General features: G+C 59.4%; 4 protein-coding genes across 5 annotated transcripts; all 4 read right to left on the reverse strand.

Annotated features, from left to right (window-relative positions):
* Window positions 1–766: 766 nt before the first annotated feature.
* TFEB (transcription factor EB) lies at window positions 767–6,230 on the reverse strand. The gene is made up of 9 exons (XM_032203438.1): window positions 6,193–6,230; window positions 5,863–6,110; window positions 5,518–5,772; window positions 5,349–5,429; window positions 4,410–4,530; window positions 4,099–4,155; window positions 3,568–3,643; window positions 3,240–3,387; window positions 767–2,938 (listed from the first exon to the last, which is right to left on the reverse strand). The coding sequence occupies exons 2-9, from the start codon at window positions 6,055–6,057 to the stop codon at window positions 2,504–2,506; spliced, it is 1,368 nt and encodes a 455-aa protein (XP_032059329.1). The 5' UTR covers window positions 6,058–6,110; window positions 6,193–6,230; the 3' UTR covers window positions 767–2,503.
* Window positions 6,231–21,008: 14,778 nt separating this feature from the next.
* On the reverse strand, window positions 21,009–24,539 carry LOC116498674 (gastricsin-like). Its single transcript, XM_032203012.1, has 9 exons — window positions 24,484–24,539; window positions 24,026–24,179; window positions 23,540–23,657; window positions 22,875–22,993; window positions 22,357–22,556; window positions 22,088–22,210; window positions 21,787–21,931; window positions 21,350–21,448; window positions 21,009–21,176 (listed from the first exon to the last, which is right to left on the reverse strand). Exons 1-9 carry the CDS (start codon window positions 24,537–24,539, stop codon window positions 21,009–21,011), a joined length of 1,182 nt encoding a protein of 393 aa, XP_032058903.1.
* A 2,677-nt stretch (window positions 24,540–27,216) lies between these two features.
* Window positions 27,217–30,954, reverse strand: LOC116498817 (gastricsin-like). Its single transcript, XM_032203245.1, has 9 exons — window positions 30,899–30,954; window positions 30,261–30,414; window positions 29,569–29,686; window positions 29,224–29,342; window positions 28,723–28,922; window positions 28,335–28,454; window positions 27,905–28,052; window positions 27,556–27,654; window positions 27,217–27,372 (listed from the first exon to the last, which is right to left on the reverse strand). The coding sequence occupies exons 1-9, from the start codon at window positions 30,952–30,954 to the stop codon at window positions 27,217–27,219; spliced, it is 1,170 nt and encodes a 389-aa protein (XP_032059136.1).
* A 7,107-nt stretch (window positions 30,955–38,061) lies between these two features.
* On the reverse strand, window positions 38,062–46,747 carry FRS3 (fibroblast growth factor receptor substrate 3). Of its 2 annotated transcripts, none has more exons than XM_032203334.1 (7): window positions 46,673–46,747; window positions 44,551–44,683; window positions 44,230–44,318; window positions 43,523–43,709; window positions 41,391–41,552; window positions 40,834–40,991; window positions 38,062–40,034 (listed from the first exon to the last, which is right to left on the reverse strand). In XM_032203334.1, exons 3-7 carry the CDS (start codon window positions 44,293–44,295, stop codon window positions 39,114–39,116), a joined length of 1,494 nt encoding a protein of 497 aa, XP_032059225.1. In that variant the 5' UTR covers window positions 44,296–44,318; window positions 44,551–44,683; window positions 46,673–46,747; the 3' UTR covers window positions 38,062–39,113. The 2 variants fall into 2 exon arrangements, with proteins under 2 accessions (XP_032059225.1, XP_032059226.1); XM_032203335.1 differs by lacking the exon at window positions 46,673–46,747 and adding an exon at window positions 45,671–45,786.
* Between the last annotated feature and the right edge of the window lie 5,926 nt (window positions 46,748–52,673).

Consider the following 52,673-nt stretch of genomic DNA (forward strand, 5'->3'; position numbering starts at 1 on the left):
ATGGGACCACCGTGCCCCATGAGGTGGGGGTCCGGGCACCCCACATAGGGACACCACAGTACCCCAGGTGGTGCTGAGCAGGGGGCAGAGCAACCCCAGGCCTGCTCCAGATGTGACCCCAAAAACAGGAGACCCACCTGAGCTCCTGGGATGGCCCCACAAGGGTCAGGCAGGGCCACCACGAAGCTGCTCAGCTCCAGGGTCTCGGTTCCTCCCAGCCCTGCTTCCCTGGGGCCTCACAACTATTTATTAATTAGGGGGCCTGGTTCCCATTAAGCAATCAGCAGCTGGGTCAGCACCACTGGAGCTGCGGAGCAGCATCCCCCCCCCAAAAAAAAAAACCCAAACCACCCTTGGGGGGGCTGAATCAGAGCAGCACCAGCGCTCCCCCTTCCAACCAACCTGGGATTTCTGGAAAAAAATAAATTAAAAAAGCACCAAAAGGGCAGCCCCCAAGCTCCGGCCTGGGAGAAATAGGGATTATGCCCCAGCACCACGGGGGGAACGGGGCTCTGGGTGCCCCCCACCTCCCTTCTCCAGGTAGAGAAGAAGCAAGGCCACGCTGCGACGCTCCGGTGTGTTGTAAATAAATATATTTTAATGATTCTTCTTCCATTCCAGTTCATTCTTTTATACATTTCTTTATAAAACAGTAGTAAAATTTTTTAATCAGAGCACAGTGCATTAAAAAAAAAAAAAAAAAAAAGACAAACAAAAACCCCAAAAGATTAAAAAATAATAATAATAATAATAATAATAATCCACAACTGCTAACTCACGGCCTGGGGGGGGGGGGATGATGCCCCGTACGGCGCTGAGCAGCGGACGACCACCGGTGGGGGCCCCAGCCAGCCCCCCGCCTGCCATATAGCAGCACGGGGGGGTTTGGTGCAACCGTTTTATGGCCACGGTAAATCCCACAGGGCTTGGTGGTGGCGCAGCGCGGGGGCACCGCCCGCCAGGATCAGTCTCTTTACAGGCACTAACGGCAGCGCACCAAGGACGCCAAGGCCTCCTGTGAAGATTTTGGGGTGAAACGGCCCCAAACCCGCCGGCGTGCATCCCACCCAGCCGGTGTCCCCCCCCTCCCCTTGCTCGCCTGCCCCTGCCCGGCACCGCCAGCACCTCTCTGCCCCTTCCCTCCTCTCGTCCCCACACTATCCCTGCACCCTCCACGTCCCATGGGAGCTTCTCCGGGGGGCGCTGGGGCCACCCCACGTGCCACCTCGCGACCCCACCTCGTTGCTCCTTCTCCATCCTGCTTTCCCATCGCGTCCTGACCCCGCCAGCCACGACATTCCCCGTCCTCGGTGCACAACGTGACCCTCGTCCCCATACGAGCTCCTGGCCGTGCGCCCACCGTCTCCAACATCCAACCTCCCGCAGCCCGGGGAGGGATAACGCCGTGCTCTAATGGGGTTTTGCAAAGGGGTCTCCTCTCTCCAGCCTTCCCCTGCACCCCGCTTTAGGCTTCCCACCAAGGCAGAGCAGCGTTTTCGCGTTGAGCAGCTCACCCTCCTGGCCCCAGCTCCCTCCTACCACCAGCAGCGCTGACGACCGAGGTCCCACGGCCCCCGTGGGCGAGCTGTTGTGGCCGGGGAGCGAGCTGGCGATTTGGGGAAGAGCAAGGAGCCCCGTGGGGAACCGCCACCGACCATCCCCAGCCACAGCCGCCGTGCCCAGACGCAGGGCAGGACGTCAGCGTTGGAGCCACGGCGTGGCCTTTTGGGGTCGGGGCACCTCCGCGGGGTGGATGTCACCGGTGCCCAGGTGACAACGGGGTTTGGGGTGCTGCCAGACCCCCCCTAAAGGGTTTGCACGAGCTGTGGAGGAGCTGCACACTCGAACAAACCCCGGGACACCAAGCAACAAAATTCACAGGACCCCTCCCGTGCCTCGTGAATTAATTTGCTCTCCCCACTACCTAGAGGAGGAGGTTGGTGGGGCCAGGCAGCACCGCTCCTGCCTCCCCAGCAGGGAAGGAGAAGCCCCCAAGGGGAGGTGGCAGCGTGACACAGCCACCGATGGCATCTGTGGGGCCACCGGAGCTGGGAGGGGGGCAAGGGGGCAGCAAGGCAAAAAGCTCTGAGCATCCTCTCCCTCCGGGGACTTGGGGGCTCCTCGCTCTGCTCCCAGCCCCGGGGAAGGAGCGCGGTCCCAGAGGGTTTTGCTGCAAGGCGAAAAGCAGCCGAGGAGCTGGGAAAGCTGCAGTCAGGCCAATGCCATGGCAAGCCAAGAAGGTCGGCTCCAGCTCCGGGCGAAAATAAAATAATAAAATAAAATAAAAAGCTTGCAAAAAGACGTGGCGGTACCCGGCGAGCCTTGAAGCGAGCCCCCTCCCACCCCTACCCCATTGCATAGAGAAAATGTACTCCTACGTAGATTCAAGTGCTCGGCGGGACGGGCTCCTCCTCCTCCGGGGAGGGGAGGAAGAGCGCGCCGTGACTTCAGCAACCAAACTCGAAGGCCCAGTCCTCGCCCCCAGCGCGGGCGCAGCTCCTGGTCACAGCATGTCCGCGTCCTCCATGCTGAAGCTGCTGCGGCGACTGCTGGCCTTGGAGGCCTCCGGGGACATGGCCGAGAACAAGGGGTCGGAGGCCAGGGGCAGCATGGTGTCCTGCATCAGCATCAAGTCCAGCTCCTTCTTGGAGAGCGAAGGGAAGGAAGCGCCGTGGCCGGGCTCCAGGCTATCCGGGAAGCCCCGGGAGCCGTCGTCGAAGCTCAGGCTGTGGGTAAAGTCCAGCTGGTGGTAGGGAGACTGCGGCGGCGCAGGCAGCGTCGGCTGCGATTCGGGGTCCTGGGGGGGCAGCAGCGGCTCCAGCGTCCCCTCGTCCCCGCCGGCTTCTTGCTTCACCACCTGCTGGGCCAGCTCAGCCACGTTGACACCCGAGGGCGAGGAGGTGGGCAGCCCGTGGACGCGTGCCTGCATCTCCAGCTCCTGCCGAGAGAGCGTAGGAAGGCTCGGTGGGGACGTGGGGACACGGGGACAGGGCGCACGGAGGCAGGAGGGAAGAAGGGAGGCACAGAAATGAAAGGGAAAAGGGGACAGAGGGACCAGGAAGCTCATGGGGAGGGACAGGAGCGGTGACCCACGCAGAGCTCACCGCGGTGGCCTCTGCCCACGGTGTTCCCGGTGAGTTGGCAGCCCTAAAAGAGGGAGGGAGGCTGTGCCCCGCTCGTGGGGCAGGAGGGAGGTGTGCTGGCAGCTGCAGAGCAGGGCAGAGGACGGGGAAGCTCACCTGGATGCGGAGCAGCAGCTGCTTGTTCGTCATCTCCAGCCGCCGCGAGTGGTTCTCCAGGTCCCGTGACCTCTGCAGGTCCTTCTGCATCCTCTTGATGTAGTCCACCGAAGCCTTCAGGATCGTCCCTTTGTTCCAGCGCACGTCCCTGCGGTGCGGGATGGAAAAAAAAAGACAAAAAAAAAAAACACCAAAGGATTGCAGCTTGCACCCACTCCCCCAAAACGCCCCTCTGCAAGGATCTCCCTGCCACGGGGTCGTGCACGGCGTGAAGCAAGCCCATGAGAGCCACGGGTGTCCCAGCCCCACAGCCGCCAAGGATACCTACAGGTCGTTGGCTTTGGGGATCAGCATCCCCAGCTCCTTGATGCGGTCGTTGATGTTGAACCTTCGCCGCCTCTCAACTGCAGGGCGAGAAGAGAGGGGAAAGGTGAGGTGGTTGGGGTGAGCTCCCCAGCTCGCGGCGAGCGGGGATGTTGTTGTGCCCCTATGGGACCCTCTGGAGTCGGGGAGCTCAGGGTGAAAAACCAGCGGGGTGTAAGGAAAGCTGGGAGCTGAAATAGGGGAGGCAGAGCTCCTCCTGTCCGTGCGCACTGAGCTCCCCGGGGCTCAGGGGTGACCTCTGGTCCCACTCCCACCCATCGCCCCCGCAGCTCTGACCTTCCCCCGGTGCTGACGGGAACACCAAGCAGGTGTTTTCGGCCCCACGGGTGTTTTGCAGAGCTGGGGAAGAGGTGGCCGTGGGGGTATTCCCCCTAGGGTGAGACGGGAGGGGAAGGGGACCCAGCTCGGACAGAGAGGGAAGGAGGACGGAGGGTGCTGGGGTGGGAGAGGGATCGCCGTGCTGCCCCCAACTCACTCAGGTTGTGATTGTCTTTCTTCTGGCGCTCCTTTGCCAGGGCTCGGCTCTCGGCATCTGCAACGGAGACCCACAGCATCACCCGGAGAGGCTGAGGCTGCGTCTCGCCCCTACAGCCTCCCCCAGAGCCATCCTCGCCACCCGTGGGGACAGGGGAACCCCGGCCAGCCCCGCTCCTCGCTGTCACCGCGGGCTCCAGCCATGGGGATGGATATCCCTGGGGCTGGGGACGTGCTTTGGGGCTGAGGACGTGCTGTGGGGCTGGGGATGTGCTGTGGGGCTGGGGACACGCTGTGGGGCTGGGGACGTACCTGTCAGCTCTCTCTTCTGGGTGAGGTCGGCGGGGCAGGAGCTGCTGGTGACGCCGACGAGCGAGGCGGTCACCTGGGGGTCCCCGCTGTACACATTCATGTGACTGCTGGACATCGGCAGCTGGAAAGCAAAGGGACAGGCGGGTCAGCTCCATCCGGGGCCGGGAGAGAGGCTCGGCAATGGGATCGGGGTTTAAGATCAGCTCCTTGGCCTCCAGGACGCGAGTGCGCAGACTGGGCAGGTATAATTGTCTTCCCGGGCCCTTAAAGCAGCTATAATCAGAGTCGCCAAGAAAACAGGACTTCAAAGGGCGCAGCTGATCCCCTCCCACGGCCAGCATCTAAAATAGGGCAGGTGAATCACAGCCCAGGAGGGCCCGGCAGGATGAATCCCACTGCAAGGCTCAAACAAACCCATAGACCTGGCCCCGGGAGGCGGCGCTGCGCTCCTGGGAGGGGATAGGGTTAGGGTTAGGGGTTGGGGTTAGGGTTATGGTTAAGGTTAAAGGTTAGGGTTAGGGTTAGGGGTTACGGTTACGGTTAGCGTTAGGGGTTAGAGGTTAGGGTTAGGGGTTAGGCTTAGGGTTTGGGGTTAGTTTTATGGTTCGATCCGTCGTTAGTTTTAGCGTTAGGGTTAGGGTTAGGTTGGGGTTAGGGGTTCGGGGCAGGGTTAGGGGTTAGGGGTTTGGGTTAGCGGTTAGGGCTATGGTTAGGGTTAGGGGTTAGGTTTAGGGGTTAGAGCTTGGGTTAGGGCTATGTTTAGGGTTAGGGTTCGGAGTTAGGGTTAGGATTGCAGTTGCAGCAGGGCCATCTTGCTGCCTCCCTTCCCCAGCCCCAGGCCTCCCCAAACTGTTCCCCATTCCCCCCCTCGGGTCCAAGCCAGCTCAGCCCCCTCCACGGCACCCCCCCCCCGGCCACCCTCCCTCAGTCAAGCCTCACCGTGTTGGGCATGTGGACTTCGGGGTTCATATACCCCAAAACATCATCCAGGCGCATGATGTCATCGATGACCTCATCAAACTGCAAGAGGAAGGCATATGGGGTCACTCTCCAGGCCGTGCCGAGCGTCCCCGCGCCCCCTCCAGCAGCCCAACGGCCCCTTCCTCACCTCCCTCTCGGGGTTGGAGCCGATGTTGAGCATGGCCATGGGGCTGTTGGGCGCGCTGTTGCCCGCCGAGGAGGAGAGGACGTGGCCGGGCCGCACGCCGGGGGACACGGCCGGAGGGGGCTTTGGCGAGTGGCTGGCGGGGCTGACGTGGGCGGCGAATTTGTTCCCGTAGGTCTCGGAGAGGTACGCCTGCACCTTCTTATCCCGCGACTTCTGCAGGTGGTAGGTGGTGGGGTTCTCCAGGTAGGACTGCACCTGCGTGGAAATAACCCGTCAGGGCCCCCGCGTCGCCGAGGGATCCCCCAAATCTCCTCCTCTCTCCAACCCCGTTCCCGGCACCGTTACCTTGAGGACCTCTCCGGGCACGGGCGGCGGGGACTGGTAGTGGACGGGGGTGTTGATGGCCGGGCTGGAGGCCACCGGCATCCGCTGCTGCTGCATGTAGTTCATCATCATCTGCTGCTGCATGCGCTCCCTCTCGGCCTCCTGCTGCGCCTGCTGCTTCATCAGCTCCATCCGCAGCCCGATGCGGGACGCCATGGTGCAGCGGGGGGGCGGGGGGCCACGGGCGCCCACCAGGCACGGAGGTGACCCTAAAAGGAGAAAGGAGTCGGGAATAAGAGCCTGCTTCGAAACTTTGAGGCACGGGGAGGGGACGTCCTGCTGATCCTGCACCTGACGTCGCTACGTCGAGGAGCCAACCGTGCCGCGAAGCCGCGGCTCAGATTTTGGCTCCGATTCGGGTGCTGCCATCATTGAGCCGCGCACCGAGCGTCGCGCCGGGGCAGCTGGGCTCTGCCCCAACGTGGATGAGCGAGAAAGGACAGCCCTAATGACAGACGGACGGACGGACGGGTCTGCCCACAGATCCCTGTGACAGCACCGCTGGCCCTGGGGACAACGAGGGGAGGAGAGGACAGGGCACGGCGGGACTCGGGGGACACCCTGGGGGAGATGGGGATGGTGAGGGGCACAGCATCGGAGCATGCCCTGGAGCCACCGAGCTCTGAAAATAGGGGCAGCAAAAAGCCAGAGCAGCCCAAAAGAGAAAGAGAAAGCAAGGGAAGGCCGGGAAGAAAAGGCAGCCCCGTGCCAGGCGCCGCAGGCGGGCTGCGACCAAACCTCCACCGCGGCACGGGCGAACAACGCGGCTTTGTGCCGGGCCGGCACGCGAGCGCGGCGGCGGGGAGAGGCGTGCACGGCCCTGCAGCGCACAGAGCTGCCCTTGTTCCCCCGTACAAAAGGGGACGGTGGCCCGAGGAGGGCAGGGGAGGCTGCAGGGACAAGGGGACAGCCACGGGGCCAGGGGACGGCCGCATGAGCTGCCCGGCACGGGGTACGAAGCTCGGCTGGGAACCGCGGAGATGTTTTGCCGCACGGGGATGGGATGGGGATGTGGGACCAGGGCTCTGCAAAGCCCCCGTCCCCTCTTGTAGGGCAGCCCTAGGGCAGCACACCCAGAGAAATGGGGAGGGTTTTGCTGTTTAAACTCAACGTGTAATCGCAGACAAAGGGGAGACGCGGGGGATGCAGCACGCCGGGGGTCGGCGAGGCGTCCGACGCACGGTGCCATGCCGCATCCTAAGGGGGAAATTAAATCGAGGCAGCGTGGACAGAAACACGATTACATGGCTCAAGAGCCAGCTATTGAACAGCAAGGGGAAGGTAATTAATTAGACATGGTGGCCCATCTGAAGGGGGCAGGGAGGAGACGGGTCTGGGACAGCTTGCGAGCAGAGCTCCGTTAAGGCGCCGGCGCAAACGGCCTTGGAGGGGGCGCAGGAGGATGCTGGAGATGAGCAACAGCTGAGCTGCCAGGGGACGGCCTGTAGGGAATAAAACAGTGCTGAAGGGGGAGAAATCACAGCTTATTGGGATAATAACCCCAAATACAGAGCGCAAGGTGAGAGGAAAAGCCTCCAAGAGCAGCTGGGACATGCAATGAGCCCTCCCGGTGCGGTGGAACAGAGTGGGCACAGCGAGGCACAGCTCGGACACAGAAGGGGAAAAGCAGCCAGCCCCAAAAAGTGGTGTTTTCTGGGCTGCTTCCAGCACAAGGGGATGGCAGGAAGGGATTTCAAGCCATGCGTGGGACCCTGTGGGATCGCCCGCCCTGGTTCCAAGCCAGCAGCTCCAGGCCCCACGAGCCATCCCAAGGGGGCTGCGCGGCCAGGCTGGGTGGGCACAGGGGGAGGACGAGGAGGGGAGCAGGGGGAAGGTGAAACAAGAGGGACCGGCACCTCCAGCGCTGGGGAAACCCAGTTTGGAGGGCGAGGATGGAGCTGCAGAGCTGGGGGGGGAGATTTGGGGCTCCCAGGGACACTTTTCAGAAAGGGCACAGGGCAGGAAGGTGTCACGGGAAGCGTGCCGGAGCGCAACCACCCACGGCACAGCACCCGTCATCCCCGTCCCCCCTAAACCAGCCCGGCTGCAGGATCTTCCCCTCAGCCCCTGTATCGGAAACGGGGGCGGGGGGAGCAGAAAACGCTGCTTTTCCCACCCCACCCCCCCCCAGGGAAACCCCTGCTCGAAGCCACAGAGACGGGGCGCCGCCGAGGGCGAGATGGGGAAGGGTGGTCAGAGCAGGGCCCGGCCTCGAGCGAGCGATAAGCAGGGGGGGAAATTGGGTCAGGTTTAAAATAACCCGCTGGGTTCTGCTCGGCTGCGCCCCCCCCGGAGTGCCCAGCAGCTTCTGCTTTCGCTCTGACTCAGCCCCACCAGGAGGGAGAGGGCCGGGGAACGGGGAGGCACCCCAGGGGACACGTCCTGTCCCCCTCCAGGGGACACATCCTGCATCTCTGGGGCGGACAGGACCACGTTTGGGATTCCTGCTGTTCCTGGGAAGGAGAAAGGCGTTCGCAGCCAGAGCAAAGCACATCCAGCGGCTCGCCCGGACCTGGTCCTCACCTGGAGGGGACCCTGGTGGGTCAGGATGCGTTGGGTTACCCCGTGGGTGCTGCCAGGGCACCTGCTCGGGGCGATGTCCCCAGCGGTCACCGAGCGGATCCAGGGATGGAGTGGGGTGGTGGGAGGCAACGGGAAGGGGAAGGAAGGGAAACGGGCACAGGGTGAGAAGGCAGAAGGGAAATAGGGAAAGAGGCCAGGGAGCCCAAGCTGCCCCAAGAGATGCACGGAGGATGGCACGGATTTCCCGGAGGAAACCCCCGGTGGGAACGCCCCAGACCTGCCCCTGGGTCCTTGGGGGGGAAAAAGCAAATCCCCGCATCACTGCAGCATCGCACCCTAAAATCCCAGCAGCTTTTAGGGAGAAAAGCTCCCGGCGTGAGCAAAAATCGTTGGCTCTCCAGGACAGCGTCCCGGCCGGTCGCGTGCAGCAGGGTGAGTGCTGCCGGTGCTCCCCCCGGACACCGTGCGAGGCCGGAGCCAAGGAATTCGTCTCCCTTCAGAACACCCCCGGTGCTACCGAGCCGCACGGTTATTTCTGGACCTTTCCTGCCTTTCCTCTGGGGGTGTTATTTCATCAGGCAGATCCTCCCGTGCCCTGGCTGCGCTCGGGAATAAGCACAGCCGGAGCTGCCCCCCACGGCACCGACCCCAGCGCTGCTCCATGAGGCTCTGCACGGCCCCACAGCCACCCGCTGACCCCACACGAGGCCAGCGGCCCCACAAAGGGGCAGACGTGTCCCCAAAGCTGCTCAGGCAGTGGGGGCGGCAGCCAAGGGCACCCCGCTCCTGGCGCTGTCCCCGTCCCCACACACGCGGCCCCCCACCGCCTCGCCCCCAAGCGCACCTCCGAGCGCGGATGCGGCTGGAAGGCCAAAAAAAAAATAAAAATAAAAAAAATAAGAAGTTGGGGTTAAAAATAAAACCTGCCCGGAGCCAGTCCCTGGACACAGCCCCAGCAGGATCGCGTTACCCTCCCAGCAGCACCCAGCGAGTGCACCACCTCCAACCTGGGAGGAGAAGCGGGGGGGGGCACTGCCCCAGGGTTTCGTGGCATTGGGGCCGAGTCCCCCACCCCACCCCATCGCCGGCACACCGGGAAGCTCCGCGGCCAGTCACTCGTGGGCATCACAAATGGAAAAATCAATCGGCAGCTTGAGCCTGCCCCGGCCCTGGGGAGCCGGGGGAGGGGGGGCTGGTGACCGTGCCGCCCCTCCACCCCCCCCCCCCCAGGTCCTGTGCTGCTTCATTGAGAAGCACGAGGGCTGAGAAAAGGAAACGGGGAAGAAAGAAGTGAAAATAGCTCCGCTTCTTGCTACGGGCAGCGAGCGCCCGCCGAGCCTTCCTTCCTGGTTTTTGTTTTTCAAAGGCAGGGAGTGGGGGGGGAGGACACAGGGGCAGCGAGCGAGGACACCCCCGTGCACCCCAGCCCGGCTCTGGTGAAGCACCCGCGGCCGTTTTGGGGACGCAGCAGCCCCCTGGGTGCAGGGCAGCCCCCTGGCCTGGCCAGGACACGCGGCGGTGGCGATGCTCAGCCCACGCTGAGATTTCCTCCGAGGGCACCCAGCGCCTCCTGCTCCCCCCCCGCGGCTTTGTTTCACCCCAGCTCTGGGTGCCAAGCGGCAAAAAAGGCACCCGGCTGCCCCTACACCACTGGGGCACCCCAAAACCACCCCGAGGGGTGTCCCCAGCAAAGCCACCCGTGGACAGGGAGGAAGGGGGACACGCGTTACCTGGGCAGGGGGTGGCGGGGGACAAGGGGGGTCTCCGGGCGCCGAGGCTGGCCTCTCGCAGCTCCTCTGTGCTCCTCGCTGCCCTGCCCGGCTCCTGCGCCGGCCCCGCGTTTCCTCATTTTTAGGGCCCTGCTTTTAACGCAGCAGCAGCCGCAGCGGGCGCGGGCGGAGGAAGTTGCAAAAAAGCCTCCCAACCTGCTGGCTCGTCTCGCTGCAGCACGGGAGTCAGCGCTGGGGCCGGAGAAAAAGAGAGGGACAAAAATAGCCCCGGCCACCGCCACCCGCTGCCGGGCTCTCTCCGGGGTGCCAGAGTCCCCCCGGTGGGGTCTGCCCCATCGCAGCCCCTCGGGGCCACCGGGAAAGAGCTGCTGGTGGTGACATCCTGCCCTAAAAGCAGTGATGGAGGGGCAGGGGCTGCTCCTCGTCCCTCCGAGGGATGGGATCCCAATCCCAATCCCAATCCCTCGGTGTGCCCGGAGAGCTGGATCCGGCCCCGCATGGGATGAGGGGCGCAGCTCAACCGGGGTCCCTACGGCACCCCCAGCAGTGCCCACCGCTGGGGATGGGGATGCCGGTGCTGGGCACCACCAGGATGGTGGCAGCAAGTCTGGGGGACAACAAGGACGCCAGTGTGATGCCCTAAAGGGCTGGCACGGTGCCGGGGACCCCGCACACATCCTCCTTGTGCAGAGCCTCCTCGCACCCTCTCCATTTTGCGCCTGTGCTGGGGACACCCACGGGGCTGGGGTCCCACCACGAGGGCAGCTGCGTCCCCATTGTCACCTCCTGCATCCTCCCCGTGGGACGATGCTCACCCCATGGGTGAGCCCCCGAGGAAGCCCCCCAAGGCCAGGCGGCTGAGCCACCGCCCTGCCAGCGCCGCGGGCTGGCACCCGGCCGGTGCCACGCAGCTGGGCCCGGCCCCACAGCCTCCCCTCGCCCCTACTTGGCAGTTGGGGGGGGGATTTACGCCGTGCCAGCGTCCCCACGGTGTCAGGGGTCGGGTGACGCTGGCACCCAGCGGGAGGAAGGTCGGTGTCCTTCATCGTCATCGGCACGCGGCTCCTTTTTGGCGCACGGGGCAGCGGGGCAGGGTCGGACCCGGGGTGGGAGGAAGGAATTCCTCCCCACGAGGGTGGCCAAACCCCGGCAGCGGGGCGCTCTCAGTCCTTGGGGACACCCAAGGCTCAACCCAGGCTCAGCCCTGAGCATCCCCATCCAACGGCTCCGCTCGGGGCTGGGCCAGAGGCTCCCGAGGCCGCATCTGCTGGAGGATGAGGATGGGGAGGTGGGAATGGGGACAGCCGGAGAGCAGCAGCGCCCTCGGAGGCGGACGGGGCCCAGCCAGCCCGAGGCACCTTCCCTGAGCCACCAGCACGCAGCCCTGAAAGGGAGAAGGAGAAGGCGGAGGGGGGGGAACTTGGCAAATCCCAGCAGGAGTCAGTTGACAGCGCCAGCGAGCGCCTGAGTCACCGGGCCTGTTTTTAGCCCCGGCATTTGAGAAACGTGGACCACGGCGCTGTTAACAGGCGCTTGGGTCAAAGGCCAAATGTTTTCCCTGCCATGCGTTAAATGCTGCTCTTGGAAGCGGCCCAGGCGTTTAGCACAGTGAAAACATTAACGCTCGGTGCGGGCGGCAGCAGGACCCCCAGAGAACCAGGGCCCCGATGGGGAGGTCTCGGGACCCAAAAAGCATCGGGGCACGGTCACCAAGAGCCACCCTGAGCGTCCCCTGTCACAGCGGCACCCCTGGAGCAGAATAACCGGGGTGAGCCTCTGGTTCTGGAGGCACCAAGGACATCCCCAGGAGCCAGGTTCCCACTTCCATGTGGCCACCTTTATGGGGTCAGTAACACAAAGCCTCGCTCCTTTGCCCCAAAACGCCTCCACGGCGCAGGGATGGCCACGGTGCCACCCCGGGTGGGCTCAGCAGGCAGAGGCCGGGACCTCGCCGCTGTAGGGCCAGATCCTGCCCCTACAGAGGGCCCCGAAACGAAGCCAAATCCTTTCCTGCAGCAGGAAAGCAGCCGGGGCTGCGCGGGGGCCCCCGATTGAAACATCACTGTCGGACCGACCGCCGCGCGCACAAACAGCCAGAGCCGACAAGTTGCCGCCCTCCCCTCCCGGAGAGGCAGGCAATTAAAAATAAAAGTGTTAACAGGCAGAAGGACGTTCCTGGGGCCAGGACGAGCCAACGGCCACACAGGGGCCGGGAAGGGCCATGGAGGCCCAGCACCACCCCGGGCTGAGTGATTAATCGGGCCCGGACCGCGGCGGCCGTGCAGCGAGGAGCAGGAGAGCGCAGTGACCTTGGGGAGGCCCCAACCGTGCAGGCGGGGAAGGACACACGGCCTCACCGTGTGTCCCCCCCCCGGAGAGAGGATAAAAACAGGAGCAGGAGGGCAAAACCCCACCCTGGGGTCACCCCGCACCACTCAGGTGCTGGGTTTTATGGTATTTTTCCTTTAAAATGCACAAATAAGGGAAACTGGAAGCGCGCCTCTCTCCGCATTCCCCCTGCTTGGGGCGCAGCGCACCACGGTGCTCCCCAAAACCCTTCCTGGGGGGTCCCTAGGGGGGGACACCCAGCACAACCAAGCCCCCAGCCCCTCTCCGGGCGCTGCAGCCGGCTCTGGGTGCCAGCAGCCACCCGCGACCCGAGCTGGGGGTGCTGCCAGCACCGCCCCCGGCCGTCCTCCCCCCCGTGCCGTGCTGCTGCGGGGAGGTAATATTTATAAATACGCCGCCCCCCGCCCGCCCGCAAGGTGGATTTCATGTAACCGTACCGCGGCCGCCCGCCCCGGCCCCGCGCCCGCCCCGGCCCCAGGAGCTGCAGCTGTTCCCCGGCCCCCCCCCCTTTGCTCATAAACAACTCGGGGACAGCCGGTGACATGTCCTCTCCCTGCCACCAGCCCCGGTGAGCAGCCGGCGAGCGGCACCTTACCGGCGGCGGGGACCTTTCTCCTCTCCGCGCCGCTCGCCAAGGTCAAGGGCGGACGCCGGGAGCCCCCGGTGCAAAGCCAGCCCCTGCCCCGCAGCGAGGAGGGTGCACGAGGCCGGGGGTGTTTGCCCTGCTCGCTCGGGTCCCGTGCCACGCGTTGCGCTGCTTTGAGCACGCCGGAGCCGAGAGGTTTTGCCCGAGCGGGTTGGGATTGATCCGGGCGAGGGCTTCGCCTGGAGAGGGGCGCGAAGGGCACCAAGCCCCCCGCCCTGGGGCATGGGAGTAGATTTGGCCCCAGAGGAGCTGGCGTGGCGTCGGGGCTGCGATAGGCACCCACCCTGCTGCAGATAAGGCAGGAGCTGCTGTCAGCGACGAGCCCGCTGGCACCCGACCCTCTGCCCACGAGCCAGGAAAACACAGCCCCCGCTCTGCCCAACCAGCCCAGCCGGAACCCCCCCGGCTGCAAAACCTCCCCAGCACCTTCCTCGCCCCCATCCTTTCCTCCTAAAACCTCCCGGCCCCGTGCGATTCCTCCAAATCAGCCTGGGGGCAGCCAGAGCTGCTTGGGGACACGCCTGTCCCCGAGCACACGCTGCCACGAGGGGTGGGGGCACATCAGGGACAGCACAGATCCCACACCAGAGACCCCCCCCCCAAGCTCCGTGAGGGCTCCAACTGCTACAGGTGGGCTCGCCCCACCGGGCAGCCAAGGGACCCAGGCCGGGTGCCCTCACACCCCTGCGAATTTTGGCACCTGGGCGCCGGGGCAGCAGCTGCACAAACTGCAATCGAGGTTCGGCCCCGCGCTGAAAGGAGAATTTACAGCCGAGCCGGGGCCGGGCAGGACGGAGCGGTGGGAAAGCAGGCACGGGATGGCAAACGGCTCTTCACCGACGGCACCGCCTTCAGCTTCCCAGCTGTTTAGACGAGAATTAAATCGCTTCCATTAATTGCATGCACGTACGGCGAGGAAAGAAAAAAAAAAAAAAAAAAAGAGTGAATTAGCCGGCAGGGAAAGATGTTGTTTGGGCGTTTCAGGTTTATCCGGTGAGAAAGTTGCATGGGTTTAAGTAAAGCAGAGCATTATTTAAGCTCCGTGGGGAGCCTCCGGCCTCACGAGCAGCCCCCAGGCTCCTCCATCCCAGACCCAAAGCACCCCATGGGGCAGAGCCTGGGGACGGGGGGGACGAGCTCAGCCCCCACCCTGTAACAGCCACCTTCCCAAAACGCCTCTGGAGCACCCTGCCCAGGTCCCACCGTCCTCGAGCACCAAGTGGGGACCCCAGGACCCAGCCCCCTGGGACCATCGCTGCCTCTCTCCAGGAGCAAGGCCTCTCTCGGGGTCTCTTCTTCCACCCCCAGGGAAACCGTGTGGCTTGGTTGTGTTTTTTTTTCTTTTGTTTTGTTTTTTTCCCCCCTTTCTTTCTCGCCTTTTTGCCATTTCATATTTACAGCTTTGCTCCGCTGCCTGCCCAGCACCAAGGGGGGTGGAAGGGGTTGGCAGAAGCGGCGGTGCAGGCACCGGGGGCAGCCCCGTGCCCATCCTCTGAGTTTTCCTTCTCAATTTCTCCTCGCCTCCACCTCCCTCGGGTCTCACTGGAGGGGAAGGAGCAGAACCGGAGTTTGCTCCGGATCCCCGACAGCTTCTGGAGCCCGGGGCTCAGCCTCCTGCATCCCACAGCCGGGCAGCTCCGGGCCTGCAGCCCCAGCTGGCGAGGGCGCAAACCCCCCCGAACTGTGCCAAAACCCAACCACGACGCGTCACCGGCACCCACCGGGCTCCTCCTGCAGCACCGGGGCAAGGAGAAGCCGTGCAAATATTTCCTGATGCTTCACCCCTGCGCATCGCAGCGCCGTCACCCTGGCCCCGCTTCAGCCTCCGAATCCCCAAAGCAAACAGGGACTCGGCCACCACGGTCAGCATCGGGACCCGTGGCCACCGGGACTCCCCGGGGGATGATTTGGGGACGTGGATGTGCTGAGCTGACCCCAATAAGTGGCCGGCCCCGGTCCCTTTCCTCTCGGATCGACGTGCACCAGATCCGGGCAGTGGTGACAGGGTGGCACGGCTCGAGGTGCCTCCCCCCCCCAAAAAAAAAAACAAAGCACCAACTCCAAGTGATTACGAAAAAATGATTAATTGGGGAAATTCGGGGATGGGGCCTGGTGGGAACTGGCTGCAGAGGGGATGGAGAAGGCGGCTGTGCCGTGCTCAGCTCCAGGAAATCTTCCGTCCCATCTGCTGCCCCCCCAAAAAAAAGGATGGAGAAACACACACACAGGGCTTTGATCCATGCCCTCTCCACACCAGGCCCCCAGCACCCCCCAAAACACCAGGAGGGCTGCAGGGAGCCGGGGGGGGACATTGCTGCCCTCAGTGCCCCCGCTTTCCCGGCACCCTCCTCGCCGTGCCTTTACCAACCCCACCTCCTCTTCCCCAACCGTTTTCCCCATTTCCCCAGCTGGAAACACCCCCCAAAAACCCCAAACCCCTGTAGCTCAGCAGCTCACGGGCCCGGGGTGCCCTCCCCATCCCCGGGAACATCGCAGGAGCAGCGGCTGAGCCGTGGGGCCGTGCACACACGTGCCACCGGCCCGCACGGGGGAAAAAATAAATAAATAAATAAAATAAATAAATAAAAATAAAAAGAACGAGCTGGAAAGGGCGGCCGCGTCCCAAAACGCCCGGATGCTGGAGTCGCCCCGCTGCACCCAGCCCCACCCCGAGCGGTTTCCTACTGATAAGGGTGGTGGTGATGGAGGGGGGGGGGCGCAGCCGGCATCCTCCCCAAAACACGCCGCCCCCCCTGCGCCGTGGGGTCACCACGTGCCGCTTCCCGGCGGCACCACCACAGCTGGAGATAACCGAGCCCCCCAGTGCTGACCCCCCCCCAGCAGGGTCTCACCCCCAAGAACCCTTTTGAGGGGTGTGTGGGGGGGTCAGGGTGGGCTCAGCCCCCCCCCAGCACCCAGGGGGAAGCGGGGACGGCGCAGCCGTGCGCGACGGCGGCGGCGAAAAGCAAAACGGGAGCGAGTGGTGGGGAGGGGGGAAACCCCCCAAACCCCACAACCTCCACCCAATGCCGACACATCGGGATAAAATAACCCCCCTGCGAGCCCCCCCCAGTGCCTCAAGGGCAGGGGAGGCAGCAGAAGCGCTGGGATTGCTGGAAGCAGGCCCTGCGCGCCCGCGGGCTTATTTATTTATCCGGGGAGCGCCCAACAATAACCTCCATATTTATTTTTTTTTTCCCTCTCTCTCTCTCCCTCTCTCTTTTTTTTTATTTTTTTATTTTTTTATTTTTTTTTAAAGGAAATTTCCCCATCGTCTGACTCACCCAGGCTTTTAGAGGACACGGGCGCGGGGGCTGGCGTAATCGCTCCGGCTTCTTCGCAATTAAATTCGCCGGAATAATTAAGGGGCGCCGGGAGGTTTAACAGCAACCCCCCCCCCAACCCCCTCCGTGCCCCCCCCTCCCTGCGCTCGGGGATCCCAAAAAAAGTTGTTTTGGAGGGGGGGGAGGCCTCTTGCAAACCCCAAAACAACCTCGTTGAGACCATGGGGGGGGGATTTTGGGGGTCTCCTTTGCGCCTCCCCAAAGCTGGGGGGGGTCGCCCCCTGCCTTGGGGGTGCAGCTTGGGGGGGGGCACCGGGGGCTGAGCATCCGTGCCTCAGTTTCCCTGTGTGTGTGCACGGGGGGGGCACCCCTTAAACCCCAAAAAAAAGCGAACTTAATGGAGACGGGGTGTGGGGAGGGGGGGTGCTCGGGTGCGCACCCCCCTTGCTTTTCGGCTTGGGGGCGGATTCTCGGGTAAGAGAAAGGAGGAAAAAAAAAACACAGGAGGGGGGAGGAAAAAAGAAGCTAAAAAACCACCGTGCCAACAGCAGGAAAACAGCGCAAAGAAGAGGGAAAAAAAATTAAAAAGGGGGAGAAAAACAAGCAAAAAAAAAAAAAAAAAAAACGCGGCTGCGAGCTCGGGGCGAGGAAGGAGCCCCCCAGAAAAACAACCCCAACCCTTAGAGGCACTCACCCGGCTCGGCCCGGCCCGGCCCGGCTCGGCTCGGTCCCGCTGCTGCTGCACCGAGGGAGGGCAGCACTGCCCGGCACGGCTCGGCTCGGCTCGGCTCGGCACGCCGGGAGCTGGAGGCCGCCCGGGGCAGGGCTGCCCGCGCCTGCCGGGAGTTGTAGTCCCGGCCCCCCCCTTCCCGCTCCGGGAGGTTTTATCCCGGGGGGGAGGTGAAAGGGGGGAGGCAGGGCCGGGCTGGGCCGAGCGCAGGATGAGGCTTGTGTTGGGGCTGAGCGGCTCCTTGCACCACGGTCGTGAATTTCCTTGTGCCAGGGTCGTGCAGCTCCTCGCACAGGGATTATGCAGCTCCTCGCACCAGGGTCGTGCATTTCCTTGTACCAGGGTCGTGCAGCTCCTTGCACTAGGGTCGTGCAGCTCCTCACTCAGGGATTATGCAGCTCCTTTCACCAGGGTTGTGTGTTTTCTTGCACCAGGGCTCTGCAGCTCCCTGCACCAGGGTTGTGCAACTCCTTGCACCAAATCATGTAGCCCCTTGCACCAGGGTCGTGCAGCTCCTTGCACTGAGGTCATGCAACTCCTTGCACCGGGGTCATGCAGCTCCTTGCATCAGGGTCATGCAGCTCCTTGCACCAGGGTTGTGTGTTTTCTTGCACCAGGGCTCTGCAGCTCCCTGCACCAGGGTCGTGCAACTCCTTGCACCAAATCATGTAGCCCCTTGCACCAGGGTTGTGCAGCTCCTTGCACCAGGGTCGTGCAGCTCCTTGCACCAGGGTCGTGCAGCTCCTTGCACTGAGGTCATGCAACTCCTTGCACTGAGGTCGTGCAGCTCCTCGCAGCAGGACCACGCTGCTCCCTGCACCAGGGTCGTGAATTTCCTTGCACAAGGACTCTGCGGCTCCTCGCACCGGGGTTGTGCAACTCCCTGCACCAGGCTGATGCAACTCCTTGCACTGATTCACACAGCTCCTCGCACCAGGGTCGTACAGCTCCTTGCTCAGGGGTCCTGCAGCTCCTCGTGCCGGGGTCCTACAGCTCCTCGCACTAGGATTCATGCAGCACCTTGCACTGGGTTGTGCAGCTCCTGGCACCAGGGTCCTGCAGCTCCCTGCACCCACGCCCGAGGCTCGTTGCGGACACAGAGGATCAGCAGTGACCTGGAGGCACAAGGGGTGGGGGGCGCACATCGCAGCCTCTTATGGCCCATCCTTGGGGCCCACAGCGGTGAAGAGGAAGATTTCACCCCTGGAGAACAGCCACGTCCCTTTGTTCCCACCGAGTGCCTTTCCATGACGCTTTTTAATCCCTAATTTCTTGGCAAACACATGTGGGCAGCCCCCCCCACCTCTGCTCGTCCCGCTCCTCTCAGGTTCCCGACAGCCCCGATGACCTTGGGGTCCCCGAGACGTGGCTGAGCGCATGGCACAGCCCAAATTAACCCTGATTGTCGCTGAGAACCCAGACAGTTACGGGGTTGTAGGATGGGCTCACAGCCTCAGAGGGCACCCAGGGCAGCTACAGCACAGCAAGGCCTTGCTGACAGCTCATCAAAAATCATCGGCGAGGCCAGGAGCCGCCAGGCTGCCAGAGCACGGAGCAGACAGCGGTCCCAAAACACCAGAGCTGGGGGAAGGAAGCTAGGAAGGAAGGAAGGAAGGAAAAAAAAAAAAAAGGAAGAAGAAAGGAAGCTTTCACAGCTTTCACACTTACATCCAGGTAGTTCATCAGCCTCAGCACGTTGGAGCTGGTATTTCCTGCCCAGCTCCGCTTGGAGGTGCTCCGGGGCCCCCTCCGGCACCCCGCTCGCTCCCATCCAGATCCACCCTTCCTCGGGGGGGTCCTGCAGGGCACGGGGATGGCCGTCCCCATCCCTGTAGGCTCTCCTCACCTTCCCTTCCACAGGCTACAGGCAAAGCAGGGCCAGCAGCAGCCTCCACCACGTCCCCGCTGCGCCCAGCCGGTGCCAGCGCTTCCCACGCACTTCTCGCCGCGGTTTGCCACCTTCCTCGGGCGCCTGGGTGCTAGCAGGCCGGCCAGTTTGGTACGGAAATCAAATACAGGACACCTGATAAGAAGCACGATTCTGTTGTTTTCCAGAGGCTAAGGTATTTTCTCTTTCCACTAGCTCAGTCTTTCCAGGAAACAAAGGCAATGTGCGCCTTCGTATCACATGGAAATTCCCGACACTGGCAACCTTCCTTCAACCTCTCCACGCAGCCAAAATTTAGTGAAGTGGCGCCACAGCCTGCAATATTTCTCCTGTGCAAGCCCACGGCACGTTTTACATCCTACAGCTGGCACCAAGCAGTAGGGGTGGGTTTCGGCACCATTCTGAGCCTCCTGGGCAGCAGCACGTGGCCCCAAAACATCTCGCTTCCGTGGCATTTGTCCTTTCTTCCCCTTCTGCCCCTCGGTGCCCTATAGCCCTGCCAATGCCCCCCGAGGAAACCAAGTGTGGAGCTAGAAATCGCTCAGCAGAGAAGCCCTGGAAGGCATTTTACCCACCCAGCTCCAACCACTCAACCAGCCCCAAAAGACCAAAGATTATCCCCGGCAGCTCGTTAGCCGTTACCCCAAGGATGCTCAGGTGCGTTAGGGATGATGTGTCCCCACAATGACAGTCCCCATGTCCCCAGCAGCCTCATCTACACGGGCAGTGGTGCAGATTTTTTTTTATCCTTCTTTTTGGGACGAGCCCTAAGCCTTTTAGGGACAGCACACGGGGCTGTGCTGCCGGAGCAGCTGCGGCTCCCCGAGACCTCCACGCTTTGTCGCGCGGCGCAGAAATGCCCTTCCCTGCGATCTGCTCCTGCCTCATCTCCATATCGCTGCGCTCCGCCTGTGTCAATATTTTGACACAAAGCACGGAGGAGTTTGTGTCCTTTCTCTGCTGAGATGACAGAGCTATTAATATATCTGATAACCAGCCCCGGTGATAAAGAGCTTCTAAGAAACAAGTCTGGATCCCAGGAAAGCGGTGTTACCCGAGCCTCCGGCTGCTCTCCTCTTGCTGCAGAAGACGCTGCCCGCTCCCAGGTGCCAGGACCGGCTCCCTCTTGCCCCAGCCCACGCCTCCCAGCGCTCTGGCTGTTGCCTTACCTGATCAAACAGGATTTAGGGTCATTTGGACCGCATGGCTAACCTCAACTGGGCTCGTATCCCACTCTGACCTCACCACGGGTGTTTTCTAAGCCATATCCAGAGGCACAGGAGGTTGCTCACTCCCCACACAAGTCCCTGGGGAGCTTTTCGATGCCCAGAGCAAGAGGCACGGAGGCGGGGAGCGCCTGGCCCTGCTGCTGGGGCTCGGCTTTTTGGTCCCCAGTTGCTCACACGCACACACAGCTGCACCAGTACGGAGCAGAGCTGGCTTTGGGGAACTCCTCGGGGAACCCCTCTCCCTGGGGCTGCGTTTGCTGTTTGACACCAACACCATCTGTGTTTAAGACCCCCCAGATGAGCTGCAAAACCTCATGGAGAGGCTGGGCACCCTCGCAGCCAGGCGCTCAGCAGCACTGCCTCCAAGCAGGAGCTCAGGAATTCCCTACGGATAAAGGCTGAGACTGTCCCAGCAGCTGCCGGGGGCAGGCAGCACGCTGTAAGCGCTGGGTTTGAGCAGGGACAGCTCTCCTGCTGCTTTCCCCGTGCTGACTTTGCAGAAAGCTGCCCAGAAGCACGTCACGGCGCTTTGCTTGCTGTCGGAGACACACGAGCCCTCAGCTGGCGCCCAGCAAACGCAGCGCAGAGGCACTTGCAGGTGCTGTGGTTTATTGGCAGCGGGAGACAGAGAACAACCTCACACAGAAACCTTGGAGAGACAGAGGGCACGAAAGGGGTCAAAAAGACCCGTAGGGACCCCACAGCACTCCAGCAAGGCTCGCTGGATTTCACTGCCTCCTCCTCTCCGCCGATGGGGCGAAGCCGACGCGGTTGTTCGCCATGTCGAAGACGGTGTAATACTCCTTGAGGAAGACGTCACCCAAAATCCAGAGCGGCTGCCCGTTCTGGGCGGCCAGGTAGGTGACCTCGATCCCAAGGGTGCAGTAACCATTGCTCTGCAAAGGGGGAATAACGGGGAGTCAGGGCCTAGGAAAGCACCAGCACCCTGCAGCGGGGTGGGATGTGCTCGTACAGGGAGGGAGAGCGCCGCCGTCCCCCCCCCCAAAAAACCCCACCAGGTCCTTTCCCTTCGGGACCCAGCAGGGTGAGGCTGCTGGCCGATACGTACGTTGAGGACGTAGGCAGAGGGGCGCAGCGGGAACGCCTTGCCGCTGATGATGAAGGTGATGGTGGGCAAGCTGCGGATCTGGCTGCATTCAACGGCGTACTGGGGAGAGAGGGGGGCAGGGAGCTCAGGGTGACGGGGAGCTGAAGGTAATGGGGAGCTCAGGGTGATGGGGAGCTTGGGGTAATGGGGAGCTTGGGGTAATGGGGAGCTCAGGGTGATGGGGAGCTCACTTAGGGTGATGGAGAGCTTAGGGCTGGAGCAGCACCGACCACAAGAGGTGCGCAGAGCCCTGGCCGTGCACCAGGCTGCCTCCAGCACCACGCTCTGCAGACACCGTGGTGGTTTTTTTTACAATATATGTTCAAACCCAGGGTTTCTGGCTCACTCACAACCCTCCCCTGCTCCCTGCCCACCTCTGAAGCCAGCCCTGCACTTACCCCATAGCTGGTCTCCTGGGCGCCCACGGCCTGCAGGAATCTGTTCAGGTACTGCTCGGGCACCGTCAGCAGGAACGTCCCCGTGTCCACGATGGCCTGGCAGCCCTGGTTGCACCAGCCCGTGGGCGACCCTCCGATGGCAAACCTGGGGGGAGAGAAGGTAGAAAGAAGTCGCTTTAAGCACCCACGGGCAGCACAGCCCGTCCCGGCTGGGTCTGAAAGCCTGGGAGCCTCCGAGATGCAAAACTCAAGGCTGGGTTTCCCAAGTGGGTGATGCCCGGCGGGGACGAACGCAACTCACTCGTTAATCGCCACCTGCCAGTACAGCTCCTGGGTCACGGGTGCCCACACGATCTCCCCGGTGTACAGCCTCTTGTCCACTCCCCCGAGAATGAGCTCCCCCCCGTAGTTGTAGGTGGGGTGGCTGCGAAAACAGCGGGGTTAGGGCGGCACAAAGCGACCCAGAAAGCCGTGACGCGCACGGATCAGAGGGATAAATTCCTGAGGGAGCAGCGTGGGGACGGTCGGAGGGACACACGCACACACGTGGGACCTGCAGGAGGGTTTTACCGGGAGAAGTAGAAGCTGAAGATGGGCTGGGTGAGCTGGTTCTGCTGCAGCATGCCCTGCAGCACGGTGGGCGTCCCTCCCACGGCCAGCGAGGGGTAAGCCATGCCCATGATCCCGTCGAACTGGGCATAGTAGAAAGGCTCGGAGGGCTCGTTCTTGCTCAGCCCGAACTCCTGGTTTTTGACTTTGATGTTCTGGATCTGGAGGGGAATGGGGTGCCACGTCAGCCGTGGTGGTGCAAAGCCAAAGAGTGCAAACCCGGGGAGCGCACGGCAAGCTCCCAGCTGGTGAAAATAGCACCGGGCACCTGCAAAAACCACTAGGAATCATGCTAAAAAAAAAAAAGATAGAACCCCAGCTGGGTAACTAAAAGGCTCAATAACCACTTTATGCTGCTCCTACCCATCTCAGGACCTGGTTTGTGCAAATCTTGTCTACAAGAGACACGAGACCTGCCCAAAAGCCACCCCCCAGGCTCTTTCCATCGGGGAACTCAGCGGGAGCAGGGCTGTGCCCACCTTCAGCGTGTCGTAGCCCAGCTGCACCGTCAGCGAGCCGCTGCCGTAGGTCAGGCTGTAGGTCCGGCCGTTGTTGATGAAGGTGGAGGAGGCGCTGGGGTTGAACATGGCATGATTTTCTGCGTGAGAAAAGAGGTGAGGGAGCTCCTGGGGACGCCACCGCCCGATATCACAACGGGGGGGCCGCAGGATGATGCCCAGGGAGGGAGCAGGGTGGGCTGGGGATCTGCCCTGAGGCTGTTTCTAAGGAGTTTTGCATCCCTGCTTTGTCTGCATCCCCTCGAGGGAATGACCATGACCCCATCAGGTTCCCAGTGTGAGCTCTTAAATCCCCACGGCTGCCCCGCAGCCAGCGAGTGCCAGTGGGTGAGACCCACGGGAGAGCGGGCACCCACTCCGCTCTCCCCTTCCTCCATCCATGGAGAGCCAAGCACCAGCGCTGTGATCTCAGCACCCTGAGGACACCCGCAGCAGCCACAGAGATTTGGACACCGTCATTAGCCAGCCACATAAAGGAACAGGCTCCGTGCCCTCAGAAAGACCCAGAAAGGCACCGGGGATGCTTTTGGGGCTGCCGTGGTGATTTTTCCCTTGTGCTGGGACTATGCTGTGCTCTGCAGGGGGGGGCTTTGTGCAACGCAAGCATCGCCCCTGCTGGTACTCACTGCAAGCTGCAGTCTGGCACAGGGTGGAGGGCACCCAGAGGTTGGAGGAGCCGGTGTCGAAGAGCACCAGGAAGCTCTGCGGGGGGGTCCCGAGGCTGATCTCCCCGAAGAAGGAGGACTGCGGATGAGAGACACGATGTCTCCACGGCCCCGGGACAGGTTTTCACCTCCCAGCCTCGTGTTGGGACCCAACGCTTTTCAGGGATGCTGGAAAACCCAGGCTCAGCCTTACAGCAGCACAGTAGGAGGGAGGGACTGAACGCCCACCCTGCTTTTGCTCCCAGATTAAGTGACATGAAGTATTTCTTTTGGTGCAGAGAGAAAAGCGGAGATTTTCGGGCTGCTGACTTGGCTGGGAGAAAACTTGTCTAAAATCTCACATAGAAGCTTAAAAAGGAGCGAGACAAAGAAATCTCACGCCCCTGGAGGCCCACGGGCAGACAGCTTGCTCCGACAGCTGGAAGCGAAGGGGGAACCTGTACTCACATCCAGATGGCTGGCCATCGGCTCGTGCACGATGTAGTTCCGACTGAAGTGGTATTTCCTGGCTGTGTCATGCTTTATTTTCTTCAGGTAGTCCTTCAGCACGCCCGCCTCCCTCATCACCTCCCGTGTGGACTTGTATTTCCTCAGCTTGATCCTGCACAGAGGGAGAAATTAAAAAAAAATAAATTAAAAAGCAGGACATCAGGAGGCTGGGCATTTTCAGGTGATGCCTCCTCCAAGAGCCGTGAGCCCTCTGCTCGGCTGCTGGCTGCTTCTCCAGGGTCCCCTCCTAGCCAGGGGCACATCCTGGGCTGGTGCTGGTGCAGAACGATGGCTTATGGCGAGGCACGAGGCCAGATGGACACGAAAACACCTTATCCTCGGGTAGCACAGCACACAGGGGCTACAAACCCAGCCGGGCTCTGCTTGCTGAGCTCTCCCCGCTCCCCCAGACCCACCTCACCACCCCCTCCGAGAGCTGGAGGCACAGCACGGCCAGGACGAGCCACTTCATGGTGCGGGCACCCCCGGCTCCGCGCATCCCCTCTGCAGGCTGCAGCAGCTGGGTGAGCCACCCGGGCTCCCCGGCTTTATAGCAGCCAGCAGTGACCCCCCCCCCTTATCTGCTGACCTCTGTTTTCCATTACCAGAACCCGTAACCCCGGCTTGAAGGGTTTCTTTGTATTTGGGGCCACGAGGAGCTGGGGAATTTTGTGTCCTTAGCGAGGCGCCCAGATGAGAACAGAGCGACTCGCGCCTTCAGTGGCCACATCAAAGCATCGCCATCGGTTAAGGGGCCACTTCTTATCGCAGCGGGGAGAGGAGTTATCAAAAAGTCAGCACGCTGGAGCCGTTTTCTCTCAAACCTGTTCCACCTTGCCCAAAACAAAGGCGCTCACAGCTCGCAGCGCGGGGAGGAACCTCGGGGCTCTTTTGCCTCCCTTTCAGCCACCCCGGCAGACCCAGCTCTGCCACGAGGAGGTTCTGGCGTGGAGGAGCAGCGGGTGCTGGAGCCGAGGCTTTTCCAGAGCTGGTTGCAGGTCTGTGCTGCTCTGCTGCCCACCCAGGGGCTCGGTGAGCCCACCAGGTTCCTTCTCCTGCCCCCTCCTAGGTGGCCTCAGCGCCCTTCTGCCTCCTGCTCCGTCCTTCTCCGCTCTTTCAGCAGCTTCAGAGTCCTTCGCTGCCCAAGTCCAGCCGGTTTCCATCCGCTTTCACACTGGTTAGGACAAAAATCACTTAAAAAAAAACCAAAAACATAAATATATATATGAGGAACAACGGATGGGCTTCATCCTGGGTTGAGAAGCAGGTGCTGTGCTACCTGCCTCGGGGACAGCTAAAGCCCTGCAGAGGGAGAGCTCCTGGGCATGAAGATGCAGCTTCACACACGGGGTCCTCACCCTGGCACTGAAGGTCAGGAAATTGCTGGTTTGATTTTTTTTAATTATTGTTATTATTTTTTTCCCTGTGAAAAAAGAGACCCGCAAACACGGATCTCCCAAACGGCCAACAACCAGAGCAAGTGGACCAAAGCGTTTGGGGTCATCACCTAAATATTTTCTAGCAGCGGGAAAACTGAGAAGTTTTGGATAAAGCCGCACCAATGGAACTTCCTACAGGAGCACGGGTGGCGGTACGTGACCAGGTGACACCGGGATGTCACCCCAGGGCAGTCGGTCCCCATGGGGGCAGCTGAACCCTGTGTCTTTTTGTGACTCTGCCCAGAAGTGTGCGAGCAGCTGCTGAGCACGATGCTTTACCCCATTAAAGCATCCCAGGGGATAACCAGCTGGGGAATCCCGTAGCTACATGACCACTCTCCGTGACATCCAGCATCCCCCCCCTGCTAAAAAAACAATTTGTGTTGAGCTGAACACAACTCACATCCTCGCCCTGCCCCTGTGCCGTCCTGCAGACTCGCCCGCAGCACCAGGACACCTCCAGGAGCCGCAGCAGGGCCTGGCCAAGACAAACCCAGCCTGGAGGGGATGACCCCACAGCTCAGCACCCCGTGCCCCCCCAGGACCCTGCGCCGAGCAGCCCGGCTCCTCGCTGCCCTCCGTTATCTGCCGCGGCGCTCATCCCGTGTCGGCGCTGTGCACATATTTCGCTCTCCCGGGAGCACAGGGAAGCGCGTATCCTTTGCTGGATATTGAGACTGTAGTAAAGCAATTATCTTGTTTGCTAGCAGGATTGATAGAAAGATCAACTTATTAAGATTGGATAAAAGGCAAATTCTGGCTGAAAGCAAAGATCGGTTATCAAAACGTCAATATACCGAGTGTTATCTGCAGGTCCCCATGGGGACTCGGGCTTGCCACCAGACAAAGGAATAAGGTGCCCTCTACAGCACGCACAAACATCCTACTTTTGGCACTTTTTGAGCCCAAAAGTGTTAGATGGGGTTTGTTTGCTGAGGGATTTAGGCAAATCAGGAGGTTGCAGCTTCTGACATCGGTGGCCGTGCATCCTTGCACGGGGCAGCTCTCACCTGCACTGCTGGGCACGGGGCATCTCCTCTCAGCAGGATCTGACCATGTCCCTCTTCTCATTTCTGGTTTCCTTTCCAAAAGCGTTGGTGCAACATCCCAGCTCAGCCACGAGCCGTGCCAGCCCCAGGAGCCCTCCTTGCAGAGCAGACAGCAGAAATCCACGGCCCTGACAGTGCAAGAACAGCAAGAGAGGAGCCATCAGTAGGTGTCCTGGCCACCCCAAGCATTTCAAGCCTGAGATGTTCGTTTGCCTAATGCCTGGCCGCTTTCTAAGATTATTTTAGCTAAATAACAAGGGCCCTTGTGCCCTTGTGCTTGGTTTAACGTGGAGTTTGCTGCTGCTCTGAACAGTCTGCCTGCAGCAAAGTTGGCTGTTTTCATCTGCTCTCATTGAATATGAGATTTCATATTCATATTCTCATATGAATATGAGAATATTCTCAGGCTTGTTTGTACCAAGAACAGGAAAATACACATTATGAAGAAAAAAAAGAAAAAAAAAGCACACGTGCTTTATCTTACTTTTACGGACTTTTATTTCTTTGTAGTGCCCTTTGGAAAGAAAGCAATTTCCAACAGAGCCGTCTAAGTAAAGGGGGTTTTGCAGGGAAGGAGATGCTCCAGCACATGGAGGTGCAAGGAGCTGGGACGCGGGGCCAGGGCGAGCAGCCATGGGGTCAGCGCGGGCCCCAGGGCCGCTCACACAGCGGTGGCAAAGCCCACTTGGTTGTTGCCCATGTCGTAGATGGAGTAGTAGGACCTCAGGAAGACGTCGCCGAGGATCCACAGGGGCTGCCCGTTCTGGGAGGGCAGGTAGGTGGACTCGATCCCGACGGTGCAGTAGCCGCTGTTGCTCTGGTGGGAGGAAAGATCCGTGCTGGAAAGCGCCAGCTCCGAGCTCTCCCCACCCACGGGGGTCTCTCAGCAAGGCTGTGACCACCGTGCCCCCCTCCAGCCACCCACTCTGCCTCATCCCTTGGGGCTCAGACCCCACTGGGAGCAGCACCAGGGATGGGGATGGGGGGCGAGACGCCGTACCTGGAGCATGTAGGCGGAGGGAGGCAGGGGGAAGCTGGTGCCACTGATGACAAAGGTGAGGGTGGGCATGCTCCCGATATTGCTGCAGCTCGCCACGTACTAGGGAGAGAGAAAAGCACGACTGGTTTGTAGCCGGGGGGCTCCACGCATCTGCTGGGACACGGGTGACAGGCTCCCAGCACGAGCTGCCACCCCCGAACCCAGGAAGGCAGATTTTATCAGATCCGTCATTCCCTCCACCGAAATTAGAGGTAAAATGGGATTTCCGATGCGCCTCCAACCCAACTGCCTGCTTGTGACAGATGCACCCCCCTTTATCCAGTCCTCCTGTTGCCCAGCCTGCTCTCACCTGGCCGTTGCCGTCAGCCTGAGCCCCGATGTACTGCATCAGCTGGGTGAAGACCTGAGTGGGGACGGTGAGGAGGGAGGTTCCCGTGTCGACGATTCCCTGGCAGCCCTGGCTACACCACCCGCTGCTCTGCCCACCGATGGAGAAGCTGTGGAAGGAGAAGAAAAACCACTCGTGAAATGCGCCCTGACCTGCTGCAGGATGAGCAGAGGACAGGAGCATGAGAAATGATTGAATTCTGCCTCCACAACCTGCACCATTAAAGGCTGGTTTTCTCTGGTTACACATTAGCAAAGTGAAGATGAGACCCCACAGCCCCAAAACGCCTAAAAGCTGAAATCTTCGAAGCCACCAGAGATGGCAGAAAGGTTCCCCTTGTGGCTGCAGATCTAAGACAAGCTAGAGGCAGCTGGAGAAAGCAGCATCTTACTCTTCAATCCCGATCTGCCAGTAGCCAGCCTGGGTGACGGGGGTCCAGGTGATCTGCCCCGTGTACAGGTTGGGGTCAACACCTCCGAAGACGAGCTCTCCGCCCTGGCTGCCCTCCTGCCTGCAGGAGGAAGGCACAGGGACACACTCGGGTGTTTGCAGCCATCGGTGGCCACTGGCAGCAGCCTGCTGCTAGCCTGGTGCGTGCCAGCAAGAGGAACAGGGAGGGGAAAAGGTTGAACAGGGAGGAGAGCAGGAACAAAGCGCGAATTTCCAGCCCCCCCTGAAGGTTTCACAAGATTTGCAACGACAAAAATAAAGGGGATATTCCTGGAGAGCACGAAGGCTGCACAAAATGGAAGGAAAAAGGGGAAGGGGTGCATCCTTACCCGCTCAGGTAGAAGCTGAAGACGGGGGAATCCAGCAGGTTTTGCTGCAGCATGCCCTGCATCACCGTGGTGGCACCGCCGGCAGAGAGGGAAGGGAAGGCCAGCCCCAGGATGCCATCGAACGGGGCGTACACAAAGTTGGTGCCAGGCTCGGTCTCACTCAGGCCGAACTCCTGGTTGGTGATGGAGAGGCCTTGGATCTAGGGGAGGAGAGAAAAGGGGCAGAGCTCCCCTGAGAGCACAGCCCAGGGCAGCGGGACCCCAGGAGGCAGCAGGACACTGGGCTACGCAGCGGGGCGGCGAGCCAAAACCAGTACAAATACCGTGTGTTACGCACAATAAGAGACTGTTAGAGCCAAGCCATAGATTTTCCCCTTTTTGCTCCCGAGGGGAAACCCCAGAAGCAATCAACCTGCTTTTTTTCCGGGTGTACCCTCTCATCCCAAGGGCGCACGGGGAACCGGGGTGCCCCTCGCTCCCCCCCGCCGCGGTGTCACTCACTGTGACCGTGTCGTAGCCGAAGATGCCGGTGAGGCTGCCCGTCCCGTACTGCAGGGAGAAGTACTCGTCCTGGGTTGAAAACGTGGAGGACTCGTTGGGGTTGAACAGGTTGTGGTTGGCTGGATTGGGAGAGCAAAGCAGAAGGGTGACGGCTCCAGCCAGGGGCTGCTTTTGATAAAACAAGCAGTAAGGCAAGCCCTAAATACAACAGTGGCCAAAAGAAGCACCCCCCAACTTGGCTAGGACCTCTGAAGTCTAGGATCCAAAGGGATCGCCCACCCTCAGCCTTTTTTTTTTTTTTCTTTTTTTTTTTGTCCACCAACCCTTTGCCCAGGAGCTACTCACTGCAGGCCTGGCTCTGGCACAGCGTGGAGGGCACCCAGAGGTTGGAGGAGCCGGTGTCGAAGAGCACCAGGAAGTTCTGCGGGGGGGTCCCGATGCTGATCTCCCCGTAGTAGGACATCTGGAGGAAAGGGGACACTCCTTGCATCCCATCCTCAGCCAACGAACAGCACCAGGAGGTGCGCTTGCTAAATCTCAGCCCCGCTGGCGTTACGGGACGGGGGTTTCCAGCACCGCTCCGTGGGGCTGGAGGGTCTGCCAGGGCCAGTGCTCTGCTCCCTTGGCCATTTACACCGCCTTGCTCCCAGCAAGAGGGGTTAAAACAGCTGCAAAAAAAAATTTAGCCCGGAGCACAGCATTGCTCTTTGCTCGGGCTCTCCCCCCAAGCACAGCTCCCGGTGGCACAGAGGCAGCAGCTGTGTTTGGGAGCTGCTCAGGGCGCACGGAGCCTTCCCTCAGTGCCCCACGAGCTGCTCTGGGTGTGTTTCCAAAACAGAAATCAGTGCACAGCTGAGCAGCTCCATCCGCACTAACAGAAACGTTTCCTCTTTCCCTACACAGCCACGAGAACGGCTGCCGAAATAAACACTGAGCTTCAAGGTCCTACGAGGAACTTCCCAAACGTCTCTCTCTTTTCTCATTTCGGTCCTCCCGTCTCTCCTCTCCCTTAGTTTAAGCAATGAGCGGATACTCACTTCCATGCTGTTGGACAGGGGCTCGTAGATGCTGGAGAAGCTGCTGAAGAACTTGTAGGCAGGGTCGTGGTAGCGGTGCTTCTGCAGGTACTCGTGGAGCACCCCCTTCTCCTTCATGGCTTCCCGTATGGACTTGCCTTTCTTCAGAGGAATCCTGCACGCAACGAGCAAAATCGTCAGGTCAGTGTGGTGCGAAGCAAGCCTCCACCTCTCCAGCTCCTTCAATTTTATTCCTCTATCCATTTTTTCTGCCTCTGTCCCCTGCCTGCCCCATCTCCCGCGGGCAGATTTGCTCTGATCAGCACATCCCTGGAGGGAGGTGACCCAGTCCTGGCCACGGGAAGGGCCCTGGGCGTTGGATCCCGATCCCTTCAACTAATGAAAAATGATTTTGACATCGGGCCTGCCTTGGCCATGACTTCTTGGGATACAGCGAGCTGCACTGTGAAATACAATTTATTATTTTTTAATGTGAAAGCCAACCCAATATAACCATTATCTAAGGAGTTCTCCACAATACTAAGCGCTGGCCCCAGATAAAACCTAAGACCCCCAACAGATTTCCCACCGCCGCCCTTCCTGACTTTGCCCCCGTCTTGTTACGAGCTGAACCACGACCGAGGTTCCTCCTCACTCACCTCAGCAGCCCCTCGGAGAGGTGCAGGCACACCAGGGCAAGGAGCAGCCACTTCATGGTGATCTTCCCTTGCTGGCAGCTTCCGAGGAGACCTTTGAAGCCCCACAGCACACCCTTATATACCCCCAAACGCTCGCTATCTCCCTGCATCAGGGTCCCACGCATGCCTGAGGTTTATCAGTGCACCCAAAATATTTGCACGAGACTTTCCCACAGCGCTAAGGAATATCTCGAGAACTCCAAAGTCAAACACCAGTGGCTAACGCCATTGTACGTGCAAGCTATTTTTTGAAAAACAACGGTGAAGAAAAAAATAAAAGCCGATAAGAACAACTTCTTGGGAATAATCCAAACCTGCAAGAGTCAAGCTCGCTGCTACTCAACTCCTTTGGATTCGATAGGGCTATCAAAGACTTCCTTGAAAGAGAAATGAAAAAGGGTTTCCAGGAAGAGGCTGGAAAGACTAACATGGGTTATCAGCAGTTGTGTTATCTCCTGATTCCATTCCTGCTCTTACCTCTAGCACTTTAGAAAGTCCCAAAATGACCCTGGACGAGAGAAACCCATGGGCTTGGAGAGGAGACTCCATGCACGAAGGATCGCGCTCTTAGGACGGCACAGAAGGCCCTATTAGTGGTTCTTAACTGGGCTCCTGCTGGGGAAGAGCTTTCAGGAGGGATTTCCATGCACTAAGGGATTAAACTGTGCACGTTACCCCACAACTCTCTCTTCTTTGCTATAATTTGGCCAAACAGGCAAACCCACCCTGCACCAAGTGGTGGCAGAACCCAAGGCAAGGCACCGTGCCCAGGGCACCTCGTTCGCACCAGCCCCCAAATCCATCCCACCCCTCCAAACCGCACACTACCCCTGGTGGAAATAGGGCATCTTAAGGGCAGGACTCCAGCGAGCATGGATCTGTGTTCAGCCCACGTTCAGCACATCCAAGTCCAAGGCACCCTCATGCTTTCCTCCTGACGCTTGTCTCGATGGAAGCCTGGTCCACGAGGACCCGCCAGCGATGGCTGTGCCCTAAAAAAAAGATCCTGCAGAAGACTCGGTGGTTTCAGAGCCTCGGCCAAACATTTCTGCACCGAGTTCAGTCCCTCCTCAAACAAATGTGAAGCTATGGAGTTATCCCACAGAGGGAACCCCTGCTCACCAGCCAGCAGAGGTTAGGATAAAGGTATCTGCCTGCGCACAAGTTTCTCATTTTATTTCCCAAATTTATTGCATTTTGCCCTATTTTTTTTTTCTGTTCCTAAAAGCCACGCTGAATTGCTTCCTTTCTAGTTTCTTCAAGCTGTCCAAGAGGATGTTTTTGACCACCAGCAGCAGTGAGCAGGAGCTGCTGCACCCTGGGACACACATTTACCCCTCCCTGGGGCAGGAGAGGTGCTGGGGCAAAAGGAGAAAGAATAGGGCCATGGGGAGCTGTCTGCACCATCAGCCCTCTCCCACTCAGCAGTTCAGTTTAGGAACACATCACGTGCCAAATATTTCATGTCCTGGCTTATTATCAGAAGGACAAAATATCTTTTAACTCAAACATTATCTTATCACCGATGATTGGCACAAACAGCAGCAACTGTTCACCCCCCCCGGCCAAAACAACAGGGGGACAAAAAGGACACAACTGACCAGGGACATGAGGTGACCAAACCTTCCATGAGGAGCTAATTGCTCTTTTATTTAACCTGCATCTCACCTTTGGAGTCCACAAGAGCAGGGACAAGGCACCCGGCTGTGCCTGGTCACGATGGGAGATGCATCATTTACTGTCACCTTTAAAAAATGTGTTTTTAGTAAAGAGGTCGGCTGGGGGTGGGTTACCACCGACAGGAATCGCTCAGAGGTGGGTAATTTCCCTCCTAGAACCGTGACTGAGTTCAATACAGCTGCTTTTAGGTCGAAATAGCTGCTTTGTTCCTTTCTTCTCAAAGATCAAGCTCCCCAAAAAAAAAAAAATAAATAAAAATAGGTTGAACACCTACGTTTACCTGCAAAACTCAAAAGCGAGCGCCCTGAAGGCTCAAAAAGCAGAATTTGGATGAAAAACTCCCAGCCTTTTAAAATTGGAGTTCATAAAATTGTGTTTGGGGGTGGGGGGATTGCCTTTTTGTGCGATCCTGATGGCTGCTTCTGGTGGCGCGTCCCAGGTTACGCACGGGTCATGCAGAGTTTCAGCCTGCTCTGCAGCTGGTGAGGTGTTCACAGCCAAAAAATTCAGGAGAGAGCAGAAGAGATGCTTAAGGTAAAAGCAGTGCTGAGGTAATTCCATCACGGGAGGGAGACCTGGAAAGCAAACAGTGCCAGAAGCCTGGATTGAGCTGCACCAGGACAGCTGGTCCTGAAGACATCGGGCATGCCACAGCCATGCTGCGGGGCCACGGGGGCCAGGGTGAAAAGGGCGAATTGCAGGACACGAGGTGGGCTTGGAGAGGCCACAGACAGGAGAAAGTTGACTTCATCCATCCCGTCCCCCCGCCAAGCAGTCCATGTTAAATAAAAAGGACGCGACCAGCGGCTAATCGTCATATTCTGTTTATTCTGTATACATTCGTAGTGCACGTTAAGGTAAGACATGAGCACTCCTCGGGTCACACAGCACTGCTACTGTTCTTCGCCTTTACGGTTACACCCGGATGAAATATAAAGAGGGACCGAATGGATACCCATAGGAATAACCCGAAGAAGCAATTACACAGCGGGATCAACCCCTCCGCTAAGATCCACCCAGGCCCCGGTGGCCGGAGCCCCGGAGCACCTTCGTTTTTCTGCCGCATCCAAAATGTTCGGTATCAGAGACAGCAGTAACAAGGAACAACACGGAGAACCACGTGGGAGAAGAGCTCGAGATAACACGGATGCATCTGGGTCTTTCGACTTGAAAAATCACATTCACTTAGGAAAGAGAAAACAAATCAGGCCCCTTCTGAAGAATTAACTTTTTTTCTACACCCCGGCTCGTAATTGGCAACTTCAAAGCTCTCGGGATTTCCCCTAATGTATTCAACCTTTGGTCCTGTTTGGTAACAGGAATCTGAACCTGTTTTGCTACCTGCGCGCAGCATTTCACCAGGAGCCACGTTTGGGGGAAAGAGAAACTTCCCAGAAAGACTGGCTGCAGCCCCCTGGAAGCTGAATTTGGACCACGATGAGGCAACAACGTTCATTAACAATCGCTCGTTAATGTTATTTCACAGTCAAAATACGACCCACGAGGGCTGAGCAGCGTAACGTGGAGGGACAGAGGAAGGATTTGGGGAGAAAATGGCTAAGAGAACATAGAGCCGTAGTACCAAGCCCTGCCGCAACGCTCTCCCTCGGATCTCACAGGCATCAGCACACCAAGGAGGTCGCCGCCACCTTCCCCGTTTTGCCATGGTGAAACTGAGGCACGGGGAAAGGAGACGCGGGGCAGAACCCGAGGTGGGAGCCCTGCTGGTGCGAGACAGGGTCCTGGGGATCGGAGGTATTTGGTCGGTAATCGCTCGCTGGAAAGAAAGACAGCAGGAGCTGAAGCTGGGTTTGGGTTTTGTCCCGGAGGACAGCATGGCTTAGGTAAGAAAAGTGACACTTAGTACTGAGACAATCAAAATCTGCAGAAATATTGATCCCTTAACCCTCACAAGCCAGCCTCTCCTTTGCCACCCCCCTCCCTGTAAGGCAGATCCAGCTCACAAATAAGCAGACCACCTTTTCTCAAGGGGAAAGCAGGCACATAAAACGGGTTAAAATTAGAAAACAAAACGAAAAAGCCTCCCACAATAAACAACGACTGGGAGCCATGGGAAGCTCTACACCTCCCAGCAGGTCCCTGGGAAAGGGAAGGGTAGAAGATCTCTTTATGCAGTCACCGGGGAGGAAATATCAGGGGAGAAACTCTGGTTGATTAACTCAGAGCTCAAACAAGAATCACTTAAAAAGGTTAAGTCAGTCAAATCATCGCTGCACAGCAGACAGCTGCTGCCACAGCCGTCCCCTGAACCTCGATCCTACACGCAGAGGACAGCGAAGCAGCACCGCAGCCTCCAGCAGGAGCCACCGAGCAGCAAAGCCCAGGATCCAGCAGCCAGATTCAAGCCATCAGGTCATCACCATTCCCCCTGCCAGCTTCGTTTGGTTGCCTAAACCTCCTCTGAGGAACCAAAGAAAGTCTCAGCAAACCCAGGAGCTGCCTGCACATTGCCCTTTTTCCAGGTCCCCATCCACGGATGGAACAGCCGGGCACGAGGGGCACCAGGCGAGGGATCCACCTGCCTTGCAGAACCAAGCTGGGAATTAAAGGATCTCAAGGATTTGCTCAGCTTCAGGGCCCGGTGCTGGAGAAGGCTTCAGATGTCTTCAGATGTACACAGCTTGTTCCTTTCCTTTCGGACAACTGGGCAGCACCAGCTGGAGGCACAGCGTGCAGCTGGATCATGCGATCTTAAATCCAGATCTGGGGACGCAACCACAAAGGGTGAGGAGTTCTGCTCTGCGAACATCTTCCCTGCGGGGGGAGAACCATGGCTGGTGGGACAGGAGGAGTTGTTGGCAATCCCTGGTTTGTTTCCCATCCAGGTGAGCACAAACGTGTCCGTGCACTCCTTGGGAAAGCCCAGCGAACTCGCACGTAAGGCTCAAAGCAAGACCTGCAAGATCCATCCTTGCAAAGTGCCACAAGGAGACGGCACAATTCAGAATTTTCAACCAAAAGAAAACCGTAAGGAGGAATGACTCCAAAGGGGTCTCAGGAGGGATCCCTACTGCCCAATGCTCAAATCAAACTGAAGGAATGGAAAAAAAACACCAAACGTCCCGGCCTTCCGACCTCGTACCGATTTTAACTCTGCAACCGTTTCAGGTCTGACCACTAGAGGAAGCTGCGACACTGGAGAGCTCCACACAGGTGGAAACACCAGGGAGAAACCCAAACTAGTGACATTTCTGCTCCCGGTGCCCCTAGAACTTCTGCCTCAGTGTTCAAACAACTCTGGTCTGTTCTTGCACCTCCACACCACCCGCAAAACTGAGGTTTAAGAAGTCATGAAAGGGTCCGGGTCACTTAACACAGATATTGCTCTGGTGAAGTTTTCCAGAAAAGCGAAGAAAAATGAGAAAAATGACTTGCACGCGGACCTGACGCACACCCTGAAAGCCATAAACGACGGGTTTCCTGCTTGCCCACATGAAGTTTCCTACCGAGTTGCTTAAACATTAAACAACCCCCCTGCTAACGACGGGCTGCGAGCGGCTTTTCATCCCCGAGGCTTTCCGGGGAGGTGGCGATAGCGCAGCGTGAAGCAGAGGATGGAGAAGCGAGGTGCCCACTGGGTTACGATTCTCTGAGAGCAGCCAGCATCAGTTCTTCCTTAACGATGAGAAAATGCATCTCTTTTTTCCTTCCTCCTTAGGTGCAGCTGTAAAAGGGGTGCGGGAGGCTGGCGGGGACCGGTGGGCGCTGCGCACACACTCAGCTGCTGCCCAAGGCTCTCCTCGCTGCTTCTGATGTCCTCATGAGGTAGGGGAGCTTGGGGATTGCTGGAGGAGGGCAGGAGGCACAAGGCAGACAGCACAGTTCGTCAGGAGGACGTGAATGGCAGCAACCCAAACAGCAAGGGCAGCTTTCCCCAATCCGAAGCTAATTCGAGCCACGTAAACAGCAGCCCGGCCCCTCGGGGGACCGCAGCGAGGAGCCCCCAGCAACGCAGCCGTGCTCGTCCCGACACCTCCAGGCACGTCCCATCCCTTGGGGACACACAGCCAGGTCAGGGGACACCACAGGGAGCAGGAGGTGCCACCAGCAGGTGCCCCAAGGCTGAGCAACCCACGAGCCCTCACCCAACAGCGCACACCCAGCCTGCAGACCTGGCCCTGCCACCATGCTCCACATAAATGTGAGATATTTCATCCTTTTTTAACCTTTCTGGGTGAAATCGGGGAGTGTTTTGTATTTCCCAGCCGGGCAGTGATGCTGTTGTGAAGGCAGGTTCATGTGGAGGCTCCCAGAGCACCGCGCTGCGGGGTCAGAGCCGCTGGAGCTGTCCCGGGGACAACACCGACAGGTTAGACACTTCTCATGTAGAAATTAGAAAAATAATTAGAATTATTTAAGTAGTTTGGTTAAGGCTTAACGCAGTTAACTTTAATACATCGAGTGAAACAATTTCTTCTCTCGCTTCCTCAAATGGAAGTTTGATAGGTTTAGGGGAATACATTACTTGTCCTTTTCCCTCCACATAAAGTCACTTGGCACACATATAAAAATAGATGACTTGGGTTTCCTTTCGGTTATAAATCACTCAAGGGTTGGGGTGGAGAAAAGAGCATACAACAAGCATGAGAACTTCCAAAAAAAAGGAAAAATCACTGAATTGAAGCCTGTGGTGCACTTTGAATTTCTAGTGCAATGAACAGGTCGAGGAATCCGTGCTGTGCAGACGCAGGCACGGCACCGCCCGGCCTTTGATGCCTTTCTGACCCCAAAAGGGTCCCGTTTCGGCGTGACATTGCAGCACGAAAACCAGGCTGAGCTTCAGAAACATGGAAATTGAGCCCATGGACCTTGCAGGTTATATGGCTGGCTGACCAGGTCCTGGCCCCTTTCACACCGGAGGCTCTCTGACTTCAAATCAGAAAGCTTTAGGAACAAGGACACGGCGAGGCTCAGAAAATGAGCGCTCCACCCCTCAGCTCGCATCCCAAGGAGGAAGATGAACACAGAGAGCAGAAACGTGGGCCTGCAAAGCGACCCCAGGTGCTTAGAAGCAGCTCGCAATGACAAAGTGATCCGGGGAGGGACTGAGCTGCAGCAGGTCGCCACGCAGAGGGGCGGTGGCACGTCCCCACCCAGAGAGGAGCACAGACCCTACACGGGACCTCAAAGGGCGGCCTGACAGCTCAGCTCAAGCTCAGCCCCGGCGTCAACAGAAAAACCCAACATCAAAGGCCACGAGTTTACCCGAGAGCTGAAACTCAGCCCTTCCCAAGGCTGCAGTTGTAGGAAACGCGCGGCACGCTCGCTGGAAACGCAGATCAAATATTTCTCATGGGCCCAGCCAGGCACGTGGGTGGTGGAAACGTCTTTGATACGACTCCAAGCTCGGCTGCCTCGCAGCTCTCCTCGCGCTCCCACGTCTCCCCCACCGCTTCCCTCCCACCCACCCGCCCTGCGGCAGCAAATCCCGGTTAAAAAATATAAAATTAAAAAAGAAAAAAAACAAAAAAACGATTCCTGGCTGCTCTTTTCCCCGGCCACAGCTCAGCAAAGCCACCAGCTCTCATCAGAGACCCCAGGCACAGCGCGTGGAGCAAGTACGCTTTGTATTGGCACCGGTTTTTGGCAATTTACCACTGGGAAGGCAAAAGAGCATTTAATAAATAAATAAATAAATAAACGAATAAATTAATCGGCAAGTCAACAGCACTTCTGAACAGCCACCAAAAAAGAACCCTTAAAAATCAAAACAGTGTACGGTACAGTTGAAGGCTTCTATCGCAAACCTGCAATCTCTCATCCTTGCAGTCTTCCCCTCCTCTTTTTAAGCAGGGTGTCTTCAGGAAATGAGGTTTGTGTGATCACAGTGTCTGTGTCCATGGCTGTGTCTCCTCCTCTACTAATTTCTAGAGTCGCCCAATTTAAATCGAATCTGGGAAAGGGCCAGAAGGACGAGAAGCTTCTGCGAGCTTCAAGGAAACAGTGCAGAGGGAGGAAGGAGCAAGCTGAGGGGGGAAAGACTGCAGCATGAGCTCCCATGGTGTCGGGGACCACGGAAAGCACAAGGCAAGAACCAACTCTGGAGTGGCCTGACCGCAGAGCTTGCTGCCCCCGGAGCTGCAAGGTGTGAAATCCACGGCAGATGAGCTTGATTTGCTGTGGAGCTCCCCCAGCACCTCGATTTTGGGACCACCTGCACTGCCCACGGAGCTGCCGGGAGGTCAGAGTTAGCCCTGCCCGAGGTGGTGCCCGCACAGCACCTCCTGCTGCCACCTCCTGCCCCTCCGTTCACCTCCAACAGCAGCTTCCCACATCCCGTAAGGCTTTAGAAAACAAACTATGCGGGAGAGACGGGGAGGGGAAGACGGACGGACAGACTAGCCTTGACATCAGCTGTAGGACCCATCCCATGACACCAGGAAACGGGGTAACGGGGAAGCAGAGGGCGATGGCGAATGGAAGCCACACTGAAGGGCAGGGACCAAAGCCACAAGACAGCGCTCGGCAGCCCCCCTCACAGAGGCAGGTCAGTGCTGTTATGTCGGGTTTTCCGTGAAGTCCCGTCGTCCCTCGGCAGGGCCCTTTGCAAATTGGACATGGCTGCTGTCTTTTTGAGGTCAATGATGGCGTAGGAGTCCGTCCGGCGGGCTTCGTGGGCAGCGGGAGGCGCGGCACAGGGGGCTGGGGGCTTCGCGTGGCCTTTTCGAGGCTCAGCCTCCAGCTCCACCTGGATGTAGTTGAGCTGCCGCGGCTGCTCCAGCCGGGGCCGGGGGAAATCGAAGCTGAAGACGTTGGGCACGCAGCCCCGACGGGGTTTGGGTAAGAAGCTGCCTCGCCTCAGGCTGCCGCCCCCGTGCAGCGCGGCGCTCTCCGAGTTCATGTAGTTCTGCAGGGGATCCTCCTCGCCAGCCTCGGGGTAGCCGTTAGGGGAAGGCGTCAGCACGTCCCCGGCGTCCTCCTCGCCCCGTCGGAGAGGCTGGCACTCCCACACCGGAGGCAGCGAGGGCAAGTTCTCGTAGTGCAGCAAGGCAGCTCTGCGCTGCGAGCAGCCGGCCGAGCCCGCGTCCTCCCGGGGGACTTTCAAGCGCCCGGCCCGGCAGAGGGACGAGGTGGCGGGGGGCAGCAAGCCGTTGACGTTTTCGTAGACGCACTGGGGTGAGGGACACTCACCCTCGCACTCGTTGTTGTTGTTGTTGGGGGCGCAGAAGTGGGTCCTGCACTCCTGGGGGTGCCGAGAGATGCGCCTGTAGTTGGGCGCGGGGCCCAAGACGAATTTCACCTCCCCCGGCTGCAGAAAGACCTGGGGGTTGCGGTCTTCGAGGGAGCAGCTGCGGTTCCTATGAGGGAAAGGAGGGTGGGCTTCAGGCAAGGAGTGCATACAGTGTCGGCCCCTCGGCTCCTGATCACCATTGGCCGTGTTCACGTAGGTGTGGGACTGCAAGGAGAGAAGCAGAGGGACAGTGAAAGGAGAAGAGAAGAGGCGAGGGCGAAGCAGCCGCCGGGAGCTGAGAAAGCGACAGGAAAAAGTGATGCTGAAGGAGATGAAAAAAAAATAAATCAGATATTGGAAAGATTTGGGGAAGAAAAACAAAAGTCATTTCTGGATTTGTGCACCGAGGGAGAGAAAAAAAAAAGGAGTCCGACTGCAGCAGATACACATCATCTGTTTCACACTGGATGCACATGGTACAGAACAAGAAGCAAAGCCACCCGAAAAACGTTTCCTTCAGCTCCTTACACGGGATATATGGCAGCACTCAGCCCTACACAGGCTTCTCTGAGAGCAGCTGAGACAAGATGAATTACGGAGGGAAAAATCATAATTTCTAAAGCTGAGAATAAAGAGCTGAGCGTCAAAAATTAAACAAACCTGAACTCGGGCACACATTTACAGATCGGTTTAGGGGTTGCAGCGATAGCTGGTGGATAAGGAAATACGAGACTCACAAGCTAAGTGCTGCTGTTAAATAATTGTCAAGTAATGAACAGATGGGGAACGAGGAAGCCCGTCAGCCCACCTCAGTGGTGTGCCTGTTTTGGTGAAGCATCAGAGCAGAAGTCTCTGAGACCAAAATGAAGCAAAAGAGAAAAAGGATGGCGAAGAGACAAGGACCCCTGAGGGCCCTTGAGTAAGGACCTTGAGCAGGAGTAAGAGAAACCAAGAATTGCACAGGACTGGAAGCAAATCGAGCTCATTGCTCGCAAACAGCAGAATTTAGGGCATCCGTGTTTACCTGCTCATCAGGCCCAATGAGGGCATGAGTGGAGTCTTCACCCACGGAGGAATGCCTCAGGCTGCTCACGGAGGGGTGGCGGGCTGCTGAGTAGGACAGGGGTTCTCCAGAGAAGCTGTGAAATCCATTGGGAAATCCTGGGACGGTGTAACCCAGACCTGGGGAAGAACAAAGACACAGAGCATCAGTTTGATACAAAAAAAATGAGTTGACTGCGTTCTCACAGCGAGCTGGCCTCTGCACTGCACTCTCTAAATCAGAATCAGCTGGTCTGGGGAAGACGAAAACCAACCAAAGGGTGACAACCTGGCTGACTACCCAAGGGGTTTGGTTTTTTTGTTGCCATTTCCCTGGGAACAAAACACCACATCACAGACAAGTGGGGCCTTAAAATAAACCCACTACACGGGGCGCACACGGGCACAAAGACACAGGCCAGCAGCGAGGCAGCGCTCGAGAGAGATCCGTGCCCTGCCAGGGGCACTTTGGCACGAGCCATCGCAGGCATCACCCGTGTCTCTGCGCCTGCTTCTCCCCGCAGCCCAAAGGAGCCTTACTGCTGGGTGCCTGGGGGGTCCGGGAGAGGTCCCGCTCGGTGGGGTGAGTGTTCCTGGTGATGACAACCGGCTCCTCCACGACGTTGATGCTGTTGCACTGCATCAGGTCCTGGAGCAGGTTAAAGATCTCCTCCGCTCTGGAACACTTGAAGGCAAAAATCCCTGCGGAGTAGCGGGGAGGAGGGTCAGAAAAAGAAGAAAGCAATCCTGCTTTAATCAGAGAAGACATAATTCTGCGCTCTAAACGAAGGGGAAATTTGGGTTTCTTTTGCTGGGTTTGACAGAATCAACCCCTGCAACTCACATTCACAGGAGACCTACCGGTAACTCGGTGGATTAAAGCATCATCGCACCAAATGGTGCGTTCTTACAACCAAGATAATTGAGGCACAGCGAGTGCCTCAATTATCTTATGGCACCCAACCCTAGATGAGCAGAGGTGTGAAAAGGGACAGCTAACAGTCTTGTTTCAGCTCTCATCTTCTATTTTAACTCGCTTGGCACCCTGGCCAATTCTCGCTGCCATGGGAAAGTCTGTCCAGCAACTGGTCAAGGCTGAGCTGGGCCCTGTGGGGTGTGTACGGGAGGGAGGGCTGAGCACGTAATTTCAGAAATGCATCAAATTCAGAAGTGTCTCCCCAAACAAACAGCCCAAACCAGAGCTGGTGTGTGCAGAGCAAGCCAATCCCAGGCTGGCACGCACACGCACGCACAAAAGCCATAGCAACGAGGACGGCATGGCAACAGCTGCTGCTACTCCAAAGAATAATGTTTAAAACATTCTGGCCAAAAAAAAAAAAAAACAAAAAAAACAAACAGCTATTTCTGCCTTATATAAGATGAGGAGCGGCACCAGGAAGCAATCCTCCAAATAAAATTAATGCAGCAGAAGAAATCCTACAAGGAAAGGAGAACTCATCACAGCACAGTGCCATCCCTCTCACTTCTGGCTGCATTAAGACCGATGAGTAAGTGTGCGTCTGCTAAAAACGTCCTAGGATACGAAGAGCAAACAGCTTTATCACCGCTCCCCGGGTCTAAATAAAACCCAAAAGCACCGACAGCAGAATTCTAATCCCCGATGCTGGAAAAGGCAAAACAGACGACCGCAGACAAGCAGTTCCCATCGCTGGCACGCGATGCCAGGGGAGGAAAGCTCCACTTCCATAAATCTGAAGCAGGAGCATACGGCACTACAGATTTGTGCAGTGCTCCACAGACACCGAACAGTCGTGCAGAGTCCTTTTGGATAAGGAGTTTACCAACACGTTAATAGAATGAGGAAACAAACTTTTTTTTCCCCCCCTTCTCCTGGGATGCATACGCCAGGAAAACGCTCAGCTCTTTAAAAGCAAGAGACAGACTGGTGGGGGAACTCGGAGGCACCAGAGGAAAACTGGAGCCTGCGCCCGGTGCTGATGACTTGGCACACAGTCCTGGGTGACTCACTTCCCTCTCCTATGCACAGCATCCCCGTGCATAAAATCAGCAAAACGCACCAGTCCCTTCCCCTCTACATTGCGGAGCGCTGCCAGACACAAAATACAAAGCAGTCAGGAGGAGCAGCACCCGCCAAAGCAGAGAGATTGTGGTGAAAAGCAAACGGCGTTGAAACAACTGCTGCTACTGAGGGGCGCTTGAGAGCGCTGTGAAATAATCGGGTACTAAGAGGGGGCTGGAGAAAGGTGCAGCTGATGTCCCAGAGCTAAAAGATGCTTGGCAAAGCTTTAGTCTTGCAGAAAGCACTTCCCAGCACTGAAAGACGTCCAGCAGCCCCTCTTACCATGGCTGTGCATCCTTTGGAGCTGACCAGGTACCTAATACTCTCCCTGACATTAAATGTGCTCCATCCAAGGGAGGCTTGAGCTCGGTCCTGTTTCACTAATTACCTCGAGTGCAAGCACAGCAGCAAAATGAGTCCATGAGATTTATGACCAGGTCCAGAGCTCTCATTAAGTGTTTTAATTGGGAGGATCGACTGCATGTGCATGCCCAGTGGTGTTCTGGGGGAACAGAGGCTGCAGAAGGACCTGTGGATTTGTTAGATGGGGGAATTTGGGAGCATCGGCTCAGCCCTGGCTGCCAGGGAGCAGAAACCTTGGAGCTCCTTCCCCCAGGAGACGAGCACTCACCCTGCCCCGTCTGGCAGCGGCGGCCGCTCTCGAAGGAGAAGAGGTTGGAGTCGTAGCCGTAGCGGCGCAGGCAGAGGTAGGGCCACCGGACCGCGTCCCGCTTGTGAGTGTGCAAGATGAGCTCCGTCTGCGTCAGCTCCATGATCCCAGACCCCAGCTCGTTGCCTTCATCGTCCACGTTCGTTACCTGCGGAGGCCAGGCACTGCTCAGCTGGAAGCTCAGGGAGTTGACACGCATTAAAAAGCAAACGGCCACCCACAGAGATCCTCTGATTCCCATGGATTCCCCTCCAGTTCCCCAGATGACTTTATCTCGGCCGAGAGCATGAATTCATCGCTGGCACCAGGCGCCAAGGCGGCAGCCCTGGAGACTGTGCGCTTGGCAGTTCAGCTGATGTGCCTCAACAAAGCCACTGGAACACAGCCCTGAGCAATAAAAGGTTTCTCTCCAGCTCTCCATTTCCTTGCTCAGGCTGAGTCTCAGCGCAGGGGAAATTTCTGCTGCAAACACAAACAGATTTGCAGCAGAGGATGCTTAATAATAATAAAATAAATCAGCAGCGTGTTTGCAAATCTTATCAGCTGAAAGACTTATCTGCAGGAGCAGAGTTTTTCTTTACTTTCATGCCTGGAGCCCGACCCACGCTGGGCTTTGCTAGCAGCCAGCCCTGCCAGATTCTGCAATGGGGCTGGGGTCCAAAACCTACCTTAAATTTGCTGGGGTGGTTGTCTGGGATGCTGTCTCTGCACAGACAACTGCAGCAGCTCCCCATGACGTCAGCAGGAGAGGTAATCCCTGGGGAAAGGCCACAAACCAGAAGACAATCACATTTCCAAGCCAACTCCTCCCACCCCCCTCCCAACAAGCAGCATTCACAGCCTGTGCCTTCCTCCCCCCCTCTTCACACAGCTCGGTGTGTCTGGATCTCAAACGTTGGTGCTTTGAGAGCTTTGTGTTCCTCGATTACTAGACACCACGTAACACAAGCCTAATAAAAGCCTAATAATAATAACAGCAGCTTGCTTACCATTAGGCAACTGTTTGGGTGCTTTTGGAGGGTGAGAAGAAATTCCCACTGCTGTCCCTCTATCTCCTTCGGGACTTCATGGCAAGCAGGTGTCAGTCACCTAGAGCACGAGGGAAACTGCCCCATCTTCCCCCTGGAAAGGAAATTAAAGTGAAAGAGATCAGTAAACCAGGGGACAATAAGCACGGAGGAAAGTGTCACTGAATTTATCCTCAAATATCCCAAGGAAAGGAAGGCACGTGTTGGTTTTTTAATAGCTACCTGCACTTGAATGAATACGGGGAATAATTCAGCACTCGCTGCTCCTAAAACGCACAGCAGGCTTAGAGCAGGCATCAGATGTTCAAACACACTTTGCACGGTGAGTGTAAATCATCCTGCTCTGCTAGCTGTGCCAATTTTCTAACAAACTTATCAAGAACTCAGCACAGACACTGGGCTTGAAGACATCCCAACGGGCAGAGAGCAGCGAGTGCTTTCAACGCCGAACTTCGGAAGAAATACCAGCTAGAAAACCTAAAAACGAGACATTTTCCTTCTTGGCTTTGGGACCCTAAGCAGGAGAGGTGAGGACAAGAGGGATTGCACACATCTGCTGCTTAGGAGCATGAAGGCGTCTTCATCCGATGGAAAGCCCTCAAGGGTCTGAGAACAATTGGCCTTAAAAGCAAGTAAACACAGCAGCTGCTCTGTTTTGGACTACAAAAAGCAACAAATGCCCCAAAACTCTGCTACCTGCTAACAGTAAGTGCAAGCGTGAAGCATGCAGGAATGGCACGCCTAGCAGCGAGGAAAAAAAAACGGGAATTTTGGTGTAATCTTGACACCAAAACACAACCTGGTCGACCTTCCCGGGCAGCTCCGGGTCACTTTGCCTCAGCCCCGACACCTCGGGAGCTCCCCGCTGCACCCAGACCCCGCAAAACCCTCTGGAGGGGCAGAAGGGCCACGGTTTGGGTGTGCTGGAGGAGCTCGGGTACCAACTCAGCGGCTGCTTCCTGCCCCTCGCTGCCTGCGGGCACCCCAGGAGCAGCAGCACCTCGAGCCCTGCACCCAGAGGGGACTGACCCCAGGGTTGGAGCAATAATTCAGCAGCAGGTTCCTCTCTGCTCTGCCTAACCTGGTCAGCGGGGGCCTCGTCCTCTACAGCCTCTGCTCTCCTCCTCCCATATCATCAGTAAAAAAATAAAACCCTGTAGAAAACAAGTTATTTTTGCCTCCTTCTTCTCCATTCCCCTCCAGTTCCCCCAACACCCGGTTCTCTCTCCCCTACAGGGGCTCCTGGCTGGGGGCCTGATAACGAACAAAAATTAATTGTCAGACCTCCAAGGAGGTCCCAGCCGCCGACCCCAAACCCAAACCCTCCCCAGCCCTCGGGCAGACCCCAGCCTGGGGACAATGCGCCTGCCCCCAGCCCATGAAGCCCCCAACTGGGAGGGCAAGGGGGAAACTGGGGAGTTGGGGAGGGGGGCAAGGGGCAGTGCAGGGGCAGCATGGAGGGGAGGGGGTGGAGGGCTGGAGGGGGGGGGGGTCAGGAACCCTGGGGGGGGGCCAAGACCCCTGGGGGGGAGCGCAGGATCCCGGGGGGAGGGGCCTCAGGACCCCCAGGGTGGTGTCAGGACCCCGAGGGGGGTGGGAAAGACCCGCGGGAGGGTGGCTCAGGACCCCTGGGGGGGCTTAGGACTCCCGGGGAGGGGGTTCAGGACCCCTGGGGGGGGGGCCAAGACCCCCGGGGTGGGTGCAGGACCCCAGGGGGAGGGGGCTCAGGATCCCCAGGGTGGTCTCAGGACGCCGGGGGGGTGGGAAAGACCCCCGGGGGGGGATTCAAGACCCCCGGGATGAGCTCAGGTCCCTCGGGGGGGGGCTTCAGGACCCCCAGAGTGGTCTCAGGACCCCTGGGGGGGTAGGAAAGACCCCCGAGGGGGGCTCAAGACCCCCGGGGGGAAGAATTCAGGACCCCGGGATGGGCTCAAGACCCCCGGGATGGGCTCAGGTCCCCCGGGGGGGGGGATTCAGGCCCCCAGAGTGGTCTCGGGACTCCCAGGGTGGGCCCAAGACCCCCGGGATGGGCCCAGGACCCCCGTGGGGGCCTCCCTCAGCGCCCCGCGGAGCCGCTCTCTACCTGAGGCGCTGCCCGGTTCCGCCGTCGGGGAGCCGAGGCCCGTGCCCGGAGCTCGGCGCCGCTCCCCGCAGCCTCCTGCCGCCTCCCCCCGGCCCGGCCCGGCCCCTGCCCGGCCCCCCGGGCCTTGGCTGCGGACCGGGACCGGGCCGGGCCCCGCCACCGCCTCCGCTCCCCCCCCACCGCCAGGCCCGGGCCGGGGTCCTCCGGGAGCAGCGAGTTGAGCGGCCGCCGCCTAGAGCGTCGCCCGCTGGGAGGACCAAAAGGGGAGGGGGGGGGAAGGAGGGGAGGAGGCCGCTGGGGGGCGCGCGAGGGACGCGGCGCTGCGGGAGGGGGCGGGGCTAAAAGGGGAGGGGGAGGGGCTATGGGGAAGGGGCGGGGCTACGGGGAGGGGAGGGGGGGAGGGGGATTGAGGGGCCTGGGGGGGCAATGGGGGCGATACGGGGCAATAGGGGCTTATGGAGGGGGTAATGGGGGCTTATATGGGCTTATAGGGGGCAATAGGGAGGTATAGAGGGTAATAGGGGCTTATAGGGGGGCGATAGGGGCTTATGGAGGGGGTAATGGGGGTTTATGGGGGTGATAGGGGGGCAATAGGGGCTTATAGGGGGGCAATAGGGGTTATAAGGGGGCAATAGGGGCTTATGGAGGCATAATAGGGGCTTATGGAGAGGGTAATGGGGGGCAATAGGGGCTTATAGGGGGTTAATAGGGGCTTATGGAGGGGGTAATGGGGGTTTATGGGGGTAATAGGGGCTTATATGGGGCAATAGGGAGTTATAGGGGACAATAGGGGTAATATGGGGGGCAATAGGGTCTTCTGGGGGCATAATAGGGGCTTATGGGGGATGGTAGGAGGGCAATAGGGGCTTATGGAGAGGGTAATAGGTGGGCAATAGGGGCTTATATGGAGGGGAATAGGGGACCAACATGGGCTTATAGTGGGGGAATAGAGGATTATAGGGTGGCACTAGGGGTTTAATGGGGGGCAACAGGGGCTTATAGGGAGAATAGGGGCCTATGGGGAGGCTTATGGGGGGCAATAAGGGCTTATGGGGGCATCATAGTGGCTTATAAGGGTCATTAGGGGCTTCTGGGGACAGTAGGGCAGGAGAGGGTTTGGGGGTCAGTGGGAGCACCGGGCAGCGCCCCGCACCGTGACTCCCCCAGCAGACCCCACAGCCCCCGGCACACCCCAAACCCACGGGCACCTCGTGGCGCTCCTGGGGCCGGGGCCTGGCTGGATCCGGAGCCGAGGCCGCGGCCCCCTGGCACTGCTAACGAGGACTTTGCTCGTTAGCGCAGAGGGCGCAGGCGGGGGCAGCCACGGGGGCCCCCCAGTGTGCAAAGTCCACCAACGGGTACGATAAGGCCACGACCGAGGTGGCCCCAAGCAGCACATCGACCTCCCCGGGTCCCCTCTGACCCCGTCCCCTTTTCCCCGCTGCTTTCCCATCCCCGGGGGGACTTCACGGAGCCCCAAAAACCCCAAAATGCTGTGGGACAGCGCCAAAACCCCACACCGACACCACCGTGCGTGCCACGGAGCCTGGCCGCATCCCCGGGGTGTTTTCCATCAATTTTGTCAACATTTTACAAATTTGCCCCGCTCTTTGCACAGGTGCCACGGGCGCAGCCGAAGCCACGCGAGCGGCTTTTGGAGAGGGTCAGGGGAGACGAAAATTGGGAGGTGTGGGTTAAGCCTCGGAAATTGGGGCCGTCACGCCGCTTGCCCTCTATTCATGAAGCTCCGGCTCTTTCTGATGTAGGCAGGAAAACCCAAATCACCGCGCGGCATGAAAGGCACCCCGACGGCAACCCGGGCTGAAGCGAGCCGCGGGAAGGGCGCGGACGCTCGGAAAATGAGAGGTGGCGAGAAAAACAGATGTCATCCGCGGCTTGCTGCCCTGTAGGGTTAACCTCCTCCCTCCCCTCCCCTCCCCTCCCCTTCTCCAAGCCTTTTGCTCTTCCCCTCCCCGCCCGCTGCTCCGATTCCCTGCCATTGGCTGCCGCTGTAGGTTTAGGCTAAAAAGCCTGTAATTAGGACCCCAGCTGACACAGATCCAGTTTCCTGGGCAGGCAGATTAAAAAAAAAAAAAAAAAGGAAAAAAAAAAAAAAAAAGAGAAAAAAAAATTAGTTTCCCTCGCTCGGCTTGGATGTTTTCCTTTCGCTTTGCGAAGTTTGCCCAGCCCAGGCTCCCTTCCCTCGCCTGCGTCGGAGCCGCTCGGGTGCTCGGGGCTGGACGGGACGGCGGAGCCCAGCGCGGTGGGGAAGGGGCAGGTAGGTGGGCAGGGGTCCCCCTGGGGTGGGGAAGGGGCAGGTGGGTGGGCGAGGGGGTCCCTCGGGGTGGTTCTTCCCCATACGGGGGCTGAGGGAGCCGGGGCTGGAGGAGAAAACCTTCGGGACCGAGGGGAAATGGGACGATTTCCCCATCCGGGAATTGTTGCGCGGGGAAAGGCAAGGTGGGAGAGCTGGGAGAGGAGAGGGAGGGGGGTTTTTGGGCTGGTTCCTCTCCGGGAAAAACAAGCAGCGGGGAGCAGGGAGCTCTCTCCACCCCTGAGGTCTTTGTCTTTGGGGAAAACGGCCCTGCAGAGCCCCCCGAGAGCAGGGGACGGTGGCGATGGAGCCACCAAGGCGCCGCCGTCCCCAGGCTGGAGCCCGCAGGTGCAGGGGGCTGGGGGCTCGCCCCGAGGAGCTGGGGGGGCACTGGGTCTGCCGGCACCGAACCCATTGAAGGTCCCCACGGGGGGTTTTGATGTCCTCTGCTCTGGCTTGGAGGGAGTGGGGTGGTTTGGGGCTGGCCGTGGAGCTTTCTGCTGGTGGATGAAACCCACCTGGGGCAGGGAGCGCGGTGCCGGGCTCGGGTCGTCCCCGCGGCCACAGGAGCGAGAGCATTGCAGCGGGTTAATGGGTTACTCACTGCTCCCTGCCGAGCTAGGACGGGGAAAAAAAATCCCTAAGAACCCCCAGCAGCAGCAGCACTTCCCCCTGCGAGCAAACAAGCCACACACCGGGGGTCCCCTCCGGTCACTTGGATGGCACGGTGCCGCGTGGCGGGGCAGGAGAGGTCCCTGGGATCTGTGCCACAGCACCTGGGCTGTGCGCTGTCCCCGTCCCTCCTCGCTGCCATCCTTGGGGACGGTTGTGCCAGGCACCCAGGCACCGATCCTGCTCCTGCCATCGCGGGGGGGATTTGGGGGCCAGGTTGGGGCAGGCTGGCTTTGGTTGCTCTGCAGGACGAGCTGCTCCGGCTCGCCTGGCCAGAGCTCAGCTTATCTCAGCCCGAACGCATCTCTGCAGCTCCATCGCCACGCACCTCCGCTGCAGCTGTGTTGACGGGAGCAGAAGCACAAACAGGTTATGGTGGGGGTGAGGCGTACCGAGCCGTGCCAGGGTGTTTTTGGGCGCTTGAAAGGGGATCCGGCCTTTATTTTTTTTTTATTTTTTTTTTTGGCGATGGCCAGCAGACGCTTTTCCTCGGGGCTGGGGAGCCGGGGAGTGTTTGGTGGAAAATAGGACGGAGGTGGCTGAAAGCAGGTCGGGGAAAAGGGAGCAGTGCTTCAGAGAAACGAGGGCTGTGGCAGGGATGCAGAGCAGCCCCTGCCCGGGCAAGGAAGCAGGAGGCTGCTGTGCTGAATGCGAATGGGCCGGGGCGGCTGCGCCGCACGGTAACGCTGCGACCTTGGCAGGAGAGGGCTGGCAGCCCACACGCGCTCCCATGGCCAGCCAGAGACTGGGGCTGCTCCCAAAGGGGATTAAAATTCCCGTGGGTTTCAGCCTCTTTTAGCCAGGGAGCTGCAAGCGCTTCCCAAAGAGCACAGAAATGGACTTGGAGCAGGACGGGGAGCGCTGCGGGGCCACCGAGCCAGGCGGTGCCGGCACCAAAAGGCACCGAGCAGGCAGGGGAGCATGGCAAGGACAGCGCCCATCCTTTAGAGCGGGTGCAGGCTGGAGGAACTCCTGGGGCAGGACCAGAGGCTTTTGAAGCCCATGGAAGCTCCGCGGGGCGGCTCTCAGCCCGTCCGACTGGTCCCTCGCGTGGCCCTGCTGGGGGGACGCGCCGTGCCGGCGGGGAGGAGCAGGTCCCCAACGCGCCCTCCTGCCACCTCCCCTGACGCCAGGGCTGGTGGCCCTGCCGGGAGCATCCCGCATCCTTCCACGGGCTGGCAGGGCAGGGCGATAGCAGGACTGCCCGCCGGCGGCGAGGAAGGAAGAGGGGACGGGAGCAGAGCAGAGGAGCCGGACCTGTCGGGGCTGCCTGGCTCCTTAGCATGGGAGGCGCGCAGCGCTGTCACCGTCTGGGGCTAATTACAGGGACTCGTTCGCAGCCCAGACGGCTGCCAGCCGGCGTAATCACATCAAACCGGGCTGGGCTGGGCTCCCCCAGCACGGCCCCATTGATTCACGGCCCTGCCCGCTCCGTTCTCCCCAGCCTTACCCCACTGCCAGCCCCGGGACGGGGAGCCCCGTGCGCCCTGCTGCGGGGCCGCCAGCCCTGCTGCCTCCACGGGGCATCAAAGGGGGCCGGTGACAACAAAGCCCCAGGAGATTAGACAAAGGCAGCTTGGAGTCTTAATGACCCAAGCAAAGCCTGAGACGGACATCCACATCCCGTGGGGAGAGCAGGGGTGTGTTACCAACAGGGACCAAGCAGCAGCAGATCCAGGACGCTGGACCCATGGGTGTCCTTAGCCAGCACCCCAGGGACAGGATCCAGTCCCCATCGCAGCTCTAGAGACAAGGTTGTTCCCTGATCCACCACAAGCAGCCCTCATAGAGAGGTCCTCACCAAGGCAGGGCTCTCTTTGGGCTGTAAATACGCAGAATTGGCTCAGACACCGTCTTCCCCCTCGGTGCAGCCCGTCTGTTCCATCCCGCCGGCCGATCTGCCGCGTTAATCATTGAGCTGTGCACCAAGGCAACCTGAGCTGCCCGGGCTGATCCCGCCAGCTCGCAGCTGGAGCCCGGAGCAGAAGCTCGGAGCCGGACACCTCTGGGTGCCCTGGTGCCCTGAGCTGCTGCGTGGAGGAAGGCTCTGAGAGCCGGGGCTGAGCTGGGGGTGTTGAAGCTGTTTTATGGGAGCAGCAGCAATGGGGTCGCTGCTTCTGTCCTGGAGCGCCCAGAAGAGAAGTGCCACCTCGCTGCGGAGGGACGAGCTGGGTTTTGTGGCACAAGGAGACCTGGAGCCACCTGCCAGCACGTGGCCGCGTGGCTTGAGGGTCAGCAAACCACAGCTCCGGCTCATGGAAAGCAGGTCCCAGGGCAGGTCCCAGCTCCTGCTGGGTGCCTGAGCGGGGTGGCGATGGCACGGCTGGGGATTTGGGGTGCGGAGGGGCGCAGCGTGGCCCCATCCCTCCCACCTCCCCCCCTCGCAGGACGCCCTGCAGAGCGCGCAGGGAGCCACGGCCTCGCCGCCTCGCTTGGTTTTGGAAAGCCGAGGCAGGAAGGAAGCGAGCGGTGACAAGTGGCGCGTGGGGAGGAGGGGACGGATGGGGACAGCCGGGTTTCCACCCCGGACCCATTAGCCAGGCAGGCGGTGGCGGCTGGGCGAGCCGGCTGCCCGGGCAGGAACAGCAGCTCGGGGCAGAACAATAGCAGCCCAGGGGGAATAAATTATTTTCCACTGAATTGGGCTAGACCTCGGCCTCCTCCCACTGCTCCGCTCGGGGACAGGCCACTAAAGCAGGGATCGGCCGTGGGATCAGCACAGGGCTGGGGGCAGCCAGGGAAAATCTCCTGCTGTGGGTGAGCAAACAGCCAGCGGGGCTTCCCGAAACCTCTTCCAGGCTGAGCACAAACACTCAGGGGCTCCCCCTTGTGCAGCTTCACCCCAACACCGTCCTTTCTCCGGTGCCTCCCGCTCAGCAGGCAAAGCCCCAGAGCAGTGAGCACCTCGGTGTGGGTTTGTTTCTCGCCCTTGCCGAGAAGGGAACGACCCCCCCAAAGCCCTTGCACTTCTGTGGACATTCAGCAAAGGGTCTCGAGGTCCCTCTGCACCTGGGC

Source organism: Aythya fuligula, chromosome 25 (assembly GCF_009819795.1).
Source record: "Aythya fuligula isolate bAytFul2 chromosome 25, bAytFul2.pri, whole genome shotgun sequence".
Lineage (NCBI taxonomy): Eukaryota > Metazoa > Chordata > Aves > Anseriformes > Anatidae > Aythya > Aythya fuligula.

Coding starts and splice junctions, on each gene's coding strand:
- LOC116498674 (XM_032203012.1), bottom strand. CDS start 24,539: ATGAAGTGGCTCGTCCTGGCCGTGCTGTGCCTCCAGCTCTCGGAGGGG. Junction 22,994..23,539: donor GTGCCAGACTGCAGCTTGCA/GTGAGTACCAGC, acceptor TTTCTCACGCAG/AAAATCATGCCATGTTCAAC. Junction 21,932..22,087: donor TGGCAGGTGGCGATTAACGA/GTGAGTTGCGTT, acceptor CTCTCCCCCCAG/GTTTGCCATCGGAGGGTCGC.
- LOC116498817 (XM_032203245.1), bottom strand. CDS start 30,954: ATGAAGTGGCTGCTCCTTGCCCTGGTGTGCCTGCACCTCTCCGAGGGG. Junction 28,053..28,334: donor TGGCAGATCGGGATTGAAGA/GTAAGATGCTGC, acceptor CTCCTTCCACAG/CTTCTCCATCGGTGGGCAGA. Junction 27,655..27,904: donor AGGCTGACGGCAACGGCCAG/GTGAGAGCAGGC, acceptor CTCTCTCCCTAG/TACGTGGCGAGCTGCAGCAA.
- FRS3 (XM_032203334.1), bottom strand. CDS start 44,295: ATGGGGAGCTGCTGCAGTTGTCTGTGCAGAGACAGCATCCCAGACAAC. Junction 41,553..43,522: donor CCGCTGCCAGACGGGGCAGG/GTGAGTGCTCGT, acceptor GCTACTCCGCAG/GGATTTTTGCCTTCAAGTGT. Junction 40,992..41,390: donor GACCCCCCAGGCACCCAGCA/GTAAGGCTCCTT, acceptor GTTCTTCCCCAG/GTCTGGGTTACACCGTCCCA.
- TFEB (XM_032203438.1), bottom strand. CDS start 6,057: ATGGCGTCCCGCATCGGGCTGCGGATGGAGCTGATGAAGCAGCAGGCG. Junction 4,531..5,348: donor AAGTCCACATGCCCAACACG/GTGAGGCTTGAC, acceptor TTTGCTTTCCAG/CTGCCGATGTCCAGCAGTCA. Junction 4,156..4,409: donor CCAGAAGAGAGAGCTGACAG/GTACGTCCCCAG, acceptor TCTCCGTTGCAG/ATGCCGAGAGCCGAGCCCTG.